This window comes from Seriola aureovittata, chromosome 13 (genome assembly GCF_021018895.1).
Source record: "Seriola aureovittata isolate HTS-2021-v1 ecotype China chromosome 13, ASM2101889v1, whole genome shotgun sequence".
Classification (NCBI taxonomy): domain Eukaryota; kingdom Metazoa; phylum Chordata; class Actinopteri; order Carangiformes; family Carangidae; genus Seriola; species Seriola aureovittata.
The window spans coordinates 18,164,124-18,236,212 of record NC_079376.1 but is presented as its reverse complement, the minus strand read 5'-3'; the positions used below and the strand labels follow the sequence as shown (position 1 = coordinate 18,236,212).

At 40.2% G+C, this 72,089-nt stretch overlaps 1 protein-coding gene across 2 annotated transcripts; it reads left to right on the top strand.

The window, feature by feature from the left end:
- The first annotated feature begins 20,321 nt into the window (after positions 1-20,321).
- kiz (kizuna centrosomal protein) lies at positions 20,322-46,982 on the top strand. Of its 2 annotated transcripts, XM_056393360.1 has the most exons (15): positions 20,322-20,480; positions 20,942-21,004; positions 21,445-21,607; positions 22,957-23,031; positions 24,366-24,981; positions 25,099-25,336; positions 28,153-28,272; positions 28,760-28,924; positions 30,145-30,295; positions 32,363-32,519; positions 32,998-33,060; positions 34,379-34,498; positions 35,011-35,080; positions 42,383-42,429; positions 43,497-46,982. In XM_056393360.1, the coding sequence occupies exons 1-15, from the start codon at positions 20,407-20,409 to the stop codon at positions 43,598-43,600; spliced, it is 2,226 nt and encodes a 741-aa protein (XP_056249335.1). In that variant the 5' UTR covers positions 20,322-20,406; the 3' UTR covers positions 43,601-46,982. The 2 variants fall into 2 exon arrangements, with proteins under 2 accessions (XP_056249335.1, XP_056249336.1); XM_056393361.1 differs by lacking the exon at positions 20,322-20,480 and having other exon boundaries at positions 21,428-21,607.
- The last annotated feature ends 25,107 nt before the right edge of the window (positions 46,983-72,089 follow it).

Genomic DNA, 72,089 nt, shown 5'->3' with positions numbered 1-72,089 from the left:
GTGCTAAATTGGAGGGCTACAGCATGTTGTTGGATTTGGATGAGGGCCTGTATCTTTTATGCTGTGGAATCTTTTTCTTTTATAATTTTGATTACTTTTTTTTTTTGTTTGTTGTTTTCAATCTGTGTTTATGTAGTGGTTGGGGCTCTTATATCTTTCTAACTATTCCACTGAGCCATTAGTTTAAACACAAGCACTGTTTCCTACTTCCTACAACACATTCAGTGTGGAGATAATATAAGATGGGGTATACTGTACATTCATGATTATTTATCCGACAATATGGTATTTTTCTTGATTCACACTTTTATTTGTACACCAATCTGGATAACTTCTTGTAGTAGCACAAATGCAGAAGGCATCTGTAATATTACACAATTCTCTACTCTGACAATCAACAAAATCTCCTCCCCAACATTTGCTCCAATGTCATCCAGCTCAAATCACAATGGTGTTAAAACTGACCATAGCCTTTATTGTTGTTTTTACACAGCAAGTTGTCCTTGGTGAGTTGCTGTGGACCTACCCATCCATTACCATTATCAACCAGCCCACATTGTTGATGAATGGTATTTTTTGCGCCAGATTACCCACTGCACATCAGTAGCACCCAGGAGGCAGTGATTTAATTATGCAATTAGTGTGGTGGATGATTAAATGGCTTAATTAATAGAGGCAGATTGGGAATTTGGCTAGAGTTGACAATATTTAGCTAGCTTACTAGTTTTTGTGGATCTTTCAATAATTGGTCTTTAGCTCTTTTGTTCAGTGTAATGCATTGGTATGATGAGTGTGATGATGGCAAGACAGCCACTGAAAAGACTTCAGTACACAACAACAGTTGCATTCATTTGGCTATTATGAATTTCAAGTGACATTCTTTTCAACATGGCTTTCCACTATAATGGCTAATATTTCTGGTAGCGACTTGTTAACTAGCTAATGACTCCACTCAGTGAATCAATAAATATGAATATCTATCATTGCGACAAATGTCACTAGCGTCGCCTCACATGCAGGCTCAGCTGTTCCTAGGAAAGAGTAGGATTTCACACTTCATGCCTGCTTTGGAGTCATTAGATTTCTGTGTTCCCAGCTTTCCTCCTGAGGTTTCAGACTGGATCTTCAGACAGGATTTTCCTCAGGTCGGGGCTTTTGTTGTATTTACTGGATTAGTTCAGCTCTGAGCTCTCTAACACAGCATAGTGTACACTTGTCCATTTGATTGACGGCCTGTGGGGATCGAGTGAGCAAGTTATTTACTGCTCGATTGTTTACTCTCGTACGGAGATATGCGGAGATACCAGATTGTGAGGTAAAGTCAATGGTGAGTTACATGGGCCTTTGTCAATCACAAATAGTTTTGGCAAAGGCACAATAATCGGAGCATGTCGTCTCCTGAGTTGAGCAGTGCTTGCTGTGAGTGCATATTGTTTGCAGCACTTGACACTAGAGCATGAGGCTGAGAGAAGCTGCTCACTGGCCCTCAGAAGCGTGACGTTGTCTTGCATGTGGAGAAAGACAACCCTGTCCACTAGGATGCTACTCAACATAATTGCCGCCAGTGTATAGCAATTTGTGTTATTTCTTCTTTGACATTGTGGCGAGAGTTTCGCTGAAGACACTATTTTTTTTGTACTGCTGTCTCGAGTGGTGCTTTAATGCTTTGTATTCATACAATCTGAACAGAAACATTGTGACGCAAATAGTTGTCTTTTTAATAGTTTAACCCGTGTTGCACTGTAAAAGCTATGTGCAGTTTGAACTTTCAGCTCCACTGCGTACATCCTTTTCATGGGTCAATTTAGCAAATGGGACTTTCTATTAATTTACCACAGTATATGGTATTGTGTCCTGTCAATCAAACTGTCAATACAGTGGCACAGTGGTCAGATATTTCTGTCTTGTTCAGAGCGTGAATGCAATTCAGTAGATATAATTACACTATTTTAATCACACATACTCAGCAGTCATAATCAAATGGACAAATTACTAAGTGTGCAATTTTCCATTTGTCTGTACAGAATTGCACTAATAGAGGCTTTAAAGCTGGATATAATTATTTGCTTTTCATTTTGCATGGTTACATTATCCCTCTCTATTTTGAGCCTTCTCTCAGTTGAATGGGGTTCTACCCATCCACATTCAATAAAACACAGCAGCTCACGTAATGAATATCTAGTTCTTTACTGATGCTCAGTCAGGTCATATTGTGGTCACTGCTGTAAATTTAAAAGTCACTGTCTGTTAATTAAAGCCATGGTACGCAGTGTGTTTGGTGTATAAAGATTTTATTTAGAATTTAAATAGAATTGCCCTCGATCCATTTTTAAAAAAATATTTCTGTATTCATTGTTTCTTTCTTTCAGACATATTATTAATATGTGGGCATTTATTGTTTCTTCCATTCAAAGGTCTGTGTGCAGTTAACAATGTGGACTGACTGAAATACCTGCAGGAAAGGTGCATTTATGTGCAATCTTGTGAATCCTGTGTTTATGTGAAATCAGTGCTGTTTACACCTCCCAGGTTCATCCACCCCGCCGAGGTCATCAACTACAAATACATTTAACTGTGGGAAACAATGAAACTGCAACCAAACATATGCAGGGCAATATGCTGATTACCTTCATTGTAATAAATACTCCAAGTAATCCGATAATCTAAGTTATCCAAATATATCTAAATTAAATGATGTAGATTACAACTGAGGACAGACTTCACAACAACTTCAACAGACTTTTCAGAAAAAATATGTCAAATTAAAACAAAATATACACATATATACATATATTGTGTGTATATACATACATACATGTATATACATATGTATGTGTTTGTGAGTATATATACACACATATATACATATATATATGATGTATATGTGTATATATATATATATATATATATATATATATTATTCCATAAGATTAAACAAGATTATTCCAAATAGTTATTGTTTTATTATGGTATAAAAAGTTAAAACACTAAAAATACTGAAGCGATGATGATTTCATGTTTGGATCAGAGACAGTGTGTATACTGGGAACCCCTGTACGAACTCGAAGCTGATTCCCCATGTTGCTGCCACTGTCAGCAGCCTGTCTGTCAGTCTGCCATGCTGTGATTGAGACATCAACCTAATCCATGTTTACACTGTCCTGCACGTGTCACGCCTAGCCGTTAACCACACAGAATTAGGCCATGTTTGACACCTCCTGCAACCCGCCACTTGAACCCACCATCGACTTCAGGCTCAAAAAGCAGTTCCAGTGCTCGGTAAGCAGTTACTGCATTGTCAAGGGCTGAGAAAGCCAAAATAAAGCAGGAGCGGGGGGGTGGGGGGGTGGGGGGGTGGCTACGATGGATGGCTACGGGTAAGTGCCACTCCTTGAATATCCTCTCCGGCTCCCTTCCCACTCTGCCTCTCTCTTCCTCTGTCCTTCATTCTCCTCATGTCTCTCCTCCTCCCATCTCTCTCCCTCATTCTCTCTATCTTCCTCTGCTTCCCTCTCTCTGTTGCTTACTCAGAGAAGCTGCCAGTGTTTGCTTCTCCTTATCCAGGTTTCTAATCCGCCGCCAGTGAAAGAGTCCACTAAATAGGTGCCGTCGAAAAGGGGGAGAGGGACAGGCAGAACCATTAGAGGAGAGTTTATCAGAGTCGCTCAATCTGTTATCACTCCTGTCCCTCTGTCCCTCCCGCCAGCCACCACCTCCCTCCCTTGTCACAGAGCTACTGATTATAGCCCCTTACCAATCCACACACACACACACACACACACACACACACACACACACACACACACACACACACACACACACGCACATGCACACACACACGCACACACAGACCACCTCTGAGTATGTTTGCGCATGTCTGTTCGACAGCTTTGTTGGTGTGCCTTGCCATAAGTGAGCACGTATGTTATTGTGTACTGGTGCCCATCAATTCCTGCAGCACCTGAAAATGGCTGCAGCCAAGAATAAATAAACCCCCCCCTCTTTTCATCAAGGGTGTACTCTCGGTTAACTTCCTGTACCTGTTCACAAAGGGCCCGAGAAATAACATCGAATGTGGAGTATTTCACTAGAAACCGGAGAAGAGACACAGAGTGTCCCTGAGGGCACTTTGAGGTATGAAGCGGGTGCTCTAAAATATGCCTGCGCCGTTTTGTTGGCACGGGTGCCACTGGGACTGAGAGGGGAGTGCTAGAGTTTACCTAAAGGATAAATGTTAGAGGATCAGCTAAATTAGATCCTGCCTGTATTAAGACATCAACTGCTGCTGAAGTGTGTATAGTGTATGCGTGTGCTCCATGTGTGTGTGTGTGTGTGTATGTCTGTTCTGGTGTGTGGACCCCTGCTCTCAGCTAGACTGTAGTCCAGGCTAAAATGGAGCTCAAAATTGAAGTGGCAGAATAAGCTGTTTCCTAGAGTTCTGTCTAGTGCAGAACAAACCGGTGAAGAGGGATGCTCCTCCTCTCTTAAGTCACACCGCGCTGCTCGTTGTCTATGGCCAGATGAACTGATACTAATAAGAGAAAATGACCATTTTAATAACAGAATTTTTTTCTGTATAAAATCTTCAGTATATAACAGTATAGAAAAGGGACTGCTACTCATAAACAGGTTTAATCTACTGATACTTACAGGCAGTTAGCTTTAAGACTCTTCACTCTAGTGACAGAAAGTGCATCAGAGCTCCTTGACCACTATAGCTGCAGGCATCCCAGGCCTATCTTTATTTGTCATTAGGGTTATATAGGGGGACACAGTGTAAGTAGTGCGTGGCCCTAGTGCGTGAGACAGGGAATATATACCCCAGGCCCTAAGTGTAGTATGTTGGCTATGGTCTCTGAGAGTACTGCTGGTAACACTGCTGCAGGGCTTTGGAAGCTTTGACACTCATCACACTTACTGTTCTTACACCCGAGGCTACCCAGAACATGCTGGCTATCAATTTTATATGAACATACAGACGGGAAATGACTGCATTTGGATACAGTTTCTGTGGGTAATTTACTGTGGAAACATTACCACAGGCTTTATTAGAATCAGTGTTTTTCAAATTTTGATGTCTCAATCTTAGTTTATGGGGGAGCACAGTGCAGCGTAAGGCAACAACAGGAAAATGGCTGGTTTAGAGGGACATTTCTGCCACTTTGTCCATGTTCCGTCATTTAGAGGTAATGGACGTGACCACTGCCTCCATGTTTACATAGCAGTGGGCTCCCAGCACCCAGCCTGTGACAAATTATAAAAGCCGGGCCTCTGTAGCTGGGCTGCATTTCATTAAACTTTAACTTCCCTTATCTGCAGCAACAGAGGACAGAATAATAAAGGCTGACAGGTATCTAAAGATGTATGTTTGGACTAGGGGACAGGAACAGCATGAGAGCCTTAGCCAGCTTTGTCACCAAAGAAGGGACATATGTTGTGGGCTATAAAAACTGAAGGCAGATGTTGCTGTTTTACTGAAGCTGGGAAAGGTTGTAGACGCTTATGGTGCTTCGCACATATGTCCACCATGAATAGCTGTCTGTTTCACTAACAATGCTTCCTGCCGCATGTGACAAAACAGAAAAAAAAAAAAATACAGGTGTTGTTTATTATCTGATCCAATACAGTGAAAACATAATATTCACTGTTCTCTTGTCAAACCTAGATATATCATAATGGGTGAAATGTGAGAATTATATAGTCTCACACTCGTGCAGCACTCATATTATTTGTGTCTAAAGGTTGAATATACATTAAAGATGAATGATTTAAAGATGTTTCTTTCACTGTGGTGAATGAATGTGTCACAAAAAATACTTGAGGTATGCTGTCATTCATTATTAGCGAGAACAATACGCCTCAGCCTTGCTTGTCTCTCTCTGGTTGTGTTTTCTCCCCGCACTGAGGCCTCTCTGAAATCCACTCTACACAAAAAGACCCCTCAGAAAAGAAACTTGGATCTCAGGCGTAAGTTGGATGAGGTTTATATCTCAAAAGGACAATGTGGCAAGGCCAACATTAAACCATGTTAAGATCTTCTGAGAGAAGCAGTTGATTGATTCCATAGAACCTTGTTCATCAAGGCCACCAGGTCTGAACCAAAGATATTTGGAATGTGAGGAAGAAAGAAGTAGTTACGGCAACAAAAAGCAGCTGAAGCAGCCTTTGTAAGTATCTGAAAGGACCTATCTACAGCTTGCTAGGCTCTCCCGTTGAGCAGACGAAAGACTACCATGTAAATAAAAGCCAAGGGTGAGCTCACAACTTTGCCTGCATGAATAAAAATGGCCACAATAACATTACAGATGCGTACACAAATAAAGCCAGCCTTTCATTTCCTTGTAATACTCAGCAGGCGCCCTCTCTTTATTCAGTGCTGCTAAAGTATATGAATTTCTTGTGCAGTTTAATTCAAAGTACAGAAATAAATTCACGTGCTATCTAGAATTTGGTTCATTGTGCTCACCGTTAACACTGATTTTGTGAGACCAATGACCATTTTCTCACCCTGTAATATCCACTTTCAAGTCTCGCTAGGCTCTGCACACTTTTTTGTGCTGCCGATTTTGTGATTTTCCTACACTCTCCATGAAAGGTTGTTTTCTGTGGCTCTACCAGTGTGTGTTGATAGACAGCTGCGCACATGCCGAGATAAGGTCAGATATGGCCTTCCCCGTGGGTGGTGGTGGTTGCGGTGGAGGGTATCGGCCAGCCCGAGGAGTGGACTAGGTGGCTGAGATAGCCTCCTCCTGCAGGCGAGTAGGTCTGGAGTGCTGCTGCTGCTCTCCCCCCCCCCAGCAGCCATGTCCTGTTGGAGTGAGCCCCTTCACCAAAGCTTTGTCTGAGAAGAGAGTAGCCGAAAGGGCCCTCTGACACACTGGACAAGACCCTTCAATATACAAACGCCACCTCCATGGCCTCATAACCAACCTTAGCTGCACACACAAACACCTGGACGCATTCTGCATACGCTCATATATGGCACCACACGAGTGCCAATGTTGTTTTATCAACTGTTTTCTGTGTGATTTCAGAGTTTGAACACAGTGCTAAGCTCAAACACAAACACTGGGAGCTGGAGGCAAGAGCAGAGAGCCATCTGCCCCGTTCACGGCCTATCAGGCTTTCACTGTCCATTTCCAACAAGAAAAACCTCTGCATTCATTGCAAACCAGGGGAGAGAAAAGAAGCCAGATAGAGTTGTATGCTGCCTGAGTTTTAAATAGTTCTTTATCTACAGTGTTTTCTGACTGCATCTCTGGAAGGAAAAATAGAGATGTAATCAATAATGAACAACCTTGAAAATGGCTGTAAACAGATGGCCTATTGAAAGGAGGCATACTTTCACCTTTTGTACTTTCCCTCAATAATTGTCGTCTCTAATTTCCAATCAAAAAAGTAGTTTTCTCCATTGCTGAACCTCTGACTGCGTCTATTCCTGAAAGGAGATTGCAAATCTTCCAGTCAATATCGGCACACAATTGTCTTTCATGTTATCATAAATAATAACCCATCTTCGCTTGTCTCTCAGCAGACATTTCCTAAGTCTCCGCAGATAACTCACACCATGTGTCACAAGGTGTGACAAAGCCCACACTGTGACATATCTAGTCCGATGGAGGGAACTCGGAGACGCTGAGGGAAGAAAGAGGAGTGAAGAAGAGAGCGGTGGGGGGAAGGAGTGCTAAAGAGGAATGTAGTATAATGTATAGTGGTTTTGTCCAGGTAACTGCTCAAATGCGGCTGTGACACATTTGAAATTGGCCCTGGCCTGCCCACAAAGACGGACAGAGGCGCTGCAAGCACTAGCCAATCCATACTCTCCAGACACCTGGAGAATCCTCAGATATTGACCTTCAATTCAGCTGGCATTCAGAGCTGATGAAAAGAGATAAGCACTCTAATCTGTCCGTCGTCTTCACGCTCCCATTTATTGACTAACTGACACAGACTTATTTTAGCTCTGGCTGCACGCTGTCGCCACATGCCAATGTGATACATAAACCTAATAGATGCTTATTTGAAAGAGGCTAATATGAAAATTGCTGCTAAAGACACATGAATCAATTTTCAAAAGCAAACATAATTGGATATTCCGGGACACTTATTAAATGTGAATTGGCCCGGGTCTTCTTGTCTGTCAGAGAAGTCTGCTTTTCTCCCCCCTCTTTGCTATGTTTCCTTGTGTGACATGTTATTATGCTCCGTTTCCCTCTGTCAGTCGCAGCCATTTAACAGATTGGCTGCCATGGAGAAACTGCTTTAAAATCTCAATGGAGAAGCATGTGTGTAAAATGAATGTGCCTCTACCTAACAATATGCTTTTATGTGCATGTGTCTGCCTGCAGAGATACATTTACAGGTTATACTCGGGTAGGTCCTTCTCTTACCCCTCCCACCGCGGTCCTACATTTTCACACGACAGTTGTAGGCTGGATGTTAGAGGCACTTGACAACGAGTACGGGAGTAGGAGGAAGTGCTTACTGAGAGCCTCTGTAGAGGACAGCGATGCCTACATACTTTCTGTGTCACAAACCGGCCATGAGGGTGACCATGTGGACAGAGACACGCACATAAAATCAAACACGTGCCAACAGGCAGATTATTGAAAAGATTCACACACACCCAGCCACGCATGGTCACACACCCCATATCAGAGAGCCATCCGGTCATTTTCATATTCATATTTACATGTATATGAGAGCCAGCGCATCCCAGGAATACAAATCTATTTAAATTCAGACAGAATCCGTGAATACCCACCTCCGGAGAGCCAGAAGAGGAGGAGGAGGAGGAGAGAGAAAGAGGCCAGTATATTTATTTGAGTGACATTGTCTAAATTGAAGTTTGACACTCTTCACCACTCTAACCTTTATGCAAATGTGAAAACATCTATATGTGATGGACAGAATTCAATTAACTGAGATGACAGAAAATAATCTAGTGAACTGAATACATCATGCAGTTGAAAGGTAACATAATCATCCTGGTAGGAAAGGGTTGGGGGGGTGGTTCGGTGGCAGAGAGACAGAGAGAGAAAGAGAGAAAGAGAAGGAGAGAGAGGAGAGGAGGGTGGAGGAATGGGAGGGAGGGCACAGAGGAAGTAAGAGATAGAGCCCATTTCTCCGCCGCCTTATCGAATGGCACAAGCTCTATTTCTCCAAAGCGAAGTCTTCAGTCCACTAAACTCTTGATCTCAAATGAGAGACCCTGGAACACTGTTGCTAAGCAATTAGGGGGGGCTTATTGAGCAGCTGATTCCTGCCGCTCAGTGTCCATCATTACAATTTTTCCTCACCTCATAGACTTCCATACTGATGAACAGCAGCCAGCGCCCACTGACCACACACAAGAAAATGAGCTCCTCAGGCAAGGCTGCAAATTACACCGCCACTGCCGTACACCACCACCCTTATTTCACCCAATACACCAGGACTGCCCTCAAACAACTGTTGCTGCATGGATGCTGAAAGTGTGTGCAGGTGAGAGAGTGAAGGGAAGAGAGAGAGAGAGGGAGAGTCATAAATCCTTAAAATACTAGTGCAAAAAAAAAAAAAAAAAATCTTACACAGCTCCTTTTCTATATTCTTAAATTCCGCATTATAAACACTAACTATCACGTCCAAACGGATTAAAATCACCTTATGTCAATGCAGAATTAGCATAGGTAGGTTTACATAAACAATCCATATTCTCTGACAAGCAGCCTTCATAATGGGAATCAGTGCGAAGAACGAGTGCGGTAGGAGGAAGCAAAGGAGCAACCAGACTGCCTCACACAATCTGTGAACACATCAGTAAGCTGTTGGCCAGATGGGGGCACCCTTAACCAAGATATGAGAAACCATGCTACATTAGTGGGGCAGCTTGCCACAATGAAACAAGGATGTGTGTAGGACTGGGGATGTTTCTTGTTATGCTTGAAACTGTGCAAAAGTTAAAATACTACACATTGCAGTGTTCACCAACAACACTGTGCCCACACCTTTTGTAAAAAATTAAGAGAATGTTTTCCTGCACGTTGTCCTGGGTTTCTCTCTCAACCCAGACTGGATTTTCTTGACAGGTGTCATATAAGTATGCCGATACGTTCTCTAACATGTTTATGTGCGTGTTTTCTGGCCGGACAGTAAAAGCAGTGTACGATGTGAAGCCACCACAGGAGTCCATTGTGTGGTGAGTGCTAACACTAGGTGGCTCTGTGCTCTGTTAGTGGTCCTGAAGAGCCACTCAGTCTTACTGGATTGTTCCCCGTGTTTACATACTGTAGATTTTACAAGTCTGTCCTCATCTAACATTGAATCTAAAATACAATGAAAAATATTTTAAATCTTTATTGTAGATCATTGCCAGACATATAATGTAATATAGATTGTTGAACTGCAATGTAGCAAAGAAAAGAAATAGTATTATCAATGAAATCCACCTTATCGCTTTGCACAACCCCCTCAATTTACAGATCTTGGCTAAATTGTGTTACAATGCTGATTTAAATCCAATCATTTACGTGTGGTTACAAAACGGTGCCACAGAACTGAAACAGCAGTCGTAATGGACGGTTAAGTGACTCCTCACCAGATCTCTTACATATAATATAAGTTCCATTAGCCCAGAAATGGCTACTGTATGGCATTTAATTAAATATAGCCTTTCAAAGAAACCCACGGCAAGCAATTTAGAGTGTGGTTACATTTGAAGCTTGTGTGAGGTTACTAGTGCTTTTAACTACTGCACCCACTGCATAGACTGTTAATTAACATATTTAGAATGAAGTAGATTTGCTATGCACTAATCATTCTCTAATTCGCTAAGAACTGCACCCTTTCAAACACTGGACAGTAATCAACATGCCGGGCCCAAACATTACGTAATCGGTAATTATGTTTCACTGAAGTAAAGGGAGAAATATATAAATAAATATACATAAATTAACAAAAGGCTGTTGATGTGATTGGTTAATGGATGCCTTTACGTGTTGTGAAGGCTAGGTCCACTTGTCATGTATACGCTGAAATACACTTCGTGACCCACAATAGACACATTGACAAGAATGTTAGAGAGGGACAGTCAGAAGATGAGTGTGTGTTCTCAAGTGCTCATAATAAGTTTAAATACTGAAAACCAATTTCAAACATTATGTTTCCTGCTCTTTGGAATTATTTCTCAACAGCAGTCAAAACTCTATCTCAACATGTGCTAATGATGAATACACACAAAAAAATATCCACATATTCCCCTTCACTGCAATGGTAGTGAATCCACCCGGCCCTGCATGGTGCAAGGGATGGGCCTGTCCCAGAGGCCCCAGTGCACCATGGGTAATGTTTTGACTCCTCAGGTATAATGAGGGAGCTGTGGCTCGGCTGCTGAGAGGGAGAGTGGCAGCACTCCAGCCCTGACCCCCTCCTAATCCTGAGAAACCCATCCTGGGCTGACTCCCGCCTCACTCAAGGCTTTAGGGTTGAGGAGGGAAACGGACAGACTGCTGCTGCTCAGCCTCAGATAGACCGACAGACCAGGAGACTCACCTCACCTGTACCCATCAACAGGCTAAACATTGGACTTGCTCTTAACTACACTCCATCTGCTCTCATTCTCCTGGCTCTTTACAGCTCTTGTAGGATCACCGCTATATACACTGGATAAGACAGACTACTGTGATATAAGTACTGGAGAATAAGTGAGATCTTTGCTAATGCATTTAATTTTATGGCAGAAATTAAACTAGGCATCGTTGTGTCATTGCTTATATGAAATGCTCATCTTCAATTATAGGAGACCAGAATATACAGCTGGATAAAAATGCAATGGTGAAAAGATTTGAACCCTTTCTAATTTTCTGAGCCAATTTTCTCACTGAAGTCAATAGGAAAATTAACCATGCAAATTAGGACTGTTGAATCAGAAAATGTGAAAGTCAAGCTTCATGGCAGGAAGGTAATCACTGGGTGTCTTGCCCGTGACCAGGGCAAACAGTGGGTAAAGCAATGAGCAAACCTGCCGGGATTCAACTGTTTTGTATTATAATTTACTTGCGCAAAAGTAGTTACTTCTTTATCATTAGTTTGGTTGCATCTCACTTAGGTACTGTGAGCTTCAAACACACAGATACTCTGATTGAAAGAGGATGAATAAACAGCAAACTCGCTTGGGGTTCAGATATATTTTTTAACATCACATGACTTCCATCCCAGAGGCCTGTGGTTCAGTCATATATACACATTAGGAGAAGATCACACAGCCTCTGCCGCACTGGCTGTTGTCAGGTGACTCTCTGTATGGTTTCAACGGCGGCAGATCCCAGCAGGGGATATTGCTGATTGCTGACCACAATGTCACAATGACGCCTGTGAACCTACCACTTTATGGCTGTCCTGGCTTTGATGCAACATCTAATTGGCCGAGATGAACTGTTGCTGTAGCGGCTTGGGGCTCAGCTCCACTGTACGCCAGTCCACACAGTCACTGTCTGCATTTAATTAGGTCCCCTCTGCCTCTTGTGTGTGTATGCTGTATGTGTGTGTGTGCGCGCACACGCAGTATATCAATATGTACATCTGCCCCTGTGTTTTCAAGCTCTTCTGCGTATCTGTGTGCACTTGTCCGTACGAGTTCATTATGTGTCTAATTAAAAATGACATTTTATTTTTTGTTATAACATTATGATTTTAAATCACAATTAAGTAATGAAGGGGGTAGTTGATCTGATGAGCTGTGTGGTAGAATTAAGATTGAGAGGTTTGGGGTTTTATTGCCTGGAGGTTTGTTTTCTCAGTTCTTAACGTAGCTCGAGGCACTAGTGATTGGCTCGGATGATGACAGGGTGCGGTCGAGTAGAAGAAAGAGTGAAGGGTGTCGTAGTGGTTTGTTTTCGCAGGCCCTTCACTTCTCAGCGTTTGGCGATGGGTCTGGAGCTTGTTGTCGTCACAGAGGGGCTGCGTGTGAGTGGCGCTTTGTTTAACTTCCTCTCAGTGCTGGAGAAACCAGCAGGGCCTGGTAATGAGTCTGCAAACAGGACTCACGAGGAAGAGAACCGCGTTCCTCATTCCTAATTGCAGTGAGTGATGGCAATGCGTTGCCTAGTATTTTAGCAAGAGGTTACATTCAAAGCCATATTGCCATGTAATCCATGATTTGCTATAAAAAAAATGTAAGTTCTTCAAATTCTAAATACACAGCTCATATAAAAGAATATTAGAGCTTAGCTAATACATAAATCTTTCATACCTAACAGCTACATAAAAGTTGCGTTGGCAGTTACTGACATTTTTATGTTAGAAATGAGGGGCAATTTTAGAAGCTGTACTGTTTTGTTTATTTGCATAAAATTGAAGAAACACCACAAAGTATCATGTGTCTCAGCTTGTGCTGAACTCACCAGTGCACAATGACTGATTATGGCAAATTACTATCCCTGTACGAGCTCCCGAGAATCCGCTCTCCGTGCTATATGCAACCCTGAAGCAGGGGAAGAGAAATTGTTCCGCCCAAGTACCATAAAAACAGATTGGAAGCTCGGCACTGTGAATTAGCTGCACAGGAAGCCCCCTAAACCCCCTGTTTTATTCATGAGCATGAAGGCTATCGGAGTCTCAGAAACCCCTGTGGTCTCGCCCGCTACATCAAGGTTGCATGCCGCGTCCATGGAAGGTTGCATTTTTTTCCCAGGCCACATTGATGCCACATTAAAAAGCATCAGAGATTAACTGCTGCTGTCATTTGAAAGTATATAAACAAATTCTTTACCCTAATGCAGTGAGAGAGATCAATCCAGCGGCCATGTTGAGAGATTTTAATGAGCAAACCGTCATTCAACTCATGGAGTCCTGCTTCAAATGTCCACAAGTTGCATTTTGGGGTTCAGGTCTTTGTTTGGACAATCATGGGAAGAGTTGGTGTAGGAGGGGAGCGGAAGAACTTTGCACAACTGTTGAGGAAATGCATTGTTGTTGATAATCCTTTGGAAATTAAAATAGGGAGAGGCAGCGGCTCCGAAGGGAGAGAGATGCAGTGGACACACACATGGCAGCACTACACTAGAGTATTGCAGAGCCTGAGAAGTTGGTGGTAGCCACAGGGGGTACAGTGGATTGGGGCCATGTGAGAGGAAGGTGAAGAGGCCACATCTGCCAAAATCGCAAAGGAGTGTACAAGAGAAAATGATCTTACAAGAAACCAATGTCTCATGTAGTCTGTTTACTGTTGCACTTGTTACTGTTGTTCCTACAACAACTTATTCAAAGTTAAGCATCTGTTATTACAATACTTGAAAAACTGCAGTTACTTAATATAATGCTGTGTAACAAAGGTAATATGTAACGGGGCCGTTAAACTGGCACCAAATATAATATGTTCGTATGCACAGATGAACAAATGTCCTTGTTATTTACACAATATTTTTTATCATGGGCTCATGACCTGTTTTCAAGATGACAAACGTACAACTCTAGCTAAAGGTCAAAAACCACCAAACCCAAATTGTAAACTGTGAGTGAATAGGGGACAGTGACATAGAAAATTTAAGATGAAATTGCTAATACAATGTTTATTCTACTGTACATCCAGATGCTTTCTTTTATAGTAGCACAATTTAGTTTTGAATCCAAACTGCAAGGCATGAAAAACATGCTTTTAATCTGAGGCATTCCCCTTTAATAAGCATTGAATCAAACATAAACAACTTACTTTACCAATGAGAGGCGAATTAATTGGTCTATTTCCCATTATGCTAATAAACAAGCAATAATGACGAAGTTACTATTGTGACAAGAATTACCCAGTAGGAGGCAATTTATTGCTTTTCCCTTTTTAACTACCCTTGAAAGCTATCAGATGCATCTCACAATGTCAAGGCACAATATATGTCGAATTCTGAGCCATGTGTCCTTGTTTACTTGGTTTGTCTGGGTGCCAGCATTTCCTAATTGTCCTCTCTGAATTTAGCAACTTGGTCTCTTGTCATTACGGTGGCACTGAAGTCCTAATGAGTGGAATTGTTATCTGAAAGATGGCCCCTTTTTTCCCTGCTGCGAAAGCACATTAGATCCAGACAGCTCATTTCCATTCCCCCTGTCATCTCTATAGAAATGACGTGCAGTGCTTGAAACTGTTTATTTCCAAATTCAGACCTCCTCCGCGGCAGCCATCGGCTTCAATTACCAGTTTTTCCTGAGCGGAGCCATCAGGCAGCCTGACACTGAGGTCCAACCTAATTCCCACCTTCTCCAAAGTCAAGAGCATAATGTGCAGATAAAAAAGGTGGAAAATAGCCTGCCGCTCATTAGCATGCAGCGCCTGCCTGTTCATTTGCTTGCTGCGAATGAAAGTTCTGACACTCAGCGCCTTGTGCAATACGAGAATAGTCCTCTTCAGACTGCCTCGTGTCCTTACTGCCATGGAAAGGTCATCGGCAGAGGTGTGTGCTCACCAACCTGGCTTGCTGCTCTTCAGTGGCCCACCTGGGAGAGGGGTTAGCCGGGGGTATGGATTCAGGGAGAACCTCATTACCTGCTGAATCAACATATTATTGCCATGTTTCACCCAGCCGAATTGTTTACAAGTGTCTTTAGCGCGGGCAAAAGCCTGCTCTGGTGGGCCACGACCGCATTCATTAGTCCCTGACCCTGGTGATTATGTGTTATCTGATACGCTGCTATCTGGCTTGGCTGCATGAGCAGGGCCACTGGCCTGCATTGGCCTGGGCCCATTACAACCCCTCTCTTTTTCTCTCTTCATTTTTCTCTCCCTCTCCCCCTCAATCCCTCTCTCCTTCTGCCTGTGCTCCCTATGAATGTATCCATTAGCCTGCCGATGTGTAAATTGTTTTCACCTGCACTGCGGGCAGATGGGGAGCAGTGTCTCTGTCGTGATTTCCTATGCATGAGCTTTCTAATCAGTCAGAGAGTAACACGATTCCCCTGCTCCTTGCTAGGAAAAGGTGAACTTGCGCGAGCATGCACACATACATTACATACACACATGCATGCACACATGTTCTCGCACTCACAATCTGCAATCAATATGCACGCTGTGTTGTGGGGATATTGGTGCAGTGGTAGCGGTGACAAGGTTCATTATATGAGCTTGCCTTACAACACTGTGATGGCTTAATACAGTGGAGAGGGCCAGGGCCCGAGCTGATCCTTGCCTCTGCTAGTCCCAATTTCAGTTCAAATTGAAGGATAATTTGACCTGGAAGACGAAACCCACAAAAGCGCAATGACATCCAGTAAAAGTGTCAACCGAGTGTGACCCATGGAAGAGACAGGAGAGGATGCCCCGCACGCAAACAAATAGAGCATTCCCTAATGCCTTAATGTGGATGTGACATGTGCCCTGTGGGCCTCTCCTGGAGGATTGGGTCAAATGGGCCATCCAGCACTGGATTGGCTCTTTGGGTGTAGAAAGAGGTGCTGTCTATTCCAGGCTGTTTTCATCCTTCAGACATAAAGTTACAGATCTTGGTGGCATACTTTTCTAAAATCAACACACCATATGAAAATTGCTGATTACCTCTACCATCATTGCAGTTCCACTATATGCAGTGTTTTTACAATTATGCTGCAAGGTGGAAAATGAATAAGGCCCACAGCTACTACATTATACATGTGTGATATTGCTTTAAAACACTGAAAACCTGGGTATACATAAGTTCAAAACACAGGATACTGACACACAGTGAGACAAGACCAACAACCACACAAACTACCCACTAGTTCAGCATAAGTAATAGAGTCACTTCTGTGCAAGTCATCCGCTGCGTGATAGCCAGTTCACTACCACCAAGCCTAAGCTGGTAAAGATGGAGGTGAATGAACACTGTCTTAACAAGACCAGGGATCAGTGTAACCAACCAGGCCCACTACAGGAGCAAACATCAAGCCCTGGCTGTCAGACATCTGACCCAGAACAGCCCAGCCCACATGAATCTCATCATCTGACAACCACATACGTTGCCCTTATTCGCTGCTGTGAGCAACACCACCCCTGCTATCAGCTGTCAGTCAAACTCTCAGACTCCACAAACTCTTGTCAAACTGAGAGATGATCCTCTCCTTTCTGTCTCTCTCACACACTGACAGGAACTGCCAGTGGTCCATGAGCCTGTGAAAATGATCGCAAAGAGTCTGGATGACACCAGCTGCAGATGCCCAAAAGAAAGAATGAAAAAAAAAGAAAGAAAGAAAATGGAGAATGCAAACTACGACATCACAAGGCGTGCGTGCACTAACAACAGGCCACTGTCATTAGACCTGGGACTCTTTGTTAAAACCACACTGAAGCATTGTGCTCTCAGACAGCACTCGAGACTGCCCTGATGTTTATTCAAATAACCAACAAGTGCAGCATCATGGTGAATCTGATCTCCTCACTTATCTTTAGTGATACAAGAGACAACATCTACAGAGAAAAAATGTACGTTTTAAGAAACAACTCTACATCTGAAAAATTTTTTACACAATGTTTTTTCACACAGCTTAGCACAGCCTCTTGGCGTTCAATTTCTTCTTAAGTCACGACTGAAAAGGCAAGCATTGGAAACTAGCTCCCCTCCATCCCATTCTATTTTGTCAGCTTTCTTTTCCATGAAATTATAAAGGGGATTTGTTGCAGCTTTTCATTCACTTGATAGCACTTAACTAATTGCTGTCCTCTCATAGACAAAAACGTACTCGCAAAACATGGACACACAAATAAACTGTATGCAGGCATGCAGGCACATGTGCGCACACCGACAAACATATAAGGATTAAACTGTGATATTTTGTATCCTGTTTAAATTTTAATCAGTCCTGGTTTCGAACAGATACTACTAATATCATCATCTGGACACATCTAATCTTTTTAATATAACTTTGTGAAAATCAAACTATACCTGTGCCAACTACAAGTGCCTCCCTTTTGAAACGATTATAAAAGCCCGGTCAAATCTCTTTCGCTCGTGGTATCAGCCAATTATAGAAACAAGTGACCATTGAATTAACACATGGAACTTGAAAGCTTTTGCACTCTGATGTAGAATGCACTCTGGAAAAAATATGTCAGACCTTAATTTGCAATTTCACAGGGAGTCACCTGAGTTCTGGGCAAACAATGGGCTTTAACTGAATGGAAGCACAATGGCATTGTAAATGTTAAAATGTGTTGATAAATGTCACAGTTCTTCTTCAACATTTTTGTAAATGCTATTCAGACAGAACTATGAATGAATAACAAATGTTCAGACTAAGTTCATTTTAAACTTGCCTAACAATAGGCAACTCCTATACCTTTTTTCTTCATAGATGAGAATTGAGGATTTGCATTAACCCCAAACACTGCTTCAGTATCTAAGTGATAGTGAAAGGAGTGAAGGGAGAGCCATGAAAACCAGAGTTGTGGAAGAACAGCCACAAAAGACAGATAAACCCAACACCACAGAGAGGTGCGCCAACTGTTCCAAGTCTCACACAAGGGGAGGAAGAAAAGGGGAGGGGGTGGAGAAGATAATTTAGCATTTGTGTAAGCTGTTTATCAAATTATTAACTGCACAGATGTTTCTGACTAGCTAGGGGCTGAACATGGGCTCTGCCAGGCAGGGGAACAAAGGTCTGAAGGATTCAACGGAGATGTGCACTGAATATCAATTTAATTTACTAGCTGTTAATTCTCATGCAAATTGTGACCTCTGTTAGGGCATATCAATGGCCATACACATTGTGTGACTTCAGAGAAGCAGCAGGGAGAAACAGTGCAGAAACACTGTATAAAACTACAAATAGGAAAAATAATATTTTCAGTGCCGGCCATTCATGTAGTAAGATTTGAAAAATGTATGCAGGGCACTTTTTTGTTTTTACTGATAAACACTTGGAAAGACTATACCTACTCTATCATCAAAACTGTTTTTATTTTGCACCATTTGGGCTATATATGTTTTTTTTTCTAAATAGGAAGGAACTATACTGTAGATAATTCACTGCAGAGTTAAAATTAATGTTGTTTAAGAGATATATAGATTAGAACACACATAATTTGTGAGCCCTGTAGTTTTGTTATGCATTCGTCTATGCAAAGTGACTGACATCATTTTCACCGACCTGTATTAAGTAACAAGTCGAGTCCAGGCGTTTCACCACAGCTGAAGTATCTTTATTTCTGATGCAGTCTCACACATGGTGCCAGTACATCTTGAGCGATGAGTTTTCTGCCTGAGACACAAAGTGAGGAAGAGCAACACAAGCATATTAAACAGTGGCTGTGAATGTTTTCTATATTGTGAACCATAATCTGCTGAAAATAATCATGAATGCATGGTATGACATACAACAAAGGTCGATCACTGGCATCAACCTCTGCTGAACTCAGCTGAAACAGCAATGTTGCAAATCTCATTTTCTTCTTCACCTCCAAAGTACTGCCTTTCAGCTCTCCACAGCACAAACAAAAAGCCTGGCAACAATATCAATTATACATGCAGGAGGCAAACAAGGGGATTTATTTCACAACAAATAGCCTCATAGAGAGATACTGAATAGGGTAGATTAGCATTAGAAAAGGACAACAAAACTCCCCAGTTCAACAGCTAAAGAGCAATTTGATGGGACTGGAATTGGGGAAATTGCTTGATTAGGGTGTGCATTTGGAGGGGCTGGGAATTTCAGAATCCCACCAAGGATAGGTAGTGTTGTCACTTTGACAAAATTACTTGGTGCTGCTGTCAAAACATGACATTATAAGAACTGTCAGTGGTGAACTTTGATAATGCAAGACAAGATCAGTAGCCATCAGAGCAAATGAGACATCAATCTGTATCTGATAGAGAGGGGGAAGCTTATCAAATAAAGGCAAAGGAAGCCTTTTGATGACTGGTATTTAGCCCAGTCAGGTTACAGACATACAGTTAGACTTTTTTGTCAGCAAATGGTAGGCTTTTCTGTGTGATGAGGTGCACTGTGTCCTATTTCATTTATGCTTAATTTTCTTTTGCTACATTTTGTGTAAAATAACTTTAACATAATAAGCAATAAATTACATTTAAGCACAGGTATGTGGGAAATTAAAGCTAGTTTCATACTATTTTAAAAAAAGGAGGGGGGGGGCTCTATTTATGTAAATACATGAAATAGTTGTTGGTGAATAACACTAGTTTTCCTTACCCGACACTTAATAGGAATTTTCGTAACAGCCAGTCCATTTCTTTTTGTTGTACACAGCATAATTTTACGGTTGTACGGTTCATTTTAAAAGAGCAGTACTGAGCAGAGCTCGCGCGCATACCCGAACCACGTGTTTTCTGTGTTTATGAGCAGGGAATTCTGGGAAGCGGTGTTCATGGTAACCACCGTAAACACCAGCCACCATTCTCCCTCTCCCTCTCCGCCTCCTTCCTCTCGGCGCTGCAGCAGTGCCAAAGCGAGCGAAAAATGCCAAGCATGACTCACAGCGAGGACAATTATTATGAAAAGATAACATCAATTCAGCAAAGCATGAGTAAAAGGTGAGGCTTCAATACATTTTGTTAACGCGAACACGGCCTGGTAGAAACGAGGGCTCGAGTTGTGTGTTTGCCGCCAGTTAGCCTCCTGCTGCCGCTTGCGACAGAGACATTAAGCTAGCTACTTAGCTAGACAGAGATACCGTATAGCTAGCTAGTTCATTAGCCTGTTTACCTCGGACGCTACCTGTAGCTAACAACAGTAATGTTGTGGTGGGTCTTGCATGTAAATGAATGGAAAGCTAAAGTCACACAACTGAGAAACATTAGCGTTCGCGTCAAAGCGTACAAGAGTTCCCATGAAGCTCGTGCTTTTTTGTATGTACCTTGATGCAGCATTAGCATACGCATTACAATTCGTTAATGAGTAATTGGATAAGTACCGTCAATATTGCTGATAATTAGCCCAGCAAACAACGGAGATGCTGTGTGTGGGTGACAGTTTCTCTTACTTGTGTGTGCAGGGAGAAGCGGAGGCTGGAACTGGAGAGAGAACTGTTCGCTTACTCCAGATCTGATAAAAGAACGTAAGTTATTCAAATTACTGTGTATCAGAAAGACTTTACCTTACATTATTCTTATCCATTGACTGTCACGTTAAGTGTTCATTTAAATATATGAGGTTAGATATTGGTATTTTTATTTGGACAAATTAAAAAAAGGTTCAGGTAATTCTGTTAATATGAAATACTTTATTCAAAAATATCACTATTGTACTCAAGTGTGTTATAGGCACAGTTCCTCTTTGGATAAGCAGAACAGTCTTGTTTTCATTGTAAATTGATTCTCATAAATATTAACATGCCAGGTCAAAACAGCAAAGCTTAGGTTGATATGAGAGCTGAGAATTATATTTAAATTTAAAACATATTGTGCTTAACCTTTTCTTGTGAGAAGTCAAGCTCTTATTTTTGACAATGCTCTTAGATAATATTTCTTTTGAATAATAGTTCTCCACTGCCTTCAGCTCACAGATAAAGTGTTCCAAACTGCGCAGTTATCTCAAGGAAATCTCTGACAGGGAAGCACGAGCGAAAATGAGAAACCTTGAGCTTCTGAGAGATGTGGAGTGCATAGAAATCAGCATGAAAGAATATAGTCCTGACCATGGCCCCCTGCAACAACAACAGGTATACACACAATTTCATTTGTTCAGTGGAGTAGTTTTTCTCATTATGAAGTTATATCAAACGCAAGCTGAACAAACACTCTACCCACTGAGGGTAATTCAGGTTTAGACTTGTATTTGTACTTAAAACATTTGATCAGATTTAATGGTCATTAATTCATGTTTGAATACTGTGTGTTTAAAAAAAAAAAAAAACAATAGGTTACCAAATGTACTGTGACTTTAGTAAAAGAGCAGTGAACTCAGATCTATAACATAATACATTTTTCACAAGGAATGTGTATTTACTAATGAAGCATTTTCACACACATTTGCCTTAATGCTATGTTGTCATTTTAACAGAGTAGAAATATTTGCTTGCAATTGCTTGATGTGACAATAGTAAATACTCAAACTGTGCAATTTATCATGACAAGCAAATGAATGAGGGAGAAAACAATGAGCCAGTCAGATTATCACTTAAAACTCAACGACAGTGCTTGACAGCTTAATATCAAATTAACAAAATTGGCTAATTATGACTCGCTGAGTTAATTGCCCAATATAGAGACTCTGAAGTGCTCCAGAGGTTTAGTCATTCACTCCCCTCAAGCAGTTAGTTTGTTTTCTCTTGATGCTTTATCAGTCCTACATGTTTGTTGTTATTTTGGTGGTCCTGCTGCCCTTTGTTTCCATTTTTTGAAGTCACACATATTTTTTTTTTCTTTTGGTTTAACTCTGATTTTTTTTTGATACAATGAAAAGCATCAGTTTTCTGATAGACAGTGAGTAAAGTGAAGTCGACATACACATGTTGCTGATTTTATTCTAATCTTGGTCAGTACTAGTGCAAGATGTCCAGAGCCTTTAGAAATTCTGAAGACTTTTCCAATAGGTCTGCCTCTGTAAACTGCTATTGTTTTGATGAAGAGGTACGGGATGTTTGAGCTAATCCAAGTGCCTTTAACAAGACCATTAGGTTTTTTTAATTGGAGCTGGGATTAAGGCAGTTAGTCTGGCCGGTCAGATAGAATGTTACAGGCGGTCAGCAGCTACACAGAGCACACCCACTTGGGGAAATGCTTTGTGATTGACTGATGCTTGATGTTGTCACTTTTGCTGTCATACACTCTGCTTTTATACCACATACAGATAATATTCAACAGCACTATCACAGCATTATAACAAGCAGTGCCTAGCGTTGGCATGTAGTGTCAGTTTACCTGTCACAAATATTATGACTATCATCTTTCTGCATTTTTTTTTCACACTATTAATTTAGAATGCACAGCAAGTGATCTGTCTGTCTGTTTGTCTGTCTGTCTGTCCTTGCATATGCGTTCATCCATTCTTTCTCTACGTTTTTTGCAGGCTGACTTTTTCAAAAATGTTTCCAAATGTATGCAAGAAAAGAAGAAAATGAAGAAAGATCTTGAAGCAGCAAAGGTAAGGCTAGTGTGTGCAATATAAATTGTATACTACTAGTATAGTAATAAAATACATAAGCATGTATTTTACACGCCACATCTTTGACTATGTATTGTATTACTTTTGTTGTGTGTGTGGGTGAGTTTTTACACATTTTGTTGTATGAAGGAAAAACGGTACTTGTTTTTTGGGGTTTTTTTTTTTTTAGCTGGATCCTTCTTTTTTGAAATGTTTACAAGGTTTATGCAAATCTCAGTTCTATCAAGCTGTGTTTTCAGGTTTAGAATAACAAAGGAAAGTAGACATTATTCCTGGTAAGTCTGTAGAGGAGTCTACATTTAAACTGTGTATCTATAATAGCACAGGTGTCTAATCCTAGCTGGTGCATCTGTACAAGCGATGTAGTTCAAGCCCATAGCTGCTTTCTCCCTTCACTTAAAGCAGTTAAAGCTCTTTTAGATGAAATGTCTAAGACATCTCATAATAACTTGGAGCATGCTGTCTAGAGCAGTCACTTGTAACTGTGTGCAAAACCCCCCTCAGCCTGTCGATATTGTAATGAGCAAAATGGTACCGTCACTCCATTATGCATACAAGCCATTGGCTTGCAGTGTGCATGTCCCTCAGGCTGCAGCATTCATTAAGGGAAGCTTACCGGGCTGAAAGCTGGAGACAGATGATAACGGGATATGATTTTCATATTTAATACATTCCTTGGAAGAGCACACGCGTGCCGCAGATTGATAGAAGAATCAATTGCTACTTTAGTGAAACACTTTCTACTTTGCCCTGCAGCTACCGATGGAATCACTCAGCCAAGAAATTAACTTTTCCTCTTTTTTTTACCTACTTTGTGGATCTGCTGGGCAGGCTGCATGGTTTACAGTGAATGTTATTAAGCAGCTAACTGTTTGGTATTTAAGACGCTTATCAGAAAAGAAACAGAAGCCATGCTTTTTGTTATTATGTTTGGAGGGAGGCTTTTTTGCTTCTCTCCCCACCCCCACCCCCCGGTGACATTGCAGACATGAATCAAAACTTGTCTAAAGGATTTCTAATAAGATTAAAAGTTAAAACATTGATCCTGAGACATTTTTATGAAAGATGTTGTGAAAAGAAATCTGACCTTGGCCCAAATAAGCCACACTTATTCAAAACTGTAGAGTGGATAGTTAATATACTTGAGTTGAATTTCTTTAAAAATAGACTTATTTAAACTGAGCAAGAAATTCAGGGAAAACATTTAGTAGAAGTGTATTTATGCCTGGAAATGAATCATTTTTATGAGGTAATGGAAAGTTCAATTGCCAGAAATGAACGTTTTTCTTTTTTTTTCTCTTTCACATTTACAGATGAAAGCTGTGCGTAGAAAGCACCAAGACAGCTCTGTCTCTCATGCAGCTAAGAATTTTACACAATCACCAGCAGTGATTTTTATGGACTACCAGACCTCCAGAGGGTCTGACGTTGAAGCTGGCACCACAAGTGTACACTCACACCAAGCATTACATCGTTCACCCAATCACAGCATGCAATCCCGCGAACGTCTACCAAGTGGCCTTTTGAAGGACTTCAGAGTTGGCGGAGAGGATGCCACCAGCAACCGAGCACATTTATCAGATGACATTTCAGGCTCAAACGATTCCCCTGATGGCTGTAATTTGAGTGACAAACATGAAAGAATGATGGCGGTGCTCCCATCTGTTTGTGCCTTAACAGGCACAGCTGGCAGTGTGCCTTTTGGAAGTGATGATGAGCAAGAACCTTCACCTCTGGTGACCTTGACAGCGCCTGAGAAGAATCCGTCTCCCAGCAGCCGAGGCCCCATCAGGGCTAAGAATTCCCCTGCAGACCACACTAACTCCCAAGAAGTGGCTCATCAGCCACTCATAATGGAAGCTGGAGAGAGAGGTCTTAACCATTTGATGCCTGAAACCACTTTTGGAAAAGAAGCAAAAGACACACCAGGTTTGAAAACGTTATTCCTTGTTTATTACCTTGTATCTTTTTATTGCCTTTAAAATCACTTTATTTTGTCCCTTTGAGTGATCACCAAGTGATGCTTTGTGTTGTGTTTACATTCAGGTAAATGTGAATGTGTCAGCACAGCAAGTTCTGATGTGCAGTTGTCAGAGAGCAGTGCTAGTGACCTGTCCATTTCCCTCACACAATCTGAGCTGGAGGAGGAGGATCTACCAGAGGGTGTGGAACCTAAGAGGAATGCCACTTCTGGAGGGAGTGAAGATCACAATCAGCACAGTCCAGAATCATCCCTCCACTCTGATGGGTCCAAGAACACATCTTCAGCAGTGACCTTGGAAAGGTATAATACGTATGACTTTACTTTGTTGTATGGAATTTTCAAGGTGACTCAGTAGGGAGACAAGCACTAACATTTTAATTGTTTTATGGCACATACTTTTGTTAAAATGTGCACAATACAAGATTTAAAGCTAAGCAAGCAAAGAAAGGAGAATGTTCTGCATGGCCGTGCTGGACCACAGAGGGCTATTAATGATAGGAGCGGGGGAAGACACTGCACAGTCCTCCTTTCCACCATCACATCTAAGGCTGACAGAGAGGATTGTGGGAGTCACAGTCCATGCCACCGTGCTCTCTGTAGCTCAGCAGCAGCTGCGGTGGTGGCAGTGATGCATCTTATAGGAAGAGCTCAGGACCTGTCACCAACAATATTGCCATAATCCAAGATAATGCTGTAACAGAGCAATTTTCTGCTTGAGAGACCTCAGGCAGTCCCCAGTGGAGGAGGAAATTTGTGGCACCATAGAGTGTTCTGGAGGGTGGGCATGTGGACAGCACTTACAGCCACAAATCCTTAGCGTGATGATGGCCTCTGAGTTGAAGGATCATTTTGGATGGGGTTAGAGCGACAGAAAATCCCATGTGAATGTTTGCTTCCACAGCCTCTGCAGTTTCCCTACAATATACAGTATTTTATGACCAGGACCTCTTATGCTCTTGAAAAAGAAGAAGAAAACTTTATTTTCTGTGTAATTTTTTTTCTTTCACACATTCTCAGGGACAACCTCTGTTTTAAATGTTGTATTGTTTCTGTCCTTGGGTTCCATATAGTTCCATATATTTTGCTTGTTTACAGTTGTATGCTTTATTTTTTAGATTAAGAATCCAATTGCTCATTTGGTCATAACAAACACATTATTTTATGTAGCTACAAATACAAATTTCGGAGCATTAACTAGTTTCATATGCTTTATTTTAAAAAAGACTCAAATGTATCAATATTAGTATGAGGGATTTGATTTTCTCTCTGAGAGTGTAGCATGTTTGTTTGTTAATGTTTGTATGGTCTACTATACTGTTTATATTTTGACCTCAAGAAGATCTGCAGTTAGCCTGTGCCGGGTACCCGATGGCAAGGGCTACAGCACTCATTGTTAACACAGAGGGCTTCTGTGTATGAGGAGAAAACCAGAGGCTTTGATGTAAAGTTCCTCCATCCTTTTTCACTCTTTCTATCCCTTTCTCTCTCTCTTTTAAGGTTAGAGTTTATATTGCTCCCTCCATTCAGCTCACAGTCAGGAAAAACAAGCCTGGCCAATTCATTAGATTATCCCATTATATTTCTCCTCCAGCGTGGCTGGGGTGAGCATACGACTGAAATATCCTTCAGGTCTCTTCTTCGAGACTCATCATAATGCCCTCACAGTGTCCTGCTCTTTAAATATGTCGTCCCTGAACTGCAGGATGGTTCTGCTCGATTAGGGACGGCATGTCATACAATTAAAGTTGGGTTCTTAAAAATCCAATGCAAGTCTTGAAATAGCGGCGCTCAGTGTGTTGGTATTACTTGTGGTCTATTTTTCCATTCCTTTGTGTGTTATATTTGCTGTCTTTGCCAGCATGGTGAGATTCTCCTGACACCAATCACTCAACGGTGAGGCCATTCCATGTGGTAAGTCACCCCAGAGTCGGTACTGTACACTGTAGAGCAATATCGCTGCAGAGAGGCTGACCTCTTCCTCCTAACTAACAACACGCTCCTGATGATGTCGACATGCGGACAACAGCAGCATCTAAAGTGAGGTTGGAGACCTTGACATGAAAGCTGGCAACAATACAATGAGAGAGAGAGAGGTTTGCAGAAAAACACAACTAATTCACTTTCTCCCTCTCTAAAGGTCTCTTTTTGAAGAGCATTGACAAATAAAGTGGAAAGAGAAAGATGACTATTTCAAGGCCCACACTGACGATAAGGGAGAGAAAAAAAGACAGCTTTTGCCTATGCTACTTCAGCCACACTGAAGAGGACTTAGCACAGACGGATTGCACACTACAGAATGTCATGGATATAATTCAAGCTGCTAGCTTAATCAGGATGTTACCAGGAAACAACCTGCAAAAAAGAGGGAGCAATTGTTTGCTGACCCCTAACCCAGGAGCCCATTACAGATTGTCATAAATTCTTTTTGGCCCCTTTTATGTAGGGGGGCTCAGGATCTCTCGGCTTGGGGTTTCTGGGAGAATTCAATGAGGGCCACTCAGAGCTTAATGCTCGAGAAAGAGATGGATTCCCAATATCCACATGCATTAGACATCCATTTCTCATTTTGCAGCCTCACACAGGACCAGATTAAAGTGTAAATCGCTCACCAAAAGAAATCATCTAAAGGCCCCTCTTGTTTTGGAACCTATTTCCTTGCACTGTTGAGTGTGAGTTGGTGGTAACACTAATGGTACAGAAAAATGTGTTTATTTTTTTGATAATAATATTACATATTTATAATGAATTCATTTTGCCATTAACTGTATCAGCTATATACAGAGCTTATTTGAAGTTTTACTGCAGCTGTTGACAGCTGTTTCTCTAAGCTCTAGTATTGAATGCCAGGTTTCTCAACCTTTGTCACTCAACCCGTCATTACATGTGGCACCATTAACAGACAAGCTTTGAATTGTTTGTAGTCTTGTATAGTGGGGCCAGCATTTTAATGATCAGATTCCTCGAGCAGTCCTTGAGTGTGTCAAGGAAATTGCCTTGAAAAATGTATTACAGATTTTTTTTTTTTTTTTTTTTTTTTTTTTTACAAATAGGCATATTGATCACATGTCCTCCTCCATTTTTCCTTTCACCACATTAATTGGTAATGTTTATTCTAGTCTCTCCCAGGAAGGACTCTTTAATCTGCTCGACAGCATCGAAGGACGATTCCATGATGAGCGGACCAATGTGTATGGGGATTCTTCAGTTGATGAAGGACAACTCAATAGACTTATAAGGTATATCCTTGCTGTTTTTCTTCAGACTTTACTATCTTATCTCTCCCTGTTTAAATTAAATGCCATGTATACTTATGTTATGGCCATGGAACAGTTTGTGCAGATGAGGAAAACATATTATCCTTCTGCCAAGGGCTCTCACTTTAGATGAAGTGTCATCACCGACATGCACACGTCTTTATTTCTGAGGGGTTTTCAAACACAGGGGATTGTTATAGTAACCACCCTGTTGAATTGTTATTGGAAGTCAGGGAGATTGAGGATGGCGAATTTGTTTCATTAGACTGGGATTATTTTTCATAAGCCTTTTATATTTCATAGCATGATTAATTTACCATAATTGGAGTTCTTGTTGTAAAGTGCGGATAAATGTCTCGCAAAGGAAGCTTTTTTCACTCTTTTTGAACCCAGTATATACTTATCCCCATCTATGCAAACATCCTAGTGCTCCATGGCAATAGCTGACTGCTCTCTATATATTGGGCAGCCTTTGTAACGCTGGAGCGGGCTTGAATGACGAGGACCTTGAAGCATGCGGAGCAGTCGTCCTTCATGGGCTTCAGAGGTTGTCATGGAGCACAGCAAAGGGATGCCTGCTACCACAGGACCTAGTGAGTTCTCACCAGTCGAGCCCTGAGCCTAATGAAATAAGGTAAGGCTCCTGGTTTCTCTGTGAGTCCAACACCAAAGACTGATGATGGTGTGTTTTTTCCTTAGTTTTATTTAGTTTTTTTTCTTCAGCTGTATGAATCTTGGGATTGTGGGTTTGTAAAAAGTATCTCAATTGCATTTTCAGGTTTCATTATTTGTAAAAAAAAATTGCACCAGTCGTGTAATGTTGTTTTTCACTTAATTTGTTTCCAAAATGTTAAATTTTTAACAAACTGCAACTTCTGCAATCCTGGAAAAAAGAAAATAAATATATATTTATATAATAAAACATTGTTTGTGGTATAGTGTTGTATATAGTGTGTTTTTTATGTGTCACAATGACATGTTCAACTCCATAATAAATAGTGCCATAATGTTACAATTCAGAGCACAAATATCAATGTGCTGAAAGCTGCAGAGTTCAATAGACCTTTCTCTTCTTTTCGGAGTACAGTAAAGGTGAATTCTACTTTTTAGACAAAGAGAGGAGAGCTGCCTGTGCATTTTCTTCTTTTTTTCTTTTTTTTCTTTATATGACCAGACAGTGGGGGAGGGGGCACGCAGTTCAACAGTCACTGAGATATTGCACGCTACAATTCGATACAGTCTCCCTTGTCCACAAATGTAAAGGTCATCTTTGGTGTCACCTCGTGCAGTAACACTGCATCGGTGAATGTCATGAGTAAATTAAAATGCCCTATCTGTGACTTCCAGTCCTTTGGATAATGAGTAGTTGTACTCTGAGCCAAATCCATGCTCTGCTTCACTACTCTATTGATTTCAATGAGACCTTTCCTGCTCTATACTCAGTCCAAAGAAACACATCTAGCAGTGTCAGTCTCTTTCCTGTGGAAATGCCCATTGGTTCTTCGACCTTTTATCCAGTTTTCAACTAGGAGATTCCTGTATATTGCTGTCTCTGTCTATTCAGTGTTAACTGGAATTCATTAATGATCTCTATCTTCTAAAGTGCCTCAAGATGGCATAGAAAGCAGCCTTTTGAGAATGGGGGAAAATTGTGCTGAAATGTATTATATTTTAATTTCTTCACATAATTGAAGTTAGTAAAACTTATCAGTTTCCTCAGTTTTTTTGATAATCAAAGACCATTTCACTGCAAGGAGGTATAATTATGGCTTGTTTTCAGATGTCCTACTGTGTATTCAAAAAGAAAGCCTCCTCTTTCTCTCCAACCAATCCCACCCCCACCCCTCACCACAGCACCAGCCTCCCTCCTGATGCCGCTCGGCTGTGGGATCGCTGGTTCAAGCACGCCCTTCTGCTCAAGGAGCGCCGTGTCCTCAACACTGAGCGCTTGGTCCAGCTGTTCACGCCGCTGCTGCTGGAGCGCCATGCCACCTACAGCCACCAGGTAGCGTCGGAGTCTCGTACACTGCCTCCACACACACACACACACACACACACACACACACACAAACAAACAGGAGGTCACACACTTGCAATTGATAGACACCCAGTCCCAAAAGCAAGCAGGCTTTAACACACACAGATGACGACGGGGGAAAAATGGCTTCTTTTTCCGTCTTTCCAAAAAGCCCAGTGTTTTTTTTTCTTTTGCTGTTTCTTTGCATGTTTTTAAAGGGGGCTGTTGTTGGTACTGAGTGCCCTCTTTGTGTCTGGTGTTTGAAACCAAGCCCTGCCTGCCTACTCATCAGATTGCTCCACACGTTGACCTAGACAGAAGGGAAATCCTGACCCATGCGCTAATCGCAAATTACAGCCTCTGCTTGGCTTCTTTCATCTCATGTGGTGTATTCATCGGAGAAACACTTGCTTTTAATTTGGTATTAGCCAAAAGTATAGCCATCAGCTGGGTCCGATTGAATGAGGGAGCCATTTGGACCTTCTCCACAACAGACAGGATTATTTTAAATTTCCCACTCATTGACCTTGTGCAGATCATGCTCAATTAAACAAAGAAAGAAACCACACTGAATATTCACACTTAGAGCCCCAGAGATTTGTCAGGAATCCCACTTTTTCAGAAAATGTACCATTGTATGTGCGGGAATGATCATATATATATATATATGCATGCAGGTTTTTTGTGTTATTAATTTTTGCTGACTCATCTTGTGCGGGTTCTTGTGGCTTGGAGATCTTGCTCCAGTGTCCCAGACGCAATGAGAGAGGCAAAGAGGGAGACTGTAGAGCCTCTTGAAAATATGAACTGACAAAGGGAAGAGAGGTACTGCCATCTCCATCATTGTGTCCAAGTGCATCAGGAAAAGCCTGAGTGAAAATCTTTTTCTCCCTTTATCTCCCTCATTCTCACTCCATCTACTCCATCTATTTCTTTCTCCCTCCCTCTATTTCTCCATCTCCCCCTTTATTTCTTTCTCTCTCTTTCTCTCTCTCCTCTCTGTCCTCTCATACAACAGCTTACTCTCCACACACAAGAGAAAACAGAAATTTCCATTCACGTCTTGCCACACAGCCTGGCTACTCCGACAAATGGGAGCATGCAGCTCGCATGCACACACTCAAAGAGGCCCTTTGAATATTCAAGTGCTAACAGTTGCATTCATTGATATTTAAAATGCAGTGGGTCTGCGAGAGCCCTCAACTCCCGGTACATTTGACTAAATCTAAAAAAAGAACAAAGACGGATATCGGGGACAAGGATCAAGACAGTTTTTATTGTGCAGCAGCATCAAATACCAAGTGGCAAGCTCAGATTGGCATGTGTTTGCGTCTCTTCCCCTCTCGGAAAATGAAAGCGTGTACATTGCCAATCTTCACTGCGACCTACTGATAACAACTTACAATGTACTTAAAGTTTGTCACTGTCAAAATCCTCCTGATCATCCCCTCCATATTAGTGCTCATTAAAAGTTGCAAATGGCCATCTGAGGCTGAGAGGCAGTCTTTGATCACAAAAGAGAGATGATGATGGCAGGATTTGATATGGGGGAGGGAAAAAGGAGAGAAAGGAAATCGGTGTGTGGCATCTCCCTGCTCCTCATCTCCCGGAACAGCTCCTCTTAATTGTGTATCCTCATCTCCCCAGAGATAAAAATGAGCTGGAGAGGGAGGAAGAGAGCAGTTTGTCTCAATCCTCTCAGCCAAGAGAGGAGATATGTGGAACGTGTTGCACATTAACGCCAGGGTGATTGCATTCTTTAGGCGCTTCTCTAATCTCATGGATGAGAAGAGAGGGAGAGCAAAAAAAAAGAAAAAGTGTGATTGAGAGGGAGAGCAGGAGTGAAAGTGTGCGAAATAATCATTTTTTGGTTAAACGAGTGAGAGAATTTGAAGTTATTTTCTCTTGGCGTTTGAACACACACTACAACTGCACCTCTGTGCGAGCAGCCATGGCCAAGTAAATGACTTGCCTAATCGGCGAGAGTTCAATTTGACACTTCCTTCACAAAATGGGAACAATTAAGAATGTGGTTTTAATTTGTGCTGCTTGCAGGCCAAAGTGCTGCTGAGGACACTTCTGTCCCGGTCCAGTGAGGAGTGCCCCTCAGCAGAGGACAAGAGTGACTTGTCTTCTTCATGTGGTCCTCCTTCTCTCCTAGCTGACTGTGATGTGAAGCCTGCCAGGCCTGTACAAAGGCAATGGATTCAAGGTAACTGAAGATTATCAGTGTGAGTACACTAAGAAAATCCTAATTAGCCTACAATATTTGAATGCTGGGCTTTGGTTAAATTAGTTATGGAAGAATGGCTGCATTTTCTAACAATCAAAAACTCTCCTTTTGGCAAGTGGTTTAGTTTCATTACAGTTGCAAGTACTTTCCCGCAAACCTCCAAAACATTCCACACTGAGTTAAGTCTGTCTTTGCACAGTAATATGTAACAAGGCCATTAATAGGAACAAATGTAGACTACTGCTTTTTTTTTTGAACCACCTCTGCAGAGAACTAAAACTTCCCTTTTATGAAAGAAATCAATTTCACCATAGAGCTTTTTTATGAATCCCTCACAGCCCAGTTTTCATACAGCCGTCTATTCAGAGCTAAAGAAAGACCCCCCATTCCCATTTCTATCCCTAGACTCCCTTCCTCCCTGCTACTGCTTCTCACTATGCGCTTCCCTTTCTTACAGAACTACAAAGTACTGAAGAGGACAGCCAGGACGAAAGCCCTGTGGAAAGTGTTCCTATTAGAGGTAAAAAGGCATCGCTGGTGCCCCAGCATTCACACTGTCCTTATGTTGTGGTTTGTTTTCTTCCCACTGCAGTGAATAATGGGCTCTTTTACGCAATGGCTGAGGCAGGATGATCAAGGTGAAACCAGGGTCAAAGTCCCACCTGAAGAGCTGTGCTAGTTCTCTCTAATTATCTCCGAGAAAACACTAGCCGTGTTTTCAGCCTGGTCTGAGGCATTCTGGCAAAATTGATAATTCGCTGGCCCGGCATAATGTGGTTGCTTTAATTGTCAGGACGCCAGGGTGGGAAGCGCAAGAGATCTGTCATCGCTTCTCATTATCTTCTAAACAATGCTCCAGCAAGGCTGGACTTAAAAAATACTAGATGTGAAGGCATTCTGGAAGCAGTTGGTGTGCCCATCCCTCAGCTGCACCTCTGAAATGTAAAGCAATCCTATATTACCCTTGGCTATCAGATTTCCTACTGGGTGTTTCATGTGTCTGCATCCCTAAGGTGCACAGCCAGCAAAATGAGTACAGTTTCCAATCGCTACACTTAATCAAAAGAGCCATAACCAGCAAAAAAAAAAGAAAGACACGACTAAAGATTTTGCAAGGAAAGGGTTTTGCTGTGCTGAGCGACATCAATGTCACAATCAAATACCGTGACCTTGGAACTGATAGTAATTGCCAGGACATTTGCGTCTGTGGACCTAGTGGGTTTTTTTTAGACTCCATGTAAAAGCAGTGGCTGTGTAAAGTGCTGTGGGTGGAATATCACTGGCAATTGTTATGCACTGTAAACATCATATGTTTTTTAGAAAATTATTAAAAGTTGTATTTTATACTTTGAAACCAAGTTAAAAATGTTAGGACTTGGTCATACAAGATCACAGTTTTGCTCTATTGTTTGATTTGCTCTGGGTTTTAGCCACATCATTGAAACAACAGCCCATTTATTATGTACTTCTGCTCTGCTGATTTTTGCCAGAACAGTCTCTGTGTTCCTCTCAAATATGATACCTACTTAAGTGTGCCGGCAAGTAATTATGAGTGTTTTTAAAACAGAAAATCAATCATGGCCTTCCTGTTAGGGGATGCTGAGATAATGTGAGATGCTGATTGCTGTCTCATGGAAACTGTTGCTACATACTGTAGGCTTGAATCAACAGCTTAGCTGATTGAGCGCAGTGTTTTCACACACTCTGTACAGCAGTGAGACCAAAAGACTCAGCTACTGAAGCGTGTTGTCTCAACAAACACAGAAACCTCTGAAAGTTGGAAACCTAGGTTTTAAGCAAATATTTGACAGTGACTTTGTGTGTGTGTCCCTGAACAGAGACAAAAGCATATCAGTTACTTAAACAATCAGCCATGCAGGAAAGGCTGCAGAGTTCTGAAGAGGAGGAGGACGAGTGGGAGGAGGAGGAGGAGGAGGAGGAGGAGGATGGCCTCTCAGGTAAGAGATGTGGTCCGCTCTACCAGGAAAGTAGCAAGCAACTGGAGCCTAACCATTGGTCAACACTGGCATATGGTCACAGCACACACAAGGGCCCCACAGAAAGACCACGTGTTTTTTTACATAGATGTAGATCTATTATCTTATCTTGTCATTTAATTGTATCTTATTAGCCCAAATTTTCTCGACAAAGCTCATTTTCAGTTACACAAATTCTCAACATCTCAGTAATCAAAGGCTTCAGTTTGTTAGGTGAATTTGGGGCTGGCAGGTTCTTGTGCATGAATGAGTTCCAAGTGGATTGTGTATACTGTATATAATATATAAATGTTATGCATAAACAAATAGAAATATCAGTCCTCTCAAATTTCCATTTGTGCATATGAAGAGACCCCAACATCAGTATCCCATCAGCCTTACCATAAGTTTCTATATAAATATGCATTGTTAATTAGCTTGTGATGAGATGTCCAAACCAAATGGTTTCATCTTGCCCTGTTTGCTCTTTTAAGGAATAAATCATGGCAATGAAGAGGACCTGGGGAGGGCCAAACGCTCCTCACATCAAGACCCTTACCCCCGGTAAGAACATTGTTATTATTCAACGGGCCACAGGAAATGGGCCACCAGACGCCAAAGTGGTTGATGTACATTTGCATGGCTGCTCTCATAATTCCCTGTTCATTTCCATAAGATCAAGGGGGCGCCACCCATTAACTCGCTTACAAAGACAAAAGGCCCCTAAAGCCCCTCTCACTCACTGTTTGCTGGGTTGAGCCAGGTTTTAGAAATCAAAAGCAAAACAGCTACCACAAAAATAAATTGGAGTCATAATCTTACTGTCTTCAGCCTTGTTGTCAGAATGCAAACAGATCATGTCAAGAAGAGAATCAGGGACAACTGTTTTGGAAGAAGGAGACTCAAGTGTTGATAAGAACAAATGTCCTTTGATTTTTCACCCTTGAAACACATTTAGGCTGCTCAAATCAGAGTCCTAAGTAGGTTGGAAAAGAACATTTAATGATAAATAGCTTGGTGGAAGCTAACACCATCACAGTTACATTTGAATATCAACACGACTTCATCAAATCTGCAATTGCATGTCGGGTCCTCAGAGCACCTCTTCACTGCGAACCCATTTGGGCTGTAGTAATGGCTGGGTAAACGTTATGAGGAATAATCTTCTCTGATTTCATGTGATTACTGGGAACCACGCTGACACAAGGGCTGAAGTCTGTATCTCCCTGGCCTGGCAAGCAGGCACTCCCAGTCTGCCTATTAGCCCAGGGAAGGGCCTAATGGGCTGGCTTTATTGTTGTCCTCATAGCTGCTGATGTCTGCCACTGCCAGCCCCAGTGACCACCCTCTTAAATAAACATGAGCCAATTTCAGGCCCAGACCCTCTCAGATGGTGCCTGTCTCCCTGTCATTAATGTGCATAGGAAGCACATATATATGATTAAACAACATTTGCAGAAAGAAAAAAAAAATTCAACAGAAACAGAATGCTGTGAGCAGTGATGAGACACAAGTTGTGTACATAAGTAAAATTTAACAAATGCATAGTTATGCATGGCTGACACTCTCATCTCACTAAGGTTTGGAAGGAAGTAGCAGCTAGTCACCATGACCATCATCTTCATTTTGGTCATACAACAATTTCCTCTTTTCTTTCTCTGCTTCTCTTAGACGCTTAGATTTAAGCATTCCACTTACCACAGTCACTTCTTGCGCTTTATTGCTACCACAAGTGGTCTGGAAGCCCTGCACTTGAGCAGAAGCATAACTCTGCAGCATGCTCTTGCCCTGCTTCTCTCCTTTCTCCCTGTGTCTCACACTCTCGCTTTCTTGCCCTTTCTCCATGTTTTGCCCCCCCCTCAATGCTACATGTTAATTATTTGCTTTATTTTGTCAGCGAGCTGATGAGTGACATCAAAAGGAGGATGGAGCTGGACTCAAAATACAAAAATGGCTTCTTCTCTGTTGTCTTAGACAATAATTATGATTTGCCAGTTAAGCCTAGACTACAGCAGAGGGATTGTAGTTTAAAGCAGAGGCTTTGGTGCAAAAAATGCATTTATAGCCCTTTGTGAGGCTCCTCATTATGTGTGGGCCCGATTCATTAAGTAATTGGTTTGCAGTTGTTTACATGAGTATTAAGGCCTTCTATTCAGGGCCTTTGAGAGATACATTGTGCAAATGTTGCATGTTATGAATGCAGAATGAGAGGCGGGGGGCCAGTCCTATTGGCCAAACACTGCACTCGGCTGAAAAGCGAGAGAAAAGCACTGGGTGCTGCTTTGCATAGCAATGACTAGGGCCTTAATAAGCTTTACAGATTAAATACATGCAGTCTATACAAGATGCAAAGAGATACTCTTAACACATTTATATGTGTTCATTTCACTATTATGGCATTCGAGAGAATTGAGGTCTTTCATATTCTTTTTTTTTTCTCCCTCTCTCTCTTCCTTGCTCTCTCTCACACAGTGTTTTTCACTCCGATACTTTTATAGAATGTGCTGTTTATTGTATTATAAGTCGTGGGGAAGCGAGTGATCTGCAACATTTATTAAGGATTTGTCCATTAGAAATCTTTTGCTGTCTTTGTGAGTGGCAAAGTAAAATCACTTTGTGGTTGAGTGGGGATGAAAGGAATAATGCACGAAGGAGTGAGTCTTAATAAGCAGCTGCACTCCATGTAAAGACCACTTGTTCCCCTTTGTATGCGAGTGCATGCCACTGCTTCCTCTCGTGCAAAGCATCATTGTGCTCCTTTCTACTGTAGGCATTTCAGATGCCACTCCTTTCTTATTTTTATTTTGGGTTTTTTAATACCTTTTTATTCCCCCCCTCTTTTTGATCCTAAAAAATGCTTGAACACATGTGCGTGCGCGCACGCACACACACATACACACACACACACACACACACACACACACACACACACACACACACACACACACACACACACACACAACAAAATCCTCCAGCCATCAGCCGGTGTGATGATTGTTGTGCCTAGTGCCTGCTTGACAAAAACCTTGACTCAACAATTAGTGGTTTACAGCTTTGCCTTGGACAACAGGATGTGCTCAAGCATTCGACCCCAAATCACTCAGAGTGTCAAAATCAGAAGCTCTCTCCCTTTCTCTTTCTCTCTCTCTCTGTCTCTCTCTCTCTCTCTCTCTCTCCCTCCCCCTCTCTCCCCCTCTCTCTCTCTCTCTCTCTCTCGTGGGGAGGTGATGTGTGTGGATCTCTGACAGCTCACTGGGAGGAGGGATGGAGGGGTGAGAGGGACATGAGCTGAGAGAAAGGATCGGAGGGGAGGAGACGTAGAAAAAGAGAGTGGGAGATAGAGGGAGACAGAGAGACAATAATGGACAAAGAGGGAGTGAAAGATGGAGTATTCCTGTTCTAAAATCCAACAGTGTGTCAAGGAAAACAGATGTTAATGCTTCAACTGACAATAAAATACTTAGCAGTATAATACTTATGACTGGTTACACCATCAGGTATGTCGCAGCATTGAATCTGTTCCTCTGTGATTATTTGGTTTGGAGTATATATACTCTCAACAACTTTTTTTTACTTGACAGTAAATTAGTTCATTGTTTCCTTGAAGACCAGAGAATAAGATTAAAATCAGGCCAAAGCAGGTCAAACAGGGCAGTGACTGTAGAGGAAAGCAGTATTTAGAGGCTCCAGCCAGAGGAGGTCACTGTCCTACACTCGCTGTCTGATAGAACATCTGATTGCTCTATAAAAAAAAGACATTGGCATGCTTTATTTTTGCTCATTTTAATATAGTCTCAGTGCAGAGTCTATACAGCAAAACCAATGCAAACATCACTTTACTCAAATAAATGTGTTGTGGTTGCTGTTGTAGGCTGATAGGGGCAAAACAGATAAAAGATGGATAAAATATTCAGGTTTGAAATCTATAATTTATTAGGTTGTAGTCTGTGGTGATTTTTTATTAGATTGGTTTACATTGTAACTAGATCATCTTATTTTCTCTACATTCTTTAGATACTCTGATGTGCGTGTGTCGAGCAAGGCAGCAAATGTTTGCTCACATAGGTCACAATGTACAAAAAAAAAGGGTAACATGAGATGAATGATCTGTCCTTCAGCCATCACTTGCTCTGGCTGTCTGCACTAGACTGCCACCAGTCAGGAGGAGAGCAGGCTGTGTAGAAATCATTGGCCCAGTGCCTCTTCCTCTGAGTTGCAGTACTTACTCATTGCCAGCAGAGAGCACTCACATGTTAGAGAGTGCCCACTCACAGTGCACTCACAGTTGCCTCTCACTGTTTGCCCCCACTGAGGGCTATATCCTGCTACCATTCAGGCCTGGTAGAGTACATCTAAACGGAGCCTAAACAATGTTTCTGTGGGGTCATAGCTGGGATGGGAGTAGGAGTTGATGGGAATGATGAGGTGATGGGTCTCCCTTTACCTTTAGACAAGCACCGCTGCGCAAAAGTGCTATTGTGCTATTAGCATTTGTGCGTGGGTGGCAGGAGCTTAAAAAAAGCCAGGGTAAATAAAAGCAGTTTTCTAGCTATCTGTGTGTGCAAGCCAGTATTAAATGCTTGGTAAGCATTATTTCCTTTGATAGTCCTCACATTCCCAAATGTGATTAAAGGATTATTAGTGAAATCTGTCTTTAGTGACTCAAAGGAACAGATCCCAGTCTTACATTGGCAGTTATTGCAGTTTGGAGATGTTTTTGTCCACATGTTATTGGATATTTTTGTCAAAATAACTACAACACTGGGCACATTCTTATGAAATAGACAACACAGTTCAGATGTGTGAGTGCAGCCTTTCTATTTTTCTGTGCTGCTTTAACTGTAATACATGAAAATATTTTATACAGCATGTTGTTTTAGTTGCACAGGTCTTTTTCTGACACAGTTTAATACAGTAATCTCATGACATTTGTATTTCTCAGAAATTTGCAGTAGTAGCTGTAGTGGTAGAGTGGCGCAGTAGGGACATGTAAAGATGTAGCTCTCAGTTAAACAGAATCAGGATCTCAGGGACAAACCAAGCAAAATGTTGCAAAGAACAAAAATGAAAGGTGCTGCTCTGATGCAGAGAATTGTCTCAAAAGGACTTTACTGTATATCCTGTGTGTACACCTTGGCTTTCAGTAAGTGGAGTAATTGTGTTGTGTTGTCACGTACCAAAATCACCCTCACAATGTACATCAGATATGTAGTCACATGATTGTCCTAAATTTGATCATTTGAATTCGTTTCGTGCCCATTGTGTATCACTGCGTTAGCTGCCAGCACATCTTGTATGTGTACAACCCGATTGGAAACATGTAACAACAGAACTGATTTGAGAATGATTTAAAATATGTAAATTCAGGAGCTTTACTGAAAATATCATATTTTCCTCCACAGTCCAGTTGTGTAACGTGTATAAAACTGATCATACAATTTTAAAGGTCGTTGTGGATTGCAGCAGACACAAAAACTGTTAAAACATGAGATAAACAACAATATGAAACAATTGCAAAGGCCAGAGAATGAGAATGAGCAGGGCATTGGAAAAAGGAGGACATTACAATAGCTGTAATTTGCATCATTTTACACATTACATTCACCTCTGTCTACCAGAGCTTGTAAAACACTGGCCAGCCCAGTCTTACATATTCAGATCATTGCCTCAATTAAGGGAAACTCAGCAGAAGATGAACTGGCATAATGTTTATGGAAACGGAATATTAGATTGGTGGGGTCAGATCCAGACCGGGCTCTCTATGGTAATAGCCCTGTCTTGAAATCAGCCCTGTCCCCCACTGAAGTGGAACAGCTGATAGACCATTCCCATTCTGGGATGAAGTTCGAGAAAAGAAAAGCCTAATTTACTCTCCGTAACAGCTATTATTTTGGCAAAGGAGAGGAAGTAATCGTATAGATTATTGCTGTATTTTTGCTGCTGCAGGGTCTGGTCAACATCTGTTGCCTAACAGTTGTAAATGGATACACTAGTCCCTGTTGTTTTTGTGCTTTAGCATTTGTACTTTTATCTCCTATTCAGTTTAAAAAGCTGAATGTGGATAGCAGCTAGATATTCCTTATCACAGTGCTCACTGTTGATATACTGGCAATATGACTTTTGTGTTAAAGCTTTGACAGAAAGAAACTCTCATTGTCATGTCTGAACAATGAAACATTTTTTACTTTTACACAGTAATTAAAAAGTAATTTTTACATGTTAAGTGTATATTAAAGCACTTAGCTTTTATATATGCAGTTATATTGATTGTACAATTACAAAAACTAGTACATGATTATGATATTATTTTCTTTCATGTAATTAATTTTGCACATGACCATCTGTCATGTTGCATGGCCAGTAGCATGTGAAAAAGATCAAATTTGCTGTTCCTAAACATAATGTAGTAGAAGGAGATATTACAAGCCAAAAACACCATCTACCATCATTTTAGACTCAAAATAGGCTGTACAGAAAGATATTTACTGTCTGCATTACCATCCTTTCACCACAGGAGCTGTTGTGTGTTTTTCACAAGATCTGATTACATTTCCTAAAATACACATTTATGGCAACATCTGTTTCAACAAAACATAACACCTTTATATAACAAACAGATGATCTGTCACTGTGTCCTTGCTTTCTTTTCTTTCTTTTTTCTTTTTTTCTTACTTTATTACTCAGCCTTTTCTTTGAATTGCTAGCATTTTAAGTGCCAGAGGTTCAATGTGCTGCCTGAAGAGATACAAGAATCATGCAAACGTCCTGTAAGAAGTCCTATCAGCATATTAATATAAATGTTATAAAGGTTACAGTCTAATGATTGTACTGGCTCTGTTGTATATTGCTTATAGCACAAAGCAATTTCCTCACAGTTTGGAATGGGAGGTGCATCTCTTTTCTCTCATTCTGCCTTGAGTGGTACAAAGCAGCAATATATAGTTTAGAAGATGGCAATTGGAAAGCAGCCAGAGTAATTTGGTCCTTATCCTCAATGTACAGTCACATGTGCCAAGACTTAGCTGAGGGAGAGATGAGGAGATGAGGGTGATTGAGAGGATGACAATCAGAGAGGTCATGGGTTTGAATTGATGCAGATTGAGGAACACAGCATACGACTGTTTTTTGCTCGAGCTCATCTGCTTAAAACTGTGCATGCATCTTTTTTGTTTCCAAGAATAGTGTCAGCACAGCTCCAATATAGAAGGTCCAAACAAATAAGCCATATGGATATGTATGCTAACCTGGGAGATGATGAGGATATATTGTGGGGTTTTGAATAGGCTCTGTGATGATGTAAATTAAAGAGGAGGCCTTTAAAAGTGGAACGGGGGGCCTTATTGCATATGCATTGAGGTAGATCAAAGCCTTTTCGGAGGGCACACATTTACATAGCGATATCACCAGAGCTATGGGAACCTGGCAACCCTGTCTCTGGACTATTTTTGAATAAAGAGGGCCTTGTGGAAGTCCTTTGGCACAATTAGAACAGGAGTCAAGGAAGTTCCCTCTGCTGTACAGTCTGAGCTTAGCCAGCTTAGCCCCCCCCCCCATCACCCCGCACCCCAACCCCACACCGCCCATTTTTGTCATAGCATTGTAGTATTTGTGCACAGTAGATTGATTTTGTAAGATTCTCAGTTGTATGAGTTCTGTAGTTATTTTTGTGTACATTGCATAAACTAGTTCTAGTGAATTATTTGTAAACTAGTCTATTTCATATGTAGTATGTGGATTTACGTCTGCGTAAAATGATAACCCGCCTTTTTCCTTTTTAGCTATTTTTGCTGTAATCTAGTGGGTCTTATTCAAAGACAGCCGAACGTAGTAACTTTACAAGGCTATTAACTGTCTCTGTGTTTCCAGGAGAGAGAAGACACACTCAAAGGCTCATTCTGCTATACGGTCAGAAGGTGAGTATAGACAAAGTCATTCGAATTGCGTGTTAAGACACTGTCAATAAAAAGGTTGATTACATCAAACAGATCACGATAGAGAGGGTTCATGCATTAACAAGTATGAAATTATTGTAAATTTTGAGTTTCACAAGTACATCAACTGTTAAATGAAATTTCTCTGTAAATGCAGCTATGCCTTTTGAAGATGTGTAAATGAAAAAACTGACCTTGAAGCCAAATGCTGAAAGCTTAGATTTATGTTGTCAGCAAGCACTACCTAATCCTCTGATGAATACCTCAAATAATATGTGCTCTTATTTTACTTATTAAACCTTAAACAAAAGACCAAGGATGGTTTGGGCAATTTAATTACTGCTTAGAAAATTCTCTGAGAGAGCATTGGTGATTCTAATGACTCTAATGAACAGCCAGGTAAGTGCCCTTGTTATGACATGTATATATTTTTTCTATCCAGATAAATGCAGATCATTTCTAGATTCAGCTGAGATATGACAGCTCTTGCAGCTGAAAACTGGTATCTGAAATTTAACTCAGTTCTTCTTAAGTAGCAGCTTTTGCTATAGTACGCTCAATATGAAAGTGAATATATGTATCACTTCAATTTCTTAAAGACCTGAGCTGCTGCTCATAAGAAAAATTAAAAAAAAAAGAATGAAATGAATAATCCAGATTTCTAAATGTGGCTTGAGCAATTGGACCCCAATTCATTTTCCTTTTGGTTGTAACAATCACCCCTGCAATTTGATTTTCGCAGCTGTGATCAGATGACCCAAAATGTAATTTGTCACTATGAGGATTAGACCTAGACCTATACCTAGAATAAGCACATGCTAGACTGTATAAAAGGTAGACTGTTAAGATTTTCATTGTGAAACCCAACTCACGGTAAGATTTCGCTGTAGTGTATTTAAATCTTGGAATGCTCATAAAGATAGTGTATAATTGGCCAGATAACTAAATCATTTCGAGGATGTGAAAGGTTACACTTCATTTGAAGCATGGAGCGGTAAACATTGTACTGTAATCTTTTGTGTTCTTTTTCTGTGTACCTTTGTGTATAGCTTTCTGGGGGGAATCAGATGATAGCAACGCTGAGATTGAAGCAGCCTTACGTCCTCAACCTTTCAACGCAAACAACGATGACACTGATGACTTCTATGACTGATATTTCCCCAAGGATATTTTTTAAATGCACTACATTATATCGCTGCAAAATTCCAGGCAGTTTGGCTCACAGTAATTCACCCCCTGACCATTATTTTAGTGGTCTGCATTATAAATCATATGCACACTGTATCGTAAAAACAAATAATAAAGTTGACAGCTCTCACGCTGGGTAAAGTATGTGAAGAGTTGTCCAACACTCTGATGTTAACCCTGCTTCAGTCTCTTTATCTGAACAACTCTCCCAGCTCATAATAACAGCTCGAAATAGATTAAACTGATCTTTTAAAGCGATTTGTTTGCACTAGGCTGAAAATCATGCATTTTGAATGCCGCAAGCATCTCAGAGTGCTCTACCTCCAGCATGCTCGAGTGTAGTGATGTGAGTCACCTGTGAAATGACAAAGCACAATGGCCACTCCGCACGCTACTGCGCGCCCTGTGAACCTGCTGAAGAGGCCCATCTCCCAGGGCACAAAGTGTTATAGCGCTAACAAACTCAGAATATTTAGTCCCTCCAGCAAAACGCGCTACACATATTTTCACAGCTGCTTCTTTAATAAATGTGCTAATGTTAAAGAAATACAAAGACATATGTCTAAATTCCTCTGCAGTATTGTGCAGATGAGTAACGACTGGCAGAATTGTTGCTGAAACCACACAAAAGACTCTTCTGCAATTTATCATTTTGCAGCACACTGAACGTTCTCTATCTATTAATAACTCAGAGCTACTGTGTGGGAGGATACATTCCCAAGTTTACATTTATAGTTCATTATGTCTGTAGTGTAAATTTCCAAAACTGCGATTCTGGAATGTGGTAAAAGCCCCTGGCATTCAGTGTCAGCAGGATTCCATTAGTCAGCTTTAGGTGACTTTACATGCCTGAACCTTTTAAAGTAGGACTCCACATTCATTACCAATAATGGCTTCAGACAGCCCTGACCCACCACAGAAAAGGGACTGTGGCAGAATAATTTGGAGTTTGCTAAAAGGCTCCCTAACATAATATCCATGTTAAGGAGCATGTCAACAGATACTTGTGTGCGACAGATAGCTCATGGTGGAAGTGGAGTTATATTTTACTAATGTGTACTAACACAATAACATTTTTAAAAAGAACTTTTTCTGATTCCGTGCCAGACAGACGATGGTGATGATGATATTCAGCTCATTCTTTTTTTTAGAGCCTGTGTAGTCAAACTGTCATGGGAGGATGTGTAAGGTTTTATTTTGCAGTTAAGGGGTATTATCCACGCAGTGACTGACTCAATTACACTGTCAGCTTTGCCACATTACTTGATCTATCATGTTCAGGTTGACATTAGCTCCACTCTAACAGCAGTGGTTTAGTGAAGATGATCCATGTTTATGTTGATTTAACAGATGGATATACATGAAAATTGCCTCAAGAATGAGGGATGCTGGAAAATATATATTTTTGATGACTGTCCCACAAGACAGCTTTTGATTTTAATGCAGAAAAGCATTTTCTCTTTTAATTTTGCTCCCAAACACTTTGTCAAATTCTGATTATACTCAAAATGATTAATAGTTCCAAATTAGGGGTGCTTTTCTTAACAATGGCAAATGTTGATACTGGTGACTCTGATGGAAATTGTTCCCGGAAACTGGCAGGAAAATGTTTTTAAGGTTCATTTGATTCTTATTTTCACATACTGACAAATAGATAGCATGTAAAGATATGCCACAAAGTCAGTCTCCTTTTTCAGGTCGTCTGGGTGCTTTCATATTAAAGCTAAAGAGAGGTTTTTGCTTTTTTATGCATGCTTTGCAAACATGTCCATTATTAATGCTTTTATAGTATGATTGTAGCAGAGATTTTGTAAGAGTCGACATGACTGACGTTGGAATGGGTTGAGAAATATATGGGTGCGTGTAGACTCAGTTTCTCGTGTGTTTCTATAAAATGAGAAACTCAAGGCTCGTCTCTATCAAATGTGAAGGTATCACAAATCTAGACTCAACTGTCCTTGATCACAATAATAACATGTCAGCTAAAGTGTAATATTCAAATTATTCCCACTGGTTCAATGTGAAACCAAAGGGCAGAGAGATTGCTTGACTGCAAAGACATTTCATTTTCAGATGAAAATAAAAAGTACAATCGTTATGACAAGGAAACCTAAACAGAACATCGGTGAGGAGCAATGTCAGACTTACAGAATGTTTCAATTCAGATTCTCTTTCCTTGAGGAACTTTGCCAAATTTACTTCATATTAGCAACCACATGTGCTCCAGGAGACTTTTTATTCATCATTGGCTTGAAAATTGAATCGGTAACTATTTAGACTGATGTTTTGTATCCGTAATAACTTTTAATGCTCTGATCTGTAACTCTTTCACTTGCAGTTGGAAAAGGCCTTAAAATTAGTCAGCATAACAATAACATGCACAACAACCATGTCTATTGGTAAGAGTGAATGAGTGAATTCATCTCATGTTTTCACTGAATGCTGTGACTCACTCTTTATGTGCCCATAGAGCTCTACTTCTTTAACAGAGGTCACAGTCTGACGCTGTGCCTGTTTTGCTTAGATGCAGAAATACAGTGTCTGTAAAAGTAACCTGTTGGTGTGTGTGACAACAGAGCAAACAACATTTCAGTGCTGATATAACAGGAAAACACACACACAAACCAGCTACCAGACAGCAATGAGATAGTGAAGATAGCAAGATGGTGGCTTCCAGTGTATTTAGTTAACTGCATAAAGTAAAATCTGAACTGGACCATCTTTATCTCAACCTCCCTTGTCTAAGTCTTCTTAGGGGCAATGTGTAAGAACAGGCCAACTGTTAAATTCATACTCCAAACAAATAGGGGGCAGCATATTACCAGATAGTTGGAATGTCCACTCCTGTCATAAGAAAACAAACAAATACACACTTTGGTCCTTCCTCCCCCCTCCCCTGTGCCATAGTCAGATCGGCCATTGGCCGTACCTGGATCGATCCTGGCAGGCCTCCGAATCGGTGGAGAGTGAAAGCGTGCTGCATGTGTGTTCCAGGACGGGGCTCACTGGCCACTCACAACCACGTTTCCACCCTCACCCTCACGTAGAGCTAACGTTAGCTTGAAATAGGGGTGTCACAATATAACTATTGACGATAACAGTGACATTTTAAAAATGAAATATTGATATTATGGTAACAATGCACATATGATAATACTGTGATGGTAGATGTTAAGCCTTGTGGATCTTTTGTTTATCAGTTCATATCTGGTTTCCCTTTCACTATCCATTGAGTGTAATTGTTCTTTTTGTCCGCTTTAGCACAGTTGTGGTGACAGACTTTCTCTCCACCTCACTCCACTTGTATTTGAATCCAATTCAATGCAATAAACAAAGTTAATGATGAATTTGACTGATAGCATTATTATTATTATATATTGTGATGATGTCATTATTGTGAATTCTTTTGGCCACAGTAATTGTGTTGTGAAAATCTGATATGACAGCCCTACCTTGAATGAATCTAACCTCAGTTTACGGCAGTTGTTGACATGTTGCCAAATGGAAATGGACTGGGGATTAATGTTTTCCACGCATGTTTGCCTTGCAATGTGATTATGTAACGGGTAGGTTGTCTTCTTCAGTTATTGTTAGACTGACGATGATGATTTCACGCCCAGTCTGCAAAGTCGGAGAGAGACAGGGAAGATGCAGTGGTGGCAGGAGAAGAGGATGAGCCACGAGAGGTCGAGGATGGCGAGGGACTTTGCTCAAGCTGCTGCTCCAGGAAGAGCGGAGGACTGTCTCCAGGAGTGGGCGGCTACAACGCAGGTTAATATCCTACTCGCAGGTACTACATTCATCCTCTCAGGTTGGACTGAGGGCCAAATGGACGCTGCAGTGACTCACCATCGCCTTTTGAGGTACAAACTGGTATTACAAGATGGGATAGGCTGCGGCTAGCTATTTAGCATGCTAACTTCAATAGATATCTCTGCAACACAATAAATAGACATCTCTGGTATAATGTCAAAACTTTTATTTCTTCGCATTCTGTTTCTGATCTTAGTTATTTTTTGAATGTTTTAAACAAAAATACTCACATATAGCCTCTTTAAATAACTTTTTTTTTTTTTAATTTCCTAAGTTTTCTTGATTTAGAATTGTAGCAGTCTTGCGATGGCAGTATCTGTGTTTCCATTGTTCAAAACAACACATTTTGTCGTTGAATTATGGTTGAACAATGTTGCAAAACAGTGTCTTGAAAGAAACCTTTGCCCTTTGATTCTGATGCACTTAGTTTCAATAATCAGTCATTTAGTAATTTTAAAGTCGAAATGGTGAAAAATCTGGTGTTGGGTCAAAACAAGACATCTGAAGATCACTTGCATTGGTTTAACATTAGTTAAAAAAAAAAGTAATTGTTGATTAATCAGTAATGAAAACAATTTTTTCTATACAGTGATATCTTAGATCTCTGCAACATGTCTGCAATCTAAGCACACTGTAGCTGAGCAGTAAATACTGTCCAGTCAATTGAAGACATCAGACATTTCATCCAAGCAAGGCCATTTTGTTTTTTAGAAGTGTGGCCCCCAGAGTCATTTTTGTGTTAAAGTTGTGTTTTTCAGACAAACCCTAGGTCAGAGATTTAAGAGCAGAATACACACACAAAATAACAAATTTATTTTAGAACAAGAATCCGCAATAGCCGAGTATGGAAGCCTGTTCCTTTCAGTCTGGCATGCTATCAAGTGCCGGGTTTAAACTCATTCATGTTCAGTCCACATCAGTCCAGCTTCCAGCCTCCTTTTTTTTTTTTTTTTTTTTTTTTTTTTTTTTTCCCTTCCATGAGTGTCTGGAAAGTTGAGAGGAGGGTCTTGCTCCCTCACAAGCCAGATTGACCTGCTTTTTGTCCAGACAACCTCTGGTAAGAAGGGTCGCTGTTCTCTCATTGGTGTTTTGGATTTGAGTCTCATGCATGTGTCTGAATTGTTCATTCAAGACACTCGTGGTACTAGTAAGAGAAATTGCATAACAGTAGATATCTCCGTACCATTTACGAACATCATGATTTTTTAACAATAGTTTCCTTTTGAAAAGTCTGTCAATCCTCTGTTACTGTGCTTTTAAAATGACAATCATGCATTTTGGATTTCTGTTGAAATAAGAATATAATGTTCACAATAAGTGGTTGGGCATAGAAATGAAAGCAAGTGGCAAAGTTAAATACATTCATCAACAATGCTATGGCTTTGCTCTCATATGTTTGTGTAATATATTCCTGCTTGCTGGACAAACCGAGGCTCTCGAGTGTGCGCCTTCCATTTTCCCCTTCCCTACTTTTATTTTTGTCAGTGAATAATCATTTAAAGCAAGGTCATTTTGATCTTCTGCCTCAATAGGCCTCAATTAAATATTCATTGATTCTGATGTGGCCTCTTCAGCAGCTTCTTTGGTATGTGTGTTAAACAGACAAAAGGCTGTGCTTTTGATTACACAAGCTTGGGCTTTTTCAAAGGATCAGGCACCATTATATAGAGTTAAACACTCTTTTCCACCAATCAACAGAGTTGTTGGTAAAATGTTTACTTTGTCTAAGATTTGTGATTTTGTCCTTGAATGTTGAAACAAAAACTGTTTATTCAGTTTGCAAAGCTTAATCAAGCTCTGTCTCCAAGGCTTCTGTTTCATGTTTCGTGCCGTACCGCTACATCTTGAATTTCAGTCATTTAGTTGCAGCTCCACTCCGTTTGTTTGCCTGGTTTCAAGAATGCAACCTGCATTTATTCAATCTAATGTTATATCATTAAAGTATATGAATGTACAGCAAGATAAAACTAGATAACAGTGTTTGTAGGATTTAAAATTACTGACATGGTGCACGAGTGCAGAAAATGACTTAGCATTGGCACCTTTTGGCCACATTCGCTTTGTGGATGTGAGGGCGACAATCTTCATCAGTCCTTCTTTTGATTCAAAACTTTGGGAAATGGATCGGCATGACCTTTGGTGTTCACATTCATTGTCCTCAGAGGATAAATCAGAATTACTTTGGCAATCCCGGACTTTTAAAGTTTCCACCTTGAACAGTTCTTCAGTTCATGAAACTTTTAAAGCTAATTACTGAATTCCATCAGCCATAGCCCCGACCTGTGAGTCTGAGATTCCCTAAAATGACCACTGTACGTAGGATAAACCTTTTTCATGTAAGTAACAACATGTACCTTATACTTGGGTCATGCTCAGACTAAAGTTAGCCCACTCTTTAGAATAGGCCTATATCACAGCTGACATTTTAACTTGTCATAGCAGAAAGATCACAGGTGTTACTAGTAACATTAATAATAGCTACTCAAGTGTGGGACAGCGTCCACAATACCAGAGCTATGTCCAAGATTCCTCCCAATTTACTAAATATCGCACTATATGTAACCTTCACCATTTTATTCATCCAAATGGGTTAAATTTCTGCCGTATAAAGTGCCCTCAAAAATTTCAATAGTGGAACGAAAAGTAGCGCCCATGGCATGTGCAGCCATTCCTGCTAACAGTCCCACAATGCAGTGCCACACAATTTACAAAGAAAATTGAGTCACTCTGCACTACACCTGTGAACAATGACACAAATTGACAGTGTATCATAAATATCCAAGATCTCAACGTACTGCTGTTGGGTAAACTACTGGGTGTCTGTTATATAGGGATTAGTGACTTAGTGAACAAGGGAGTGATTTGGAAACAGCACTGCACCCTGAAACTGAACACATTAAATAAAATTCAGCCTGCTTCAATTTTATTATTTACTGCCCTGCTACTCCGACAGGAACATGTCAAAGTGACTAGCATTACAGCCTCTCTTGGGTTATAGACCTTTGCTCGTGTGTTGAAATAATACTATTGCTAAAATAGCTTTTACAGCCGATTCATTAATTATGTACAGAGCATTTCATTTGATGAAATATTGGCGACGACTTTGTCTTGTGTACCCATCAGATTGGTTGCAATCACTAATGTGGATGTTCAAAGAACACAAACATATAAAAATCTTTCCCCCATTTTTAATAAATAACTTCTATCTTATAAGTTTTTTTCTATGGTTTCTAATGTAGTAGTCATTGTATAGTAATACAGCAAGTCATGATCACAGTGTAGATATTACAGCATCTGTTTTGTTAAATTAAATCAGAGTAGAGACCATATTTGTATCAACATTTTTGGCTCTGAAGTAACTGAAAACTCTCTGTCAGTTAGTTCTAGTTCTATACTCTGATTAAGTGTAGATTTACTGTAATAATAAGAAAAAAGGCTCAGCGTCTATTTGAGTGAAACATTTAATTATTCCTTTTTTTCCCCAAACATAATAAATCTTTTCCAAAATGAAAGTGCTCAACCAGCCACTGTGACAGCAAATGACTTGGAACCATTTTAATTAATCGCTATTGACTCTAAGCACAGAAATAATCAGTTTTTGATCCTGTCAGCAAATATGTTCTCTCATAGGAGAGAAGAAAAACTGAACATGTTGGATATAACATATAAAGTCAAATAAACAAAAAGAAAAATCTGTATTACTCAAGAAATTAAGGTGGCTGTTGTTCTACCTAGTTGTACAAAATACCCCCCTCCCCATCCACCCACCCACCCCCCCCCCCCCCCACCCCCTTTGACCAAATGTGAGTGCTCTGATAAGTCTTATTATTCCTTTTCACTATATGGAACATATCTCCAGCCCTGCCATTACATTTATCACTTGATTCAGCAAGTATCTGAAAGCGCAGCGGGTGAACAATAGGTCCAAGGATGATTTGCACATGAATGATGTCTGTGAATGAGAGTGGGTTACAGAGGAAGGCTGTCTCTCCATAGTCAGGGCAGGAAGGTTTGCTCCCCTCTGCCCCCACTCCAAAGACCAGGTGAGATTCTCCGACACAAAGGGCCAAGTGAAAATCTGTTCAGCATGGACACCTAAAACCCTTATTATGGTGATGCGTTCGGGAGGATTTCAGTGGACGTATATAAAAGCACTGAGTTGCTCCTGTCTGCAGCTGGATAGCATGTCCGTAGGGCTTTGATCCTTTGATTACGAGACTATATTTTTGCCATATAGTGTTGTACAATATGTATCATGGTCTCCATTTCTGTGTGGAACCAAGATAAAGCTTAGAGAGTCTCTGTGCTAAGACTGTTCACAATAGGTTGTGTATTTACTTCCTGAATCTTTCTCACTCCGCAAAAAAAATCGATTGTCCTCACTTCCTCAAAAGTAAACTTTGCATTTTCAGCTTTAGTAGTTAGCATTTTTCATTTTAAGCAGTAATAAGAAAAACATCAGAGATAAATCATCCTTTGAATTGTTATTTCACTTCAAATGTATCCCCTATATATGACAGTATTCTTTTCATATTTTATATTGCTATATTTTCCAGTGCTGGTAACTTTGTTACCCTTTGTTCTATTTGCTTTATTTAAGTTGACACTGTTCAATTACTGCTGATTCTGCAAAGTAACAAGTAATTGAGGCTTTGAAAATGTAGGGAAAAGCACACTATGTGCCTCCAAAATGTCATGGAGATTATAGTAGCCTATAAAGTAAAAAATATCAATTTTGAAAGTACAATGCTTGAGTAAATGTACTTGATTATATGCCAATACTGATTATAAACATAAATTATATTATATACTGTATATATTACCTATATTGCAGAACCAGGCTAAATATGATCCCTTCACCAACCACTCCTGCTTCCATCCAATACATGTAAACAGCAAGCATCTTATTGTAAAATATGCATCGTGGCATATTTTGAAGTGCAGAACAACTACATGACTGTAAGAGGTCATGTATGTAAGTCAAAATTCAATTAACCTCATGCAAATATACAGTCACAGGGGAGCCACAGTGTTACAATGTTCACTGTGCAAGACTCAGTCAGTTTTGACAGAAAAGGTGTTGATTATACAAATGGTTCCAAACTGTCATTGACTGTTCAAGCATGTCTTTAACTATAAAGAAAAAGGCTATTACAAATGTTGAATAGCTGACTTGTATAGCAGATGAAATGCTGCCTGGAGGCAGTAGGCAGATATATATTCAGTACCTGATTCCTCAAAGCATCAAGGAAAATTACGACAGGATACCACCATCATTAGCCTTTTTTTTACCCCTTAACAAACTGTTTTTTATAGGAATTATATTTGCACAGCTGAGTGCCCCGGTTACTTCAGGCTGAAATTTTTTGAACATCAAAATAAACTATTTAAGCCACAAACAAAATCGATTATCTCCAACTCGAGCCAGCTGTGGCTCAGGAGGTAGAGCAGTGGCTTGATCCATAGCTCCTCCAGTCCCTGTGTCAAAGTCTCCTTTGGCGAGATACTGAACCCCATGTTGCCCCCGATGGATGCTTCATGGGTGTGTATGGCATGTACTGTAAAGCTCTTTGAGTGGTCCAGAAGTGCAGACCAGAAGTGCAGTCCATTTTTCCATTTAACTTGCTACCACTAGTATAGAAGCCACTTGTTAAAGAGGGCATCCACAGCACTACATCGTCCTTGCACTGAGGTTTGTCATATACCCATGTCAGGGTTTGACCTTCTAGCTCTTCCAGTGATAAATGCACGCCACCTTTCCACCACCCTCAGCATGACAGGATAACCCCACCAGAATTGGTCAATTGGCCGCTCAGCTTCAGCTTGCACATGATCTCATATGCAACAAAGCAAATGCCGTGTTTGGTTTGCAATTAGATTTTTTTGTCTATTTTGGCTTATTCACTATTATTATTTTTTTTCTTTTTTTTTTTTTTTAGGGAGAAAAGTGAGTAATGACTCGCAATTAAATACTATGACAGTGAAACCTTTAATTACAAAAGAAAAATAAGAAGAAACTAAAATCGTTTAAAATACATGATTTACTAATCACAGCACTGGATTCTGAAACATTCCCAGATATTGATGCATTAACTCAGGTTTAAATGACACGGGTTGCACCTGCCAGAATAAAATACACTAAAGGATTAAGAGTTTAAGAGTCAGAATAATCTGCCCCAAACATGCCGAGGTGAACATAGCCAGTGTGTCCCAGTTTTACTCTTGCCTCTAGTCCATTTATGTGATCCTCAGGCTGAGGGGGACGACAAGGGCTGGCTATGCTGAGCCTTAATGAAGAGACCCAAACTGGTGCTGTGGTCATGGAGCTCCAAATCTAGATTGCCAGATTCCTGCTCGAGATGCTTCAAATCACATTATAATTAACCGCGTTTAGGATGGAGAGCAGAGTCCCTGCTTAGAGCTATTCTCATGATTCTCTCTCTCCTTCTCTCCCTCAGACACTCTTCCTCTCTCACTCTCTTCATCCATCTCTTGCTGTCCCTATTTTCAGTTGGGGTAATTAATATGGAAAGATGGAAAGGCATCATATTCTACAAATTCCTATGAGATTGGCTTGCAAAAGCTGTTAAAGCCAAGTAGGCAAATTAGTATTCATGCAGGTTTTCCTGTTGCAAGTCATTTTTCCCTGTGGGACCAAGTAGTAGATTGGGTAGACAGGCTACGCTCATCCTTGATTATGTGAGCAGAATGCCACCACAGAGCCGAAGCCCAGCAGGAAAAAAAAAAAACACATTCCTTAGACAGTAAATCAATTTCTGTGACCTGCTAAATGTAATTGACTACACTCTAATTCTTTAACCCTGTATATGAGGGAGAAAACACATCCTGAGGTAGAATGATTACCGGCTTTTATACAAATCCATGGTTTCTGTATCAGTTAATAACCATTTACAGCAAAATTATACATTCGCCATGATTCAGTGGCAATAAACAATTGCTTTAATGCACTAGTCATGTCTTTGTTTAGTCAATCAACTGGATCTCAGAAAACCACCCATTATTCAAAATGGGAAAATGGCTTGGTAAAGAGTTTTTGTGCTTTTAGATGCATGGAAATTTGTATGTAAATTGAGATGTTAATATTTCAGCTTGTGCAGAATACTGGATATGGCCTTTAATGTTATGGTTCATACACCATAGGATTCACTGAGAACATTTGATGCTGTTACACTACATAAAATGCTTTGGTGATTATGGATCCACATCACTGCAGCCTCAGAGTTTTTGCACAGCATAACAAAGGTTAGGAATATTTGACTGTGTGAAATAATCAAATAATACATTTGTTTGAAGACAGATTATGTAGCATTTTGTTGTTGTTTATTGGTAGAAAAATCAGTTCATACTCCTGTGTGTTCAGTATTAGTACATTATCATGATCAAATTCAAATAAACGCATACAGCTATATTCTCCCTAAGGTTTTTATACATACAAGCACGACTTCTTTTTTTTTTTTTGTTAATTTGACAGTACATGTACCCATGGCCTCATTTTGACCAGTTGTCAGCAGGCCCAGGACATGGGCTCTGACTTTGGCCAGATTAATTAGCAGTCCGTCCTCTTCAGTCCATTCCCCTATTCCTATTAGACCCAGCTCAGTAATCTGGTGGAAGGTAATTTGGTGCTCCATGCGCACAGGGCGCAGCATTGACACCTTATGCTTCATGATTGAAGGCAATCTCCTGGGGACAGCGCTAAATTTATTCATGGTACGCTCTCCCACAGCCACTAGAGACGTGTCTATGCCCGCCTGCCACACATCCACAGATTTCCTGCTCTGCATCTTTCCCCGAATGCACAAATAATACTAAATGATCTGAGGGAGTTGTTGCAGTGTCTTATATTACTATCCATGTGGGGACCTGGTGATCTCTGGGTGACTGAGTTGCCTGTACTCCGTGTGTCAGACTCTGAAATGAAGGCAATGCATAATGTCAGGCTAGTGAATGTTATTGCATTTACAAATTTTCACCCTCACAACCCCTTCCCTTCTCCCTGTTTCCCATGGGAATACACATGTTAACAAACTTGCACGCACACACGTCCGTGCTCGGTGCAGCTGGGTCACAGGAAGTGGCATTAATGTAATTCCTTGTTGATGGCTGAAATCTGTTGGTAATAGAGATGTTAGCAAAGGTGATCAAAGCAGATTAGCCCAAGACACAGCAGGGGGACTGTTTGGACTCCCTGTCATTAACACAGGCTGTTATCTGGGAGTCGGCACGCTCACTAGTCCTCACTGGGGGAATACAGGGTCAGCCATTAGCATGGAGTAGATATGCTAATGCTCAGCTTGAATCAACAGACCCCTGACTGCCTACCACCATTTATTTACCGCTGAGGTTTCAAAGCTGTTATTAGCCAATGACACAAACAAGTGAACTGTGGCTCTGCTAAGCTTTGTGGGTATTTTCTTCAGGACACACAAGGTCACTTACAACATGACCAAGCAATGGCCTTTTGCCATGAGGCACATACTCTCTGAAATAGGTGCGAGGCTGGAGCATAACATCACATGTACGGCCTGGCTTTTCGTCTGACACATTTTAACCTAAAGCATCACAAACATTACAAACTCTGAGGGAGATGCACAGGTAAAACCGCAGATCACAGTATCACAGTAGTATCGCTGAGAGCTTTATACATCCCCTCAGCTCTCACGGTGATAAAAGGGAAGTATGAGCCTAGCAACACACATATGAGAGCCATCACTCCTGAGGCTGCAAACTTGTTTGGAGTTATTGTATCATCAGAACAGAAGAGGCAAACAAGTGCCCTCAAGTCTTGCACTGCTTGAGTGGGAAGAGGTATTTTGACAATTAGCCCTATGAATTTGGCTCCCTCGGCATCAAAACATGAGTGCTATCAATATTTGTTACACAATACACACACATGCTCTTCCCACACTGAGACTAGCCTGTTTCCTCTGGTAAGTGACAATACTGTAATAACAGAGCAGAAACATAACAGATCTGAGCACTGGCTGTGAGTATAGGTACGAGGGAGGAGTTTGGCATCATTCAACTGGAAGTGTTTGTGCTGATTTACCAGTAATCATTACATTGTCTGTGTAACAGGTCATCAGTATACTAAAAGCCCTATATATATATATATACACTATATATATATATATATATATATATATATATATATATATACACTATATAAAAATAGAAAATGAATATAAAAAATGGAAGAAAGAAAATAAAATCCTATGCATAAGATTAAAGGTGAGTATCACTTCAAGTCAAAGCTGGTGTTGGCAACAACAGAGCACTTGTATACTTTTATGTCATACAAAATATAAACAAAAATAAATTAGCAACTATATAATCTATGATTAGAAATGACAAGGTGTGTAAATTATCCATCATCACAGTGCATTCAGGCAAATTGTCCAGCATCAACCATAACACTTGATTTTCCAGCCAAATGTTTGTACACACTTTTCTTTAGTCTTCCCGTCACTCATTCATACTTACACACAGACAGTGCGGAGACTGAGCTGAAACAGCTGCTATTCTACTCATTCTCCAGACTATAGTAACCATGACCAAGTATTGGCTCATTGTAACAGCAGCAGAGAGTATGAGAAATATAATATGAATATGACAGGAATAGGAACATACAGATTTGTTCTATGAATATGCTTCTCTCAGTTTTGACATGTTATGTAGAGAATGCATCAAATCAGTTACTGAAAATCTGGAGGAAACATTAATAACAATATTAAAGAGATAGAAGATAGCCGGCTATATACCATTGCAGCCATATTTATGTTTTTTTTTCTTATCAAAAACAAGCAAAACCTACATAAATGTTTAACATTTGTTACTATAGCTGTACTTGTAATATCAGGTTCAAAGAGCTATTCAGCTGATGCTTAGATCTCCAGGTTGAGGGATTGATTTTGAAACATCTTTTGTGCTAACATCTAAATGCAGACTTGGGCAAAATTTGTTTGGTCTGCCACACAGTCAGGCACAGGAAAATGAGTGTAGCTCTTTGTATGCAAACACTGTTAGCGACACAGCAATGTATGCCATTCAGTTAGTTCTCTTTTCAAAAACCTCCATACTCTGCGACGGAAGGCCAAGCAGTAGGCCTATTCATTAGTCCCCTGCTTTGTTATGTGTTTGCTCGGTACTGTATGGGGATAATGTCCTTCAAAAAATTATTTTCCACGGGCAAACGTGTTTTTCTTCTATTTAATTCATCAGTCAGTGGGAAAAGAAGTTGCCCATATTCCGGCGATCAACAAACTATTCACAGTTTTTTGAGTAAACACCACAAAAACAAACTTTAAGCTGTTGACTTGCAGTGATAACATTGCGTTATATATTTACAGCTTTTATAGCTTTTTGAATTGGTGCTTTGTCTGTTTGTATATCTGATGTTCTGAATTTGTGTTATAGAACTTAAAGTATGAAGCCACTCATCACCACTTCATTCATCACAATTAGCTTGTTTTTATGTGGCCTTGAGTCAGCACATTTTAAGATATAAATGTAAAATATACCAAAAAAATTGGATATAATTTGATGTGGAAGTTCATCCCAATAGAGAATCATGAGGTTTAATAAATTATACTTTAATGCAAAAATTTTCACATCAAATGCTTTGAAGCATTCCCAGTGCAACGTTGCAGCGCATTTCCACCAGTCAGGTGATGCTGTGCAGCAGCTTGTTAGAATCTACAGTATGTCTATCTATGTTTTATCTACATACATCAGATGACCTCTAGTAATGTGATATATAAATAGAATATTCATCCTTCAATCCATCAATGTATTCACTCATTAGTCCGCAAAAGCCATATACATCATGTTAAGAAGGACAATGTGGATTTTCTGTCTTTGAAAATATGGCGTTGCAGAGTTTTCTTCATTGCCATGGAATTAGCATGGAGGGAAGTCAGCATTAGGCAAGGCAGCTGGTGAATCCGCTGGATTTAACAAATTCAGCCTCAGGTACCTCATTGTAAAGGAGAAATTCATGAGGCTCTGTACCTGTGAGGGGCACGTCATGTTAGTGCATAGAAAATAATGAGGTTTCCTTCAAGTACTTTCATGTAGTGAAACACTGATTACCAGTATTGGACAATTTACTTAAAAATGTAATAAATTACTCAATATATAAATATAAATATACTGTAGTTAAATCATATCTTATCTGTTGTATTTAACATGTGAAATAGAAAACAAGGCATCATCACTAAGCAGCCAGCCTGTGGTTTGGAGATATCTGCTACTTGTTTTAAACTGCACGCGCATGGCCAGCGCATGTATATGGTCAGGTGATATGCATTTTCAGGTGTGTCAGTATGGATGCATATTAGTTCTGATACAGAGCTACAACACTCGTCTGGACGGAGAAGATTTTTGTTTTAAAGCGCTGTTTTAAAATGAAGACGTATTAGTGTGGATGTAGCCTTACTTACTTACTTATTTACATACTTATTGTCCAACTCGTCCACAGAGTGTTACAATATGTATTTCAGTGGTCGTACAGGTACAATGTCAGATATTAGCAAAGGCAGTAAAGTGGGTCCTTGGAAAAAATGTTGATGGCGTGTGTATCCATAGTATTTCTAGTATTTTTCAGTAAAAAAAAGATGTAACAGAACTACAAACCATAGTTTAGTCTGTTAGCATTTGCAAATTTAACCTAAAAACAAATACAGCTGAAGCTGATGGTAATGTATTTAGGTTTGCAGGTACTTGATCATAAACCAAAGAATTAGACGTATAAAGAAATTTGATGATAATGCTAGATGAAAAGTTAAGAGATCAGCTGGGGGTCATATTACAGTTCATCATTCATCCAACGGACCAGTTGTCAAGACATAATTTACTCAAAACCACAAATAGCAACTTCATGGTGGCACTACAGGAAAAATCTATGGTCACCAGAGTAATTAGTACACATTCTGGGAACCATGAATATCTGTACCAAATTTTGTGGAAATCCATCCAATAGTTGTTGAGATATTTCAGTTTGGAGCAAAGCTTTGGACCAGCTGACCTGGGAGCCTCACCAGCATTGGCTGTAGAATAAGTTAAGCAAGGCAGCTGGTGAAGGCAAAGTTTCTTAGCATGAAAAATACTCACCTTGAACTTTCAAAATCAGCCAAAGAGAAACATGGCCAATTTGAGTTTTATTCAGTCCCAGAATGTCTGGTATCTTCAATGGCATCTTCTGTTCCTTTCCACTGCCGCAGTATTTAATACAGCAGATATGAACCCTCAGACACTAATCACTATCTAATTTGTTGCATAAAGGCTGAGGATTAATATATAAAAGAATGTGGGCTGTTAGAATTATTAATGATTCCATCTCTGAAACGAATCACATTTAAATGGGTAAGTTAATGTTTCATTTCCCTCAATGCTTTTTTCAAAACAGGTTATTAGATTTGTCCTTTGTTTTCCATAAAAGACGCCTTGTTAACCTTGTCGCCTGGTTCCAATGGTGTAAGTGAGCAATGCTGCAAATGTTGACAAGCAAATTTTAGGGTAACCCAGTGAAAAAATGTTTCATTCCAAAATGAGGAATCCACCTTTTGAAGGCAAAGTTATTATTAACTTTGTTGAATGTGAATGAAGTTATTACTAATTTCTGACCTATTGCTTACATTTTCAAGGATGTAATTAAGTGTTTGTTTCTTTTTAAATACTGAACAAACAATGTTTTGTGTAGCATGAAAAACTGATATATATATAACTGATGTTTCATGATTTATGAAGTCCTACAAGAGTAATTTCACACATCTCCAAAATAAAATACTGCATACCTTTAATAATATTCAGCAATAACTTTGGCTTTTTACCATATATCACAGTAGATATTTCATAGTAGAATTTTCAAAATGTGAACATCTGAAACTGCATTTGTCCCCCATAAATAACATATAAATAACACATCAACATTAGTAAGATTCTTCATCTGGACTCATCCAACCATGTGAACAAGCTGCTTTCACAGTGAAGAAGATATGAAATAGCTTCTTAAATAAAATGACAGAGAAATAGAAAAATTCCAAACATGAAGTTATCCTTTTAAAACTGGACTATAAGCTGAAAACTGTTATCTTTTTTTTAATCATTTTATCAGCAACTCAAAAGTCAGATATGGTAAGAGGAAAAAACGAGTATACTTAAACAGAGTGAGCAGGAATATCCATTAAAGTATTTTTTTTTTTTTAAAAAAAGCTTGCAAACTCAATAGAAAGAAAATCATATTAATGCAACTTAGATATAACAGTATGTATGTCAAAAATGCTAATAAACCTAAATGCAAAATCAAAACTATGTTGGCTGGCAGAGCTGTCACCTTCCTTACTCAGCCTTCACTCTCCCTACTGTAACTGTCTCCCAGGCAACTCACCTCCTCTGCATCATACGTGATACATATTCATATAAACTCACTTCATCATCACAGTTTACTTTGTTCCCACCAAAACTGCTGGACTGCTGTTGGCCTCATGCTGGTTGTCACAGCTGTTCTGGTTGTATTTCATACTGCTGTTGTATTGTGCATTATTGCTGAAGGCAGTATTGTAACCCTGACTATTATTGCACCCCTTCACTGCTGCTGTCTTGTCTTTTTCTCTTATGCTGCTATACTCCTGTGCTGCTTAGTGCAGTATTTAACCTACTATGTGCAATAATAAAGTATCTGTACATCCCTCTCACACTATAACATTTTGTAGTGTTTTTTTTATTATATTTTATTGTATTATTATCATTGATAATAATGTTTATTGAAGTGTTTGAGTAAGTAGTTTTGCATCTGGCATGACTGTACTTGTACAATTACACAAAATAAACCTTAAAGGTGTCTCTGCTGCTGAATGTGTTTTCTTGCCAGGAGCAAGTGGTGATTGTTGCTTGACAAGACAAGAAGATATAATACGTCCTCTGAGCAGCGCTACATCTTCGGGGTTGACTGGAGGCTACAGTGAGACGCTATTGGAAAGTGAGGAGACGGGCCGGGGCCGGCTGGAGCTTTCCACCACTGGAGACAACTCTTGGTGAGTAAAGGAATGAAGTTTGATGCTGAACTCACGTTTCTTCTTTTTGGTAAGGAAAGCTGTGTGGGCTGATAAATTGCCGCAAATGATGTCACTTGAGGCAGCATCAGTTGGGGCAGAAGACTACAAATTTAGAAATAAAAGAAATCTGGGGGTGTGGAGTTAGAAAGAAGTGAGTTTACCAGGCCTCTGTAGCCTGCTCCTTATATCTGCTTGGAGCTAGCAGTTTGAGGCTACATTAGCGGCTGCTAGTGTAACACACCCGAATCTCTCACTGAACTGTCAGCAGTTGGGATGCATTATGGGTAAGGCAGGTTTTGACGAAGAAAAATATGTGTGGAATGGAAAAGATTATATCTGTGGTTTTGCTGCATCGGTTTAAATCCGTTTATTTTCAAACAGTCCATCATGAGTCAGACAATGTTAAAAAAGTGCAATGAAAAATCATACTGCAGAATATTATCAAACTATATTTAAGTTTGAGAGCTTGTCAGAGCTGAAGGCGCAAATATGTTGATAACCAAAGTATCAGTAAAATGTTCACTGACAACGTATCTGTTTTATTCATAAATATCCAGCATTATTAAATGTTTTTATAGTTATGTTTAGGCACTCACAGCACTTGATTTGGTAAAGATCATATAGTCTGGTTTTATACTGAAAGAGTTTACAGTGACTTCAGACACAACATGTTGCTTTAGTGCTTTTGTTGCCTTAATGTAACCACAGACGGGGCTGTAGACGCGAACCCTGTTCTCTGACTTCTCGGTCTGGGCTTTGTACGCCCACCATCTACCTCAGCCGTGTCCTTGCAAAATCATTGCTGTTAATAAATGTGTGGCTTCATTCATTCACAAAAAATGTTTTATCTGAACAGCCAATTTCCTACAGATCGTATTTTCTGTTGCACTTCATTTGAATGTAAACATGATTTCTAGGAGACAGAGTTGGCTGGAAGATGTTGTGAACATGTTTCTGGGTCTGTGATAGCCCTCAACATGAGAAAGCATGAGGCTGCCAGATGAAATCATGGTTGGTTAACTGCAGATGAGTGTGAGTGATGCTCTTTAATGGCTTCCCTGCTCAGTGGCCCAAAGGATACATACTGAATATACAAGTGCGACACAGAACAAGAACCTTTTACAGCATGCAATATTTGCATTAGATGTTAGAGTTTTTTAGAATTGTCACATCTCAGCTGCAGACAAATCATGGTCTGGACTTAAGTGCATCTTGAAAAGGTTCAATGTGACATAAAATACTGTTTCTTTCTATTGTGCTGTCAAATATTAAAAAGAAGTCAAAATCATAAATTACATGTGCTTTTACTTTACTACAGCACTAAAGCTGTAAGCATTCAGAGCCTTACCTCTGCCTAAAGCTAAAAACTAATAAAAGCGGTTCACAAAGGCGACATTTTAACTTTTATAACGTACAGTTTATTCATTGTTACAGCTCCAAGAGAGAAGAAAGAAACACCTCGATGTCTTGGCCAGTGGACCTTGATCTTCTGTTTCCTCTTGTTGTTCTTTTTTACTTCAAATGTTGTGTGGTTGTACTTGTGAGGCAGTTTGAAGCTTTCTGGAAGTTACCATGGCTGACAGTATAGGGCTGGCAGATTGAGCGAAGGGCAACACGGTCAATCAAAAGCCACCTTTCCTCTCTCAGCCCTTGCTTTGGGTCTTCCTGACGGTAATTCTCTGATTTGACTTTGATGTGCCAATTTGTGCCTGATGAATAATTGTCTGGTTTGCTGATAACTTGTGGGAGTCAAGTGTATTCTGGTGGCACTCAATGCAAATGGGAGATATTTGGGTCCTTCAAATCACGACAGTAGCCCCTCTACATTTGCCTCCCCGTTCCGTGAGTAAACTGACCAATTAGCTGTGTTTGAAGAAGCCATTTTTGATTAGAGCAATCAGTAAACAGCAAGGCCTCTCCATGATTGTCCCCCTGATTAGATGAGTTGTCACTTGAGAAGTTGTTGGAGAGTTTAATTTATGGCCTTATATCGCTGGAAAGTATGGTAATTACCTAATCCATTCTCCACAGTTCAGCAGTAGGATTCAAATTCATCTATACCGTCAATGCTGACGACCTCATTTTTCCCCCTAAAGTTTCTAAGCGATCTCTAAATCAGCTGAATCAAGCACATAAGAGCATTTAGGCTGCAGGTGGACAGCACTGATGTGAGCGGTAATGACACCCAGATGAGGAAGAAAAAAAAATACTCTACAAACAGCAAATTGATTAAAAATTCAACAATATGTTTTCTAACAGATGGTTTGGTTTATTTCACTTACAGCACAACAGCGTGGAAATATTTACAGTTGTATGTATGTACACCCTGTCGGCTCTGTCTCCTGCAAGTGGCTCATTGCTCATGAATAATCTGCATATGGAAACACATCTTATTATTCACACCCATCCTGGAGTGTCTGCATTAGATACTAATTAACATTATAGACTGGTTAATGGCTAAAAGACTGCAATAAGTGATAAATTACTATACTTCTCATGCAACAAAATTGCCAGTTCACGTTAGAGATTAAATCTCATTTTAAATACAATGTGCATGCAACTTTTCACTGATCCAGTAAACATAGAAATAAGCATTCAGACTAATGTAATAGCAAGACAAGTATTTTTGTCAGCACTGTTGTAGGTGGAACGGCAGCAGAATTTGAAAAAAACGTATAAAAGTATGAGAGATGTATGATCTAGTTGAAGATGAAAGAAAAAATTCCTTCACGCAATTTTCATGACAAATTCCTCATTTATTGAGTTCAGGTTACGGCCTGTACTGTTTGCTAGAGCTTGAATCTACATCAAGTGAGTATGAAAAGGGACTTTCATTACCGTACAAAGACTTCTCCTGTAAAGAAATAGTTTTTCATTTGTTCACAATATAGAATATATATGCACCATGACGTGTTTAAGAAAGACTGGGAATAATCATTTAAGCATAGTTCTGTAGAAAATCTGCTCAAATAACTTCTTAAGATAGTAGAGATCCTGGGGTCAAGGCTATAAAGGCAGGAGAGGAGATTAGGCCGAAGACATTATTACTAACAGAACCATCCAGAACTTATAGACTTTAATATATGCGGCATATAAATGTAAAGCAGCAGCACTTGACTATTCATTTCCTGTCATTTTATTCATAGTCTGCAATTTAAACTTGTTTTCCTCCGTTTTCATTTCTCCAATGACTTTGATATGGCGAATGATGAAAGAGAGTTAACACACTATCGCTGACATTTACACAATCATTTGAATCACTTGCTGGAGAGGTGAGAAAGTCGCCCGTGCTACAGATTGAAGCTTTACCTTAATGTTTCATTCAGTGACATCATACAGTGTTGTCAAGGGCACACCTATAGCCCACTGCAGATTGCTGCGTATTGACCACCAAATCCCCAAATGATGCCTTAATCAATACAGCAGATGGGGTAAGTAGACAGGGGAAGGGTGTGTGTGTGACACAAAGCCAGGATTAGGCCTGATTAGGGCAGTTTTAACATGTCCTGCTGATTAGGGGCCAGTGAATCTGACCGCTAATTAGCTGTGAAGTGTGGCTGGCCGCACAGACAGGACAGCGGTGGGAGGAGGGGTTGGCAGCCCAAACTCATCCCCTCCCTCTCACATGCCTCCCTCCTTTGCTTGTCCACTCACCACCCCCACAAAAGGGTCTGGGGGCTCTTTGATTGGGTGTACTGCATTGTGGAGTGGGGAGCTGAAAAAGAGTCCCATTTCCCTTTTGCTGTGCCACTACCCCCTGCAGGGGGGAGTCAATGTACCCTTTCTGTGCCTTCGTATGACCAGCTGGCTACAGCGGGGCAAATAAACACTCCAGATCCACTGGCCAGTATGACTCCCATCTGAAACAGAGCCTTTGTCCCATGTGGATTGTGCTCTAATTGGTGTCCCTGAGACAAAATCTCAGTGTGATTGTTATTTGCACTGATGAGGTTTTAACAGACAGATAATACACAGAAGATACAAGTAAATAATAGACTAATGTTAGCCTGCTGGAAGAATAGAGGGAGTTTTTTCAGAAGTGAAAACTGCAGATGCAGATGGATGGATCACAAAAATCCAAACTTTTCATCGGTTTAAATAATTCAGAAGCTAAACTTATATATAGATAAATACATCACTTTATTATTTAAGTTTGTTCTTTTGAACATATTTGTGCTAACAAAGTACCTCACTTTGTTGCCAAAGATATTATACATCCCAATCTCACCAGAAATGTAAGAAATGCCACATTTTGACCTATACTATACAAAAACTGTGGACTTTGTAGACTCAACCTGGGCTGACCTTTGTATCAGTGGTTTATAGACGTCTTTCACTTTCCTCAGAAGAAAAAAAAAGAGAATAATTAGAATTGTCAGAAAAAAATTATAAAAGTTTTATACTGAAGTAATACACTTAATATTTCATCTTATTAAGTCAGTTATTCACTCTGTATTTTATGACCCTATCAGGGGGGCTTAACCCACAGCTTGGGAACCATTGCTTTTGACTAAAGTGGAAACATCATCAGAAACTTCATCATAATTACATTATTATACATTACCATATCCCCCACCCCCTTAAAAAAACAACAAATAAAAAAAAAAAAGAAAAACTGAACCAAACTTGCACACTTGAAACATTCCAAAAAATCATTTCATCATCTTTTGTAGCATGTATGTTCATCATGTACAAACTGTAGTTAATTGCATGTCACTTATATCTATATAAGATCTATATAGGTCATTTGTGTATTTGAAGAATTTGAAGGGAATTCAGTCGTGCCCCCCACATTTCCCTTCCCTGCCTCCACCCCCGGTGCCCTGACCACAGCAGCTCAAGAGGAATAGAGGGGAGAGTAAAGGAACATGGGATTTGGGGCGTAATCCTGTTTGTGCTCGGGGTCACATGCTCTACAGAGTTGAGATTGTCAGCTACAGTCTGGAAGTTTATTCGAGGGACAAACAGCAGTCTAATTGTAATTCCCTCTGGAGAGCAGTCAGTGTCTCCTGCTGAATGCTGGAGAGGAGACAGGTTGCTGCAAGATGATAATTGAAAAGAAAGTGGGTGGTCCTATTTGGCCCCCGTGGCCCTCTGGGACAGTTATATTGAGACTCCTGCGTGTTTTTGAGGGGGCAGATTACTGAATGTTATATTTGAAGAAACGATTATGTCCTTCTGAGCTTAATTTGACAGACGTAGCTATTGAGTGGTGGCTGTGTCTGTTGTCTTTTGCCATTCATGTCGACGATTTGTGCGTCTGTGTATGTTTATATGTGTGTGTGTGTTTGACTGTTTGCTGTTGGATCATTGCCCCCCATTAACTAGTTCTGAGAGCATTTTTCAGTTGTTTTTTTTTTTTTTTTACAAACATGTTTAAAGCGTTGTCCTTGAATTTTCCAGATAATCTTTTTTCTTGTACAATTTCTGACTCCCTTGTGTATTTGTGTGTTATTTCTTCGCAGCATGCACACCTATTTATCTGAAATTAAAAGGGCATGACTTTATATCCAAATAAAATTGCTATACACTCAGATTCAATTGTGACAATAAAAAGAAATGAAAAATAAATAAATAAATAAAAGAAAGTCACACTCACACACAGACAACAATGTCCTAGCCAACACACACTGATCTTATCCATTGCGTACTTTCATTGAACTGCTTTCCAGCCCTGGCCCTATTAACCAGTAATCCGCAGACTGGCAGCTGGCCATTACCGTGGCAACAGTGAGTTGGGAGAAAACTGCTTGTATGGTTCAAAAGTAAAGAGGAGTGTTGTGAAGGACAGAGATGAACTCTTTTGTCCCGTAAATGTGTCTTTTTCATATTTCTGAATATAAAAATTCCATTTCTTACTTATTTTCACTTCACCTCTTTACATATTTGGAGGTGACGATTAAATGTCTTTTATGTTCCTTTGATTTTCTTTTTTGTTATTTCGGCCAGATTGAAACCCATTCCAAGGATGGAGTATGATTATATCATGTGTAGCCTTGCTGATATAACAGACAAACAGACAGGAGTATTCTGAATGGCTCACAGATCTCTTGTAGAGAAGCTTGTCCTTCATGAAAAATGTTGGTCACTGATGTATATGCTGTAGCCATTTCAGTGTGTGACTTAAGTCTCTGTCCCATTTTACTTCACAATTTTTAATAGCAGACGTCTAAGGACAGATTTACAAACTCTGTGGAATAGCATTCATTTTACAAAACTGTCCCTTTATTTTCTGTAATTACCCTCAAAAAAACACATTAAATTTCTTCTGGTAATAATGCGTTTAAATTGATCCTATTATTATAACTTAATCTCACCGAGTGCAAAATAGTTTAAGTTTTTACTATTCTGTACCGAAGCTGTCCCTATTTGCATTTTAGGGACACTTGATACATTTTCAGCCTTTTGTCAATAATTGAAGAATTACGACGAAGAATTTGAAAAGAAAAATGTAAAAATGTGAGGATGTTTCAATCTGACTTAAGCTAAAGGAAGAAAAAAGTACACAAATGGATTGATTATAATGTATCCAAATGTCACAGGCTTGCACAAGTGTCATAAAGCTGTTGCACACTACAGCAGATCCTTCTCCAACCACTCCTGTCTTGGAGTCTAAACACAGGGGCACCTCGGTTGGGGCTGCAGGGTTGTAATAGATTTTAGAATTGGCTAAACTAATTTTCTTAAAAGAAGAGTTTGTGGGACTTAATGAGGCATAACTAATGGAGGTCCCACAATCATCAGTGCCATGCTGGAAGCACTGTGGCAGGACAGAGCAGCCATTGATTCTTGCTTCAAACCTCTTGAGTTCCTAATCAGCTTCTTTGGTTGTGCGTTTCAGGCCTGACAAACCTATTGTTGGCCTGTGTCACTGGAGGTCAGTAGTTATTAGTGGCAACTGAAAACAGTTTCTCTAACTACTTATGAGCGAATTGAATAACATGCATAGGGGGACTTGGAGGGGGGATTACTGGCAGCGCAGCGAGTCCGGCTGGCGCAAGAGAGAATGTGACATGGTTTTCTAATAAGGGATGCTGCCCCCCCCACCACCACCCCCGCCGCCACCACACACGTACACACACACACACACACACACACACACACACACACACACACACCTAACCTGGTCCTTCATCCTTCACCCACCCCACCCCCCCACCCCCTTCTAGCTGTCTAGTACAGACAGTAGTGAATAGTCTTCAGAAAGGTTACTTTGGCCCTGCAATGTCTCATATTGCTAAAGTGGTATTCATAGTAAGAAATTGAGTTTTTTAGTAAAAGTCCTAGAAAAGCATACAGTGTGTGTGTGTGTGTGTGTGTGTGTGTGTGTGTATTTGATTTTATGTTATCATCAAACCAGAGCCAACAGTAAAAATATGGCTTCATGTATTTAATTTCATGGAAATCTATTAGAGTGAGAATTGCTTTCAGAGTCCTATGACCTTCTTGAATTTTTTTTTTCTCTCTGTAGAAAGATGATTATTTGAAGGCTATTTTATGCATTTGAAAATGAGTGGAATTAGGGAACTTTTTCCTTCCTAGGGCAAAGACTTGCAGACTTGCAGTGACTCATTCTGTGGAAGGCAAACAAAATGCAGCGGGCACAGGTTCGTCATAGAAAAGAGAAAGATTGTCTCTCCTTGGCAGAGCACAAGGGCAATACACTAATTAAAATCTCACTCTGTGTCTTAGAACTTGCCAGTTGAATGCATTCATCCGCACAGTGAAATGAAAAGCAGACCCCTCCTCTGCTAATCATTTCACATGGAGCAGGATTTGTGGACTATTTCTGGGGGAGAAGGGGAGAGGAGGTGGTGGGACTTGTGGGAGTAAACTTTGGATATTAGTACTGACTTAATATCTATTAATATTGTCTACCTATGATATGAAATGTATGCGGGTTTCATGCAAAATGACATAGATAAAACAATATCTTCTCTGTGAAGTGTAGCCACACTTTACCTGTCTGTCTTAAGGACAAATCTTACTCATCCACTACATTCCACTCAGACACTAACCCAGACTCTGCTTTTAGCTCTGTGCTTTAATAGCTTTTTTCTTTTAGTTAAGACCAACAACATGAAACGGCTTCCCTTGCTATTGTACCAGCAAAACACTGAACTGTGTATGATGAGGGTTATATGTTTGGCCTGTGTTTCTGTGTAAACTATGCAGCCAATAATGTTAAGCCCTTGCCAATTAGCGCTCTCTAGGTTGCTAGGTCGCCATGGTCAATTGAGGAACACATCAATAGGACTTGAAAAGGTTTCTCTGCGATCAGACCTTCTGACATATTAAGTAGAATAATGGGGAGGAAGGGAGTTGTGGGGGGAGGGGGTATGCAGAGGCTGAAGCAAGGCTTCCTTCTATATTCACATTATGCAGTGCAACCTGCAATTACCTGAGAAGAATGACCGAAAAAATTCTTTACATCACTGAAATAGTATATCCTCTGCTTTGTGCTCTATGCTAATAGTACATATGACATTTAGGTAGTGATAGACTCCTTTCTCGCTTTGATAGAAATATCTGCTTAGTGTAATATAAGCAACTTTATATTGTGTATAACTTATTCCGTTGCTTTGTTTGTTTATGTGAGTTTATGTGCATCCGTATATATATATATACACATGTGCATATATGTGCACATGTGTGTGTGGGTGTGGATGTTGTTAGCACAGGCGACCTTTAAGCTGGTTCTGCAGCTACACACATGGAAGTAACACCACACAGTAGCGGCTGCAGCCTCAAAACTTTCCAGACAGAAATGATGATGCCAGCACCAATTACTGTACCCAGGCTGTCTCATATGTCCTTACAAAGAGAGGTACCCCCCAATAAACTGAGGGAAGCAACAGGCACAATAGCCAGTGATTACCAAGCATAGCCTATTAGTGCGCCATAACTATGGCCATTGAAAAGAGAAAAGAATGGCTTCACCTCCACTTTCATTTCATGTGGTCCACCTTCAAAAGCTTTGTTGACAGCTCATTCATGCCCTCAATTTAGAGACAAAATCTATCAGAAACATCTTGCAGCATCAAAGTGTATATTGTGGAATGCATTTCTCTTTTTAATGCTCTTATCAAACTCTCTTCTGATGGAGTTGTCGTGCTCAATTCCAAATGTCAGGTGCATATTGGCTCTGATGCTTCCTTCGAGTGTAGGGATGATAGCACATATACATACAGCTGCCAGGTATGTGAAGGGGTTTGAAATGGAGGCTCTCCAAGGTCTCCATTGAGACACACTGATAGCCATCATCATCATCACAGGGTGTCATCAGCAAGGGGATTGAGAAGTAATTTCCAAACATGTTTAAATGACCACAGGAAATGAAATGTTAGATCCTATTATCAGCCGCTGCTGGTGTAAAAAAGGTTTTTGGAGGACAGAAGCAAAGGGGAAGCGTCACTGATACTAAGTGATGACCTTAAACACTTTGGAGTTTGTTTGCACAAATCGTTCATCTTCTAAAGAGATTGATCAGAATGAGGCTTTTCTGTGTGTCTGTGTGTGAGTCCATACAGTGTGTGTGTGTGTGTGTGTGTGTGTGTGTGTGTGTGTGTGTGTGTGTGTGTGTGTGTGTGTGTGTGTGTGTGTGTGTGTGTGTGTGTGTGTGTGTGTGTGTGTGCTGCTGGGTATTTGGAACATGTACAGGGCCTTTAAATACATCAGAAAAAAATGTGGATATCAGTGCTATTTGAAATCAAAATAACATAAATATATAAAAACTATTTTTGTCAACTTTTTTAGATATCTTTAAATTTGTTGTCATTATGTTTGAGATACATTTTGTCAAAATACAATTGGATCAGAAATTATAACAAGAAAAACGTTTTTTAAGAGAGATTTAACCATGTAGTCCTGAAACATTTTTGAGGAATCTGACAGAGTGGAATTAATTTAGATAATAATAGAATATTCTCATTTTAATTTCGCCAACAGTGTGCTAATCCTAAATATGAGTGCCCTTAAAAAAAAGTCCCTGACTGCCATGGAGCTTCATTTACGCTCAGGTTCAGTTTTAGTCAAAAACGAGAAATTTAAATTTAAAGGTGGCAAATTATTTAAAATTGAAATGTAAAATTAAAAGTCATATTTTTTAATTATTTGTATTTTATTTTAAAGTGATGTTAGGAACTTTTGATTTGATAAATGTGCAATATAGAAAAACGTCCGAGGCCTGTGCATAATAATAATAATATAATAATAATAATAATAATAATAATAATAATAATAATAATAATAATAATGTGAGGCACGTATCCATTCCTTTAGTTAATATAGTCCTTCCTATTAAACTAATTGGTTGTAATTGTGTATTTTATGGAGTCTCGCATTCACAATAAAATTGACCAATTACACTATGGCAAAACGAGGGTCTGGGCCTATTAAACAGAGTAAGATCAATACGTTTAAAGAGTTAGTTAAAACAGGAAATATATTCTTGTATAATAATTAATGTAAATATTGAACTCGCTGGGAAAGTGTTAGTGATTTTAAAAAGAGTGATTTCCAGGTCTTAGATTCTTGCAGACATCCTCCATGAAAGGCAGCCCTCCA

Coding starts and splice junctions, on each gene's coding strand:
- kiz (XM_056393360.1), top strand. CDS start 20,407: ATGCCAAGCATGACTCACAGCGAGGACAATTATTATGAAAAGATAACA. Junction 21,005..21,444: donor TCCAGATCTGATAAAAGAAC/GTAAGTTATTCA, acceptor CACTGCCTTCAG/CTCACAGATAAAGTGTTCCA. Junction 25,337..28,152: donor TCAGCAGTGACCTTGGAAAG/GTATAATACGTA, acceptor TGTTTATTCTAG/TCTCTCCCAGGAAGGACTCT.